Consider the following 72,089-nt stretch of genomic DNA (forward strand, 5'->3'; position numbering starts at 1 on the left):
TGGAGAGACCTCAGGGGTTTCTAACAAAGAAGATCAAGGGACTCCAGCACTTGCCTTGTACAGACCGACTAAAGTCCCTTTCAGCATACTCTGTATCATATAGACTTCTGAGGGGAGGCTTATGCCTGGCTTAAACAGCAATCTCTGGCCCAAACCTTATGAATTTGCTGCACATCCATAAATCAAACAGGACAACAGCTACCCATACCCAGGACCTAAATATGACCTGTGACATGAATAAGATGTGCTGGAGGAGCAGATTCATCACCCAGTGGCTGCTGCATTTTGGAACAGGCTGCCAATTCGTGTGAAGCAGAGCACCTCTATGACACTGTTCAAAAGGAAACTGGATGAGTAGATGGGGCACCATAAATTCTTACTGGGGATAGTGCCCACAACCTTCCTGGACATGGGTAGTCATTACAAAATACAGTCCTGTGTATTGACTAGAGTATCTCTGGTATTTCATTAGGATGAAACAGCCAGGCTTGAAATGACCCTTGGTTTGATAGCCTAGTAACCTCTTATGATCTTATGTAAGTCCATTGTAGAAAATAGATCTTGTCACCTATGATCAAACAAAGATGTGAAAATGTAATAATAATACAACAACATTTTATGGTTTTATAGTGGCTAGTCAAAGATACCAAATAAATTTAATTGTCTCTACTTATTTTCCATTTTTACATGTCATGACAAAAGTATACTTTTTTCCCCCTAGTGCTGACACAAGTATTCAGAGGAACTGAACGATGTGAATATGTCCTTCAGGCAGCCTGACTAAATGATAGAGGAAGTATCATAGCATGGTTCTCTTTTACCTGCATAATCCTATATTATAACAGGCAGTAACTACCTTCTATGCATGTCTACTAGGGTGCCACACTGATGCAGCAGTTAGTGTTGTCATCTCACAGCAAGAGGTTCTCCTGTTTGATTCTCAGCTCGGGTGCCTTCTGTGTGTAGTCTGCATATCCTCCCTGTGTTTACATGGGTTTCCTCTGGGTGGTCTGGTTTCCTCCCATTTTCCAAAGACATGCAGTAGGTAGACTGGACACTCTAAATTGGCACTAGGTGTGAGTGTGTGTGTGTGTGTGTGTGTGTGTGTGTGTGTGGTATACCATTGGGGGCCTGGCTAGCATAAAACAAAAGTATAACCACTATTAACACAACAAGCACCAGCTGGGGCTCGGTGACTGATCTGCTGAATGATTTCGGGATTTATCCGAGGGAGGTGCATGTCTATTCCATGTAGGAATGGACGTTTGTATGGCGACTACTGGTTTAGCACAAGCTGTGTAATAGGAATTGGGTCTTGTTGCTTGACAAACCCGAGTAAGTTCCAAACATGCAAAACAAAATTCAGTTTTGCATCGAGTGCAGAAAATATTTTTGCAGCCTGTTTGGTTGTGCTCCAGTAGCTGTCCACATGTTGGACAAGCCCGGATTGATGGACAATTTTTCAATGTTTCTCCTAAATTTATAAGTTTACAAGTATTTAGTATTTGTAGGCGTCTGTCCTTGCATTCAGTATTTTCACATCGATCTGCTCGTGGCGCTGAGCCCTTCCATTCTTTTAGACATTGCCAGCAAAACTCAAAGGGTCTTCCCAACTGAGCTGTGCAGATCAAGCAGCAGACATTTAAATTGGTCAGATCCTTTCGTTCAACACTGCTGTGACAGCTTGGGCACTGAAAAAAAAACAGAAATCTACTATTAACTGTACATGAAAAGCAAGCTAGAATTTTATTATCTACATTGTTTCTAGGGGTAAATATACAAAGTATCCATATCTTATATATTATAATGGCATTATTATTACATCAGTAAATAGGATTATTTATTTATTTATTTAGCATGTGAATGAATTAGGCTAGTTGTTATTGTTACATGAACTAAGTATTTGGGAAAAACATAAAATATATTATCTGCAAGAAAATAATGTTATAGCACTTATAGGTAATTTTTCCACAAATTACAAATATTAACAGTTAATACAAGATGTGATAGATTATTTTAGGTAATTGTACCAAGACATTTCCATCCAGTGACCTCACTAAGAAAGGTCTTTTTGGCTACTGGGTGCATGACTCCCTTAGAGACTAAGGAAGGAATTTCAACTGAAAGCACCCCTGAATGTGAAAGTCTTGGATGACCAAATAAAGGAATGGGGATATACATGATTTGAAACTCCTGTTCTGGTTTTGAAGAAAATCTGTTATGGTCATATACAGTTATCTAGATTCTGCAGTATGTTGTTGGTTACGGTGCCCAAGACATTATCATACATAGGGGAAAGCACCCTGACTTCTGAAAAAGTAGTGTAGTGATGTCATCTTCTCTGTAAGCAGGTCATAAATGTATGTATTTTATTGATTGCTCTTCAGCCTTTGCATGTTACAGATAGAAACAGTAGTAATGACGGAACATAGAGACACCATTGTATGACTCAGTATGTATGATGGGAAGTATGGACACCACTGCAGGAATCAGTAGATATGATGGGACATAGGGACACCATTGTAGGAATCAGTAGTTATGATGGGACGTAGGAACACCATTGTAGGAATCAGGAGGAATGATGGGAAGTAGGGACACCACTGTAGATATCAGAAGGTATAATGAGACATAGGGACAACATTGCAGGAATCCCTAGGTATGATGGGACATAGGGAAACCATTGTAGGAATCAATAAGTATGATGGGACGTAGGGACACAATCATAGGAATCAGTAGGAATGATGGGACACAGTGACATCATTGTAGGGATCAGTTGGTATGATGGGATACAATTACATCATTGTAGGGATCAGTAGATATGATGGGACATAGGCAGACCACTATAGGAATCAGTAGTTATGATGGGATGTAGGGACACCATTGTAGGATTTAGTTGTTATGATGGGACATAGGGGCACCATTGTTGAAATCAGTAGTTATGCTGGGACATAGATTGCAGGAATCAGTAGGTATGATGGGACATAGAGACCCGATTAGAGGTATATGTGGGCATGATGGGACATAGGGACACCATTGTAGGAATCAGTAGGTATGATGGGACGGTCTATATTAGAAGACCGAATGTTTAGGTGATCGAACACCTAAACATCGATCTGCTAATATCAAACCGCACAATGTCGAACATCCCAGGGAAACATGTCCCTCGTCCACAACACAAAAAACATTACTTTACATCTAAATTAAGTGGGGGGTCTTCACCCCCCCATACCACCCGACTGGGGGGCTGTGCCCCCACACACCCCTAACTAAATATACCAACTACGAGATCGCTCAACAGTAGAGAAATAGCAAACTCTGGCAAATGGCCAAGGGAAATCTTTCTCTGTGTTAAATCGGGCGTTCGTCATTTTTTTATTTCAATATTAGAAGATCGATGTTTAGGTGTTTGATCACCTAAACATTCGGTCTTCTAATATAGACCCATGATGGGATGTAGGAACACCATTGTAGGAATCACTAGTAGGTATGAAGGGAAGTAGGAACACAATTATAGGGTATGATGGAACGTAGGGACACCATTGTAGGAATAAGTAGGTATGATGGGACGTAGGAATACCATTTTAGGAATCAGAAGGTATGATGGGAGATAGGGAGACCATTGTAGGGATCAGTAGGTATGATGGGATGCAGGGACATCATTGTTGGATCAGTAGGTATGATTGGACATAGGGATACAATTGTAGGAATCAGAAGTTATGATGGGATATAGGGACACCATTGTAGGAATCAATAGGTATGATGGGATGTATGTACACCATTGTAAGAATTAGTAGGTATGCTGGGGCATAGGGACACCATTGTACGAATTAGTAGACATGATGGGACGTAGGAACACCATTGTAGAAATCAGTAGGTATGATGGGACGAAGGGATACCATTGTAGGAATCAGAAGGTATGATGTGAAGTAGGGACACCAATGTAGAAATCAGTAGGTGTGATGGGAAGTAGGGACACCAATGCAGGAACCATTAGGTATGACGAGACATATGGACACCATTGTAGCAATCAGTAGGTATGATGGAACATAAGGGCACCATAGTAGGAATCAATAGTTATGATGGGACGTAGGGACACCATTGTAGGAATCAGTAGTTATGATGGTTCATAGGGGCACCATTGTAGGAATCAGTAGTTATGATGGGACATAGGGACACCATTGTAGGAATCAGTAGGTATAATGGGACATAGGGACACCAGTGTAGGAATCAGAAGAAATGATGGGAAGTAGTGACACAAGCAAAGGAAACAGTAGGTATGATGGGATGTAGGGACACCATTGTAGGAATCACTAGTAGGTATGATGGGAAGTGGGACACCATTATAGGGTATGATGAAACGTAAGGACAGCATTGTAGGTATCAGTAGGTATGATGGGATGTATGGACAGCATTGCAGGTATCAGGAGGTATGATGTGATGCAGGGACACCATTGTAGGAATCAGTAGGTTTAATGGGACATAGAGACACCAGTAAAAGGATCAGCAGGTGTGATGGAACAGAGGAATACCATTGTAGGAATCTGTAGGTATGATGGGATGTAGGGACACCATTGCAAGACTCAACAGGTATGAATGGAAGTAGGGGACACCATTGTAGGAATCTGTAGGTATGATGGGACGTAGGGACAGCATTTTAGGAATCAGTAGGTATGACAGGACGATGGGACACTATTGTAGGAATTAGTCAGTATGATGGGATGTAGGGACACCATTGTAGTAAAAAGTAGGTATGATGGGAAGTAGGGATACAATTTTAGGAATCAGAAGGTATGATGGGACATAGGAACACCATTGTAGGGATCAGTAGGTATGATGGGATGCAGGGACACCATTGTAGGAATCAATAGGTATGATGGGACATAGGGATACAATTTTATGAATCAGTAGGTATGATGGGACATACGGACACCACTGTAGGAATCAGTAGATATGATGGGACATAGGGACACCATTGTATGAATTAGTAGATATGATGGGACGTAGGGACACCTTTGTAGAAATCAGTAGGTATGATGGGACATAGGGATACCATTGTAGGAATCAGCAGGTATGATGGGACAGAGGGACACCATTGTAGAAATCAGTAGGTATGATGTGAAGTAGGGACACCAATACAGGAACCATTAGGTATGATGGGACATATGGACATCATTGTAGGAATCAGTAGGTATGACGGAACGTAGGGACACCATTGTAGGAATTAGTAGTTATGATGGGACGTAGAGACACCGTTGTAGGAACCGGTAGTTATGATGGGACGTAGGGAAACCATTGTAGGAATTAGCAGTTATGATGGGATGTAGAGACAACATTGTAGGGATCAGCAGGTATGATGGAACGTAGGGACACCATTGTAGGAATCAATAGGTATCATGGGAAGTATGGACATCATTGTAGGAATCCGTAGGTGTGATGGGATGCAGGGTCACCATTGTAGGGATCAGTAGATATGATGGAAGTAGGGCATGCCCATAGGACTCACTAGGTATGATGGGATGTAGGGACACCATTGTAGGAATCAGTAGGTACGGTAGGACATAGGGACACCATTATAGGTATCAGTAAGTATGATGGGATGTAGAGACACCATTGTAGCTATCAGTAGGTATGATGGAGCATTGGAACACCATTGTAAAAATCAGTAGGTATGATGGGATGCAGGGACACCACTGTAGGAATCAGTAGGTATGATGGGATGTAGGGACACCATTGTAGGAAACCCTAAGTATGATGGGACATAGAGACACCATTGTAGGGATCAGTAGCTATGATGGGAAGCATGACACCATTGTAGGAATCACTAGGAATGATGGGACAGAGGGACAACATTGTAGGAATCAGTAGGTATGATGGGAAGTAGGGACTCCATTGTAGGAATTAGTAGGTATTATGGGATGCAGGGACTCCATTGTAGGAATCAGTAGGTATGATGGGAAACAGGATACCATTGTAGGAATCGCCAGGAATGATGGGAAATAGGAACAACATTGCAGGAATCAGTAGGTATGATGGGAAGTAGGGACACCATTGTAGAAATCAGTAGATATGACAGAAGGTACGTACACCATTTTAGGAATCATTAGGTATGATGGGATGTAGGGACAACATTGTAGGAATCAGGAGTACGTATGATGGGAAGTAGGGACACCATTATAGGGTATGATAAGATATGAAGGACACCATTGTAAGTATCAGTAGGTATGATGGGATGTAGGGACATCATTGCAGGTATCAGCAGGTATGACAGGATGCAGGGACACCATTGTAGGAATCAGTATGTATAATGGGACATAGGGGCAGCATTGTAGGAATCAGTAGGTATTATGGGAAGAAGGAACACCATTGCAGGAATCATTAGGTATGATGGGATGTAGTGACAACATTAGAGGGATCATTAGGTATGATGAGACATATGGACACCATTGTAGGTATCAGTAGATATGATGGGACGTAGGGATACCATTGTAGGAATCAGTAGGTATGAAGGTACAAGGTACATAAGGACACCATTGTAGGGATCAGTAGGTATAATGGGACATAGGCACACCACTGTAGGAATCAGTAAGTATTATGGGATGTAGGGACACCATTGTAGGAATCAGTTGGTATGATGGAAAGTAGGGACACCAGTGCAGGAATCATTAGGTGTGATGGGATATAGGGACACCTTTGTAGGAATCAGTTGGTTTGATGGAAAGTAGGGACACCATTGCAGGAACCATTAGGTGTGATGGGATATAGGGACACCTTTGCAGGAATCAGTTGGTTTGATGGAAAGTAGGGACACCATTCCCAGAATCATTAGGTATGATGGGATGTTGCAAAACATTGTAGGAATCAATAGGTATGATGGGAAGTAGGGACACCACTGCAGGAATCATTAGGTATCATGGGGTTCAGTGACAACATTGTAGGGATCAGTAGGCATGATGGGACATAGGGGCACCATTATAGGTATCAGTAGGTATGATGGGACGTAGGGACACCACTGAATGAATCAGTAGCTATGATGGGATGTAGCAACACCATTGTAGGAATCAGAAGGTATGATGAGAACTAGCGACATGGCCATAGGAATCAGTAGGTATGATGGGATGGAAGTACACCATTGTAGGAATCAGTATGTATGATGGAATTTAGGGACACCATTGTAGGAATCAGTAGGTATGATGGGATGTAGGGACACCATTGTAGAATCAGTAGGTATGATGTGACACAGGGACACCATTGCAGGAGTCAGTTAGTCTGATAGGATGTAGGGTCACCATTGTAGGGATCAGTAGGTATGATGGAAGTAGGGACACTACTGTAGGAATAAGTATTTATGATACCTATTGAAAAAGCTAAAGCCAACCACCCTTTCTGCTGATCTTCTCCCAGCCGAATATCTGCAAATAGCTGCAGATGTCATAGCCTACCCTATCTCGATCTTAATTAACAGAACCATAACTGAGGCCACAATCCCCTCAATATGGAAAATATCCTACGTTATACCACTCCATAAAGGCGGCACATCCACAGAACTATCAAACTACAGACCAATAGCCATACTATCACCACTTGACAAAATTATGGAAAAGTGTGTGCACAACCAACTAATGTCCTATCTCACCCAGAACAAATTACTAACAGACTCTTAACATGGATTTAGTCCCCATCACAGTACGACCACTGCCCTCCTCTCTTTTACCGAAAAAATAAACCTTAACCGGAATAACAAAAAAATATCCTTTGCTCTCTTCCTGGACCTGTCGAAAGCCTTCGACATGGTAAACCAACAGCTACTTCTCCACACTCTGGAAACCCTGCATCTAGAAAATCCAGCTCTTGACTGGATTCAAACCTACCTCACTGGCAGACAACAAGCAGTACTGTGGCAGAACAAGCTCTCTTGCCTGCTACCAAATACCATAGGAGTTCCTCAAGGCTCCATATTAGGACCTCTTCTCTTTTCAGTCTTCATAAATGACCTCCATACAGTTATCCCTGAAGCCACCTGTATACAGTATGCAGATGACTCAACTCTAATATGTTCCAATGCCTCTCTAGAAAACCTACTAACTACAACCCAGCACAGTTTTACAACAGTCGAAAACTGGCTCGCTGACCATCACCTGATCTTAAACCCAAATAAAACCAAACTACTTCTCTTCTACCCAACTAATAAACCACCTACCGAACACTTTACTATACAATCCAATAATGGGACCATTATCTACTAATAAACCACCTACCGAACACTTTACTATACAATCCAATAATGGGACCATTATCTACTAATAAACCACCTACGAACACTTTACTATACAATCCAACAATGGGACCATTATCTACTAATAAACCACCTACGAACACTTTACTATACAATCCAATAATGGGACCATTATCTACTAATAAACCACCTACGAACACTTTACTATACAATCCAATAATGGGACCATTATCTACTAATAAACCACCTACCGAACACTTTACTATACAATCCAACAATGGGACCATTATCTACTAATAAACCACCTACCGAACACTTTACTATACAATCCAATAATGGGACCATTATCTACTAATAAACCACCTACCGAACACTTTACTATACAATCCAATAATGGGACCATTATCTACTAATAAACCACCTACAGAACACTTTACTATACAATCCAATAATGGGACCATTATCTACTAATAAATCACCTACCAAACACTTTACTATACAATCCAATAATGGGACCATTATCTACTAATAAACCACCTACCGAACACTTTACTATACAATCCAACAATGGGACCATTATCTACTAATAAATCACCTACCGAACACTTTACTATACAATCCAATAATGGGACCATTATCTACTAATAAATCAGCTACCGAACACTTTACTATACTATCCAACAATGGGACCATTATCTACTAATAAACCACCTACCGCACACTTTACTATACAATCCAATAATGGGACCATTATCTACTAATAAACCACCTACCGAACACTTTACTGTACAATCCAACAATGGGACCATTATCTACTAATAAACCACCTACCGAACACTTTACTATACAATCCAATAATGGGACCATTATCTACTAATAAACCACCTACCGAACACTTTACTATACAATCCAATAATGGGACCATTATCTACTAATAAACCACCTACCGAACACTTTACTATACAATCCAACAATGGGACCATTATCTACTAATAAATCACCTACTGAACACTTTACTATACAATCCAACAATGGGACCATTATCTACTAATAAACCACCTACCGAACACTTTACTATACAATCCAATAATGGGACCATTATCTACTAATAAACCACCTACTGAACACTTTACTATACAATCCAATAATGGGACCATTATCTACTACTAATAAACCACCTACCGAACACTTTACTATACAATCCAACAATGGGACCATTATCTACTAATAAACCACCTACCGAACACTTTACTATACAATCCAATAATGGGACCATTATCTACTAATAAACCACCTACCGAACACTTTACTATACAATCCAATAATGGGACCATTATCTACTAATAAATCACCTACCGAACACTTTACTATACAATCCAATAATGGGACCATTATCTACTAATAAACCAGAACACTTTACTATACAATCCAATAATGGGACCATTATCTACTAATAAATCACCTACCGAACACTTTACTATACAATCCAATAATGGGACCATTATCTACTAATAAACCACCTACCGAACACTTTACTATACAATCCAATAATGGGACCATTATCTACTAATAAACCACCTACAGAACACTTTACTATACAATCCAATAATGGGACCATTATCTACTAATAAACCACCTACCGAACACTTTACTATACAATCCAATAATGGGACCATTATCTACTAATAAACCACCTACCGAACACTTTACTATACAATCCAATAATGGGACCATTAGCTACTAATAAACCACCCACCGAATACTTTACTATACAATCCAATAATGGGACCATTATCTACTAATAAACCACCTACCGAACACTTTACTATACAATCCAATAATGGGACCATTATCTACTAATAAACCACCTATCGAACACTTTACTATACAATCCAATAGTGGGACCATTATCTACTAATAAACCACCTACCGAACACTTTACCATACAATCCAATAATGGGACCATTATCTACTAATAAACCACCTACCGAACACTTTACCATACAATCCAATAATGGGACCATTATCTACTAATAAACCACCTACCGAACACTTTACTATACAATCCAATAATGGGACCATTAGCTACTAATAAACCACCTACCACACACTTTACTATACAATCCAATAATGGGACCATTATCTACTAATAAACCACCTACCACACACTTTACTATACAATCCAATAATGGGACCATTATCTACTAATAAACCACCTACCACACACTTTACTATACAATCCAATAATGGGACCATTATCTACTAATAAACCACCTACCGAACACTTTACTATACAATCCAATAATGGGACCATTATCTACTAATAAACCACCTACCGAACACTTTACTATACAATCCAATAATGGGACCATTATCTACTAATAAATCACCTACCAAACACTTTACTATACAATCCAATAATGGGACCATTATCTACTAATAAACCACCTACCGAACACTTTACCATACAATCCAATAATGGGACCATTATCTACTAATAAACCACCTACCGAACACTTTACTATACAATCCAATAATGGGACCATTATCTACTAATAAACCACCTACCGAATACTTTACTATACAATCCAATAATGGGACCATTATCTACTAATAAACCACCTACCGAACACTTTACTATACAATCCAATAATGGGACCATTATCTACTAATAAATCACCTACCAAACACTTTACTATACAATCCAATAATGGGACCATTATCTACTAATAAACCACCTACCGAACACTTTACTATACAATCCAATAATGGGACCATTATCTACTAATAAACCACCTACCACACACTTTACTATACAATCCAATAATTGGACCATTATCTACTAATAAACCACCTACCGAACACTTTACTATACAATCCAATAATGGGACCATTATCTACTAATAAACCACCTACCACACACTTTACTATACAATCCAATAATTGGACCATTATCTACTAATAAACCACCTACCGAACACTTTACTATACAATCCAATAATGGGACCATTATCTCCCCTGACACCTATGCAAAGCTACTAGGAGTAAACATTGACAATAAACTCAGATTTGACATGCATATCAACCAAACCATTAAGTCAGTAAACAAGAAACTTGGGTCCTTATACAGGATAAAAACCTTCCTTACTCCAACTGCCAGGGCAGCCACTGCCCGCTCACACCTTCTCTCTACCCTACTATATGCCTCTCCTGTGCTTACTAACCTTAACAAATCTGACCTAAACAAACTCTCATCTTGTTATAATCATATTGCCAGATTTGTAACTGGGTTGCCCTACAGAACACACCATTATATTAACCTGAAAAAACTTGGCTGGATAGAACTTCCAAATCTTCTCCAGCTGCACCAACTCATAGAAGCATTTAAAATCCTTAAACAACCTGAGAACACCCCTGCTCTAAAAAATATAATAATTCCTTACACCAATCTAAGTTGCCTTCGCTCAGCAAATAGACTCCTTGTCCAAACAATTAAATCTTACAACCTAGGTGGTGACGCAATGTTTGCCAATACCACTGGAAAAATATGGAACTACCTCCCCAACAACCTCATGCTTATAACTTCACTAGTTCAATTCAAAAAGAGTCTAAAACTCCATTATAAGTCACATTGGCTTTGTCCTTGCACAAACCCAGACTAGCTCTTTGCAGTAAACCAAGCCCATACTAGTTCTTAGTATTATCCAATCCCAAAAAGAACAACCTAGAGAGGGGATATCTAACCTCAAAAGAACAATGTATGTTAGCCAAACTCTAAGCTATAATTTGTCCTAATGACTTTGCTAGCATGTTATTAATGTACATTATAATGAACTGTAGTATTCTGCATTTGCTAGAGCATGGTAGTTTATGATAGTATGTAAATTGCTCTTTTCTTTTTCATTTTTGTTCATCTTAAACTCTATTTTGTAACTATCTGTCATTGTAACTCTGTTGGAGCTTTTCTCCCCGGGCCTCCACTGAAAATGGACATGTATCCAGTCGGACTATCCCGGTCAACAAATGTAAAATAAAATAAATAAAATGATGTGAAGTAGGGACATGACCGTAGGAATCAGTAGGTATGATGTAATGTAGATACACCACTGTAAGGATCAGAAGGTATGATGAGACATAGGGGCACTACTGTAGGAATAAGTAGGTATGATGGGAAGAAGGGGCATGACTGTAGGAATGAGTAGGTATGATGGCATATAGGGACACCATTGCAGGAATCAGTAGGTATGATGGGAAGTAGGGACACCATTGTAGGGATCACTAGGTATGATGGGATGTAGGGACATCATTAAACGAATCAGTAGATATTCTGGGAAGTAGGGACACCATTGTAGGAATCAGTAGGTATGATGGGAAGTAGGGACACTATTGTAGGAATCAGTAGGTATGACAGGATGTAGGGACACCATTCCAGGAATCATTAGGTATCATGGGATGTAACGACAACATTGTAGGGATCAAAAGGTATGGTGGGACGCAGGGACACCATTCTAGGAATCAGTAGGTATGATGGGAAATAGAGACATGACCATATGAATCAGTAGGTATGATGGGATGTAGGGACACCAGTGAAGGAATCACTAGGTATGATGGGACACAGGGACACCACTGTAGGCATCAGTAGGTATGATAGGAAGCAGGACACCATTGTAGGAATCAGTAGGTATGATGGGACACAGGGACACAATTGTAGGAATCAGTAGGTGTGATGGGACGTAGAGTCACCTTTGTAGGGATCAGTAAGTATGATGGGACATAGGGACACGGCCGCAGGAATCAGTAGGTATGATGGGATGTAGGAATGCGATTGTAGGGATTAGTTGGTAAGATGGGAAGTAGGGAAATGACCGTAGGAATGACTAGGTATGATGGGATGTAGGGACACCATTGTAGGAATCAGTAGGTATGGTGAGATGTAGGGACATTATTGTAGGCATCAGTAGGTATGATGGAAAGTAGGGACACCATTGTAGGAATCAGTAGTTATGATGGGACGTAGGGACACCATTGTAGGAATCAGTAGTTATGATGGTTCATAGGGGCACCATTGTAGGAATCAGTAGTTATGATGGGACATAGGGACACCATTGTAGGAATCAGTAGGTATAATGGGACATAGGGACACCAGTGTAGGAATCAGAAGAAATGATGGGAAGTAGTGACACAACCAAAGGAAACAGTAGGTATGATGGGATGTAGGGACACCATTGTAGGAATCACTAGTAGGTATGATGGGAAGTGGGACACCATTATAGGGTATGATGAAACGTAAGGACACCATTGTAGGTATCAGTAGGTATGATGGGATGTATGGACAGCATTGCAGGTATCAGGAGGTATGATGTGATACAGGGACACCATTGTAGGAATCAGTAGGTTTAATGGGACATAGAGACACCACTAAAAGGATCAGCAGGTGTGATGGGACAGAGGGATACCATTGTAGGAATCTGTAGGTATGATGGGATGCAGGGACACCATTGCAAGACTCAACAGGTATGAATGGAAGTAGGGGACACCATTGTAGGAATCTGTAGGTATGATGGGACGTAGGGACAGCATTTTAGGAATCAGTAGGTATGACAGGACGTAGGGACACTATTGTAGGAATTAGTCAGTATGATGGGACGTAGGGACACCATTGTAGTAAAAAGTAGGTATGATGGGAAGTAGGGATACAATTTTAGGAATCAGAAGGTATGATGGGACATAGGGACACCATTGTAGGGATCAGTAGGTATGATGGGATGCAGGGACACCATTGTAGGAATCAATAGGTATGATGGGACATAGGGATACAATTTTATGAATCAGTAGGTATGATGGGACATACGGACACCACTGTAGGAATCAGTAGATATGATGGGACATAGGGACACCATTGTATGAATTAGTAGATATGATGGGATGTAGTGACACATAGTGACGGGAAGTAGGGACATGGCCATTGGAATCAGTAGGTATGATGGGAAGTAAAGACACCATTGTAGGAATTAGTAGTTATGATGGAATGTCTGGACACCATTTTAGGAATCAGTAGGTATGATGGGACACAGGGACACCATTGCAGTGGTCAGTTTGTCTGATAGGATGTAGGGTAACCATTGTAGGGATCAGTAGGTATAATGATGTAGGGACACCACTGTAGGAATCAGTAGGTATGATGGGATGTAGAGACACCACTGTAAGGATCACTAGGTATGATGGGACATAGGGGCACTACTGTAGGAATAAGTAGTTATGATGTGAAGTAGGGGCATGACCGTAGGAATCAGTAGGTATGATGGGATATAGGGACACCATTGCAGGAATCAGTAGGTATGATGGGAAGTAGGAACACCAGTGCAAGAACCATGAGGTATGATGGGATGTAGGGACACCATTGTAGGGATCAGTAGGTATGATGGGATGTAGGGACAACATTGAACAAATCAGTAGGTATTCTGGGAAGTAGGGACACCATTGTAGGAATCAGTAAGCATGATGGGAAGTAGGGACACTATTGTAGGAATCAGTATGTATGATGGAAAGTAGGGCCGGCATTCCAGAAATCATTAGGTATCGTGGGATGAAGCGACAACATTGTAGGGATCACAGGGTATGGTGGGACACAGGGACCGCATTCTAGGAATCAGTAGGTATGATGGGAAATAGGGACATGGCCATAGGAATCAGTAGGTATGATGGGATGTAGGGACACCAGTGAAGGAATCACTAGGTATGATGGGACATAGGGACACCATTGTAGGCATCAGTAGGTATGATGGGAAGCAGGACACCATTGTAGGAATCAGTAGGTATGATGGGACACAAGGACAGAATTGTAGGAATCAGTAGGTGTGATGGGACATAGAGTCACCACTGTAGCGATCAGTAAGTATGATGGGAATTAGGGACATGACTCTTGGAATCAGTAGGTATGATGGGATGTAGGGACACGATTGTAGGGATCAGTAGGTAAGATGGGAAATAGGGACACCATTTCAGGAATCAGTAGATATGATGGGAAGTAGGGACATCAGTGCAAGAGCCATTAGGTATGATGGGATGTAGGGACACCACTGCAGGGTCAGTAGGTATGATGGGAAGCAGGACACCATTGTAGGAATCATTAGGTATGATGGGACGTAGGGACACCATTGAACGAATCAGTAGCTATGATGGGACGTAGCAACACCATTGTAGGAATCAGTAGGTATGATGGGAAGTAGGGACATGGCCGTAGGAATCAGTAGGTATGATGGGATGGAAAGACACCATTGTAGGAATCCGTAGGTCTGATAGGATGTAGGATCACCATTGTAAGGATCAGTAGGATGGAAGTAGGGACACTACTGTAGGAATAAGTAGGTATGATGAGAAGTAGGGACAGGACCGTAGGAATCAGTAGGTATGATGTGATGTAGGGACACCACTGTAGGAATCAGTAGGTATGATGGGATGTAGAGACACCATTGTAAAGATCAGTAGGTATGATGGGACGTAGGGGCCCTACTGTAGCAATAAGTAGGTATGATGGGGAAGTAGAGGTACGACCGTAGGAATCAGTAGGTATGATGGGATGTAGGGACACCATTGCAGGAATCAGTAGGTATGATGGGAAGGAGGGACACCAGTTTAGGAACCAATAGGTATGATGGAATATAGGAACACCACTGTAGGGATCAGTAGGTATGATGGGACGTAGAGTCACAATTGTAGGGATCAGTAAATATGATGGGAAGTAGGGACACGACCGTTGGAATCAGTAGGTATGATGGGATATAGGGACACGATTGTATGGATCAGCAGGTAAGATGGGACATAGAGTCACCACTGTAGGGATCAGTAAGTATGATGGGAAGTAGGGACACAACCGTTGGAATCTGTATGTATGATGGGATGTAGGGATACGATTGTAGGAATCAGTAGATATGATGGAACATAGGGATACAATTGTAGGAATCAGTAGCTATGAAGGTACATAAGGACACCATTGCAGGGATCAGTAGGTATGGTGGGACATAGGCACATCACTGTAGGAATCAGTAAGTATTATGGGATGTAGGGACACCATTGTAGGAATCAGTTGGTATAATGGAAAGTAGAGACACCATTGCAGAAATCATTAGGTATGATGGGGTTCAGTGACAACATTGTGGGGATCAGTAGGTATGATGGGACATAGGGGCACCATTATAGGTATCAGTAGGCATGATGGGACGTAGGGACACCATTGAATGAATCAATAGCTATGGTGGGACATAGCGACACCACTGTAGGAATCAGTAGGTATGATGGGAAGTAGGGACATTGCCATAGGAATCAGTAGGTATGATGGGATGGAAGGACACCATTGTAGGAATTAGTAGGTATGATGGAACGTAGGGACACCATTGTAGGAATCAGTAGGTATGATGGGATACAGGGACACCACTGTAGGAATCAATAGGTCTGATAGGATGTAGGGTCACCATTGTAAGGATCAGTAGGTATGATGGAAGTATGGACACTACTGTAGGAATAAGTAGGTATGATATGAGGTAGGAACACGACCGTAGGGATAAGTAGGTATGATGTGATGTAGGGACTCCACTGTAGGAATCGGTAGGTATGACGGGATGTAGAGACACCATTGTAAAGATCAGTAGGTATGATAGGACATAGGGGCACTACTTTAGGAATAAGTAGGTATGATGGGATGTACAGGCACGACCATAGGAATCAGTAGTTATGATAGGATGTAGGGACACCATTACAGGAATCATTAGGTATGATGGGAAGTAGGGACACGACTGAAGGAATCAGTAGGTATAATGGGATGTAGGGATAAGACTGTAGGGATCAGTAGGTAAGATGGGAAGTAGGGACACGACCGTAGGAATGAATAGGTATGCTGGGATATAGGGTCACTATTGTAGGAATCAGTAGGTATGTTGGGACGTAGAGACATTATTGTAGGTATCAGTAGGTATGATGGAAAGTAGGGACACCATTTTAGGAATCAGTAGGTATGATGAGACATTGTGACACCATTGTAAAAATCAGTAGTTATGATGGGACACAATGACATCATTGTAGGAATCAGTAGATATGATGGGATGTAGAGACACCATTCAAGGAATCAGTAGTTATGATGGGATGTAGGGACACCATTATAGGAATCAGTAGGTATAATGGGACATAGAGTCACCACTGTAGGAATCAGTTGGTATGATGGGGCACAAGGAAACCATTGTAGGAATCAGTAGATAGAATGGGACATAGGGACACCATTGTAGGAATCAGTAGGTATGATTGGACACAGTGACATCACTGTAGGATCAGTAGGTATGATGGGACATAGGGACACCATTGGAGGAATCAGTAGTTATGATGGGATGTAGGGACACCATTATAGGAATCAGTAGGTATGATGGGACATAGGGATACCATTGTAGGAATCAGGAGGTATGATGGGACATAAGGACACCACTGTATGAATTAGTAGACATGATGGACATAGGGACACTATTGTAGAAATCAGTAGGTATAATGGGATGTAGAGACACCATTGTAGGAATCAGCAGGTATGATGGGGCATAGGGACACCATTACAGGGATCAGTAGGTATGATGGGATGTAAGGAAACCATTGTAGAAATCAGTAGGTATGATGGGAAGTAGGGACACAAATGCAGAAACCATTAGGTATGATGGGATATACGGACACCATTGCAGGAATCAGTAGTTATGATGGGACATAGGGACACCATTGTAGGAATCAGTAGTTATAATTTCATGTAGGGACACCACTGGAGGAATCAGCAGTTATGATGGGATGTAGGGGCACCACTGTAGGAATCAATAGATATGATGGGACACAGGGACACCACTGTAGGAATCAGAAGGTATCACGGGAAGTAGTGACACGACCAAAGGAATCAGTAGGTACGATGGGATGTAGGGACACCATTGTAGGAATCAGTAGGCATGATGGGAAGAAGGAACACCATTGCAGGAATCATTATGTATGATTGGATGTAGTGACAACATTGTCGGGATCATTAGGAATGATGGAACATAGGGACACCATTACAAGAATAAATAGGTATGATGAAAAGTAGGGACACCATTGTAGAAATCAGTAGATATGATGGGACGTAGGCATACCATTTTAGGAATCAGTAGGTATATTGGGAAGAAGGAACATCATTGCAGGAATCATTAGGTATGATGGGATGTAGTGACAACATTGTAGGGATCATTGGAATGATGGAACATAGGGATACCATTGCAAGAATCAATAGGTATGATGGGACGTAGGGACACCATTGTAGGAATCAGTAATTATTATGGGATGCAGGGACACTACTGTAGGAATCAGTTGTGGGACTTAGAGACACCATTCAAGGAATCAGTAGTTATGATGGTATGTATGGACACCATTGTACGAATCAGTAGGTATGATGGGACGTAGGGACACCATTGTAGGAATTAGTAGGTATGTTAGGACGTAGGGAGACCATTATAGGAATCAGTAGGTTTGAGGGGACGTAGTGATACCATTGTAGGACTAAGTAGGTATGATAGGACATAGGGACACCATTGTAGGGATCAGTAGGTATGATGGGACACAGTGACATCATTGTAGGATCAGTAGGTATGATGGGACATAGGGACACCATTGGAGGAATCAATAGTTATGGTGGGATGTAGGGACACCATTATAGGAATTAGTAGGTATGATGGAACATAGGGAAACCATTGTAGGAATCAGTAGGTATGATGGGACATAGGGATACCATTGTAGGAATCAGCAGGTATGATGGGACATAGAGAAGCCATTGTGGAAATCAGTAGGTATGATGGGAGGTAGGGACACCAATGCAGAAACCATTAGGTATGATGGGACATACAGACATCATTGTAGGAATCAGTAGGTATGATGGGACATAGGGATACCATTGTAGGAATCAGTAGTTATAATGGGATGTAGAGACACCATTGTAGGAATCAGCAGTTATGATGGGATGTAGGGACACCATTGTAGGAATCAGTAGGTATGATGGGAAGAAGGAACACCACTGGAGAAATCATTAGGTATGATGGGATGTAGTGACAACATTGTAGGGATCAGTAGGTGTGATGGGACGTAGAGTCACAATTGTAGGGATCAGTAAGTATGATGGGAAGTAGGGACATGACCGTTGGAATCAGTAGGTATGATGGGATGTAGGGACACGATTGTATGGATCAGTAGGTAAGATGGGACATAGAGTCACCATTGTAGGGATCAGTAAGTATGATGGGAAGTAGGGACACCATTGCAGGGATCAGTAGGTTTAGTGGGACATAGGCACACCAATGTAGGAATCAGTAAATATTATGGGATGTAGGGACACCATTGCAGGAATCATTAGGTGTGATGGGATATAGGGACAGCTTTGTAGGAACTAGTTCGTATGATGGGATGTAGGGACACCATTGTAGGAATCAGTAGGTATGATGGGACATAGGGACCCCACTGTAGGAATCAGTAGGTATTATGGGATGTATGGACACCATTGTAGGAATCAGTTGATATGATGGGAAGTAGGGATACCATTGTAGGAATCAGTTGGCATGATGGAAAGAAGGGACACCATTGCAGGAATCATTAAGTATGATGGGATGTAAGAATACATTGTAGGAATCAATAGGTATGATGGGAAGTAGGGACACCACTGCAGGAATCATTAGGTATGATGGGGTTCAGTGGCAACATTGTAGGAATCAGTAGGTATGATGGGACATAGGGGCACCATTATAGGTATCAGTAGGTATGATGGGACATAGGGACACACTTGAATGAATCAGTAGATATGATGGGACATAGCGGCACCATTGTAAGAATCAGTAGGTATGATGGGAAGTAGGGACAACATTGAATGAATCAGTAGCTATGATGGGACGTAGCATCACCATTGTAGGAATCAGTAGGTATGATGGGAAGTAGGGAGATGGCCGTAGGAATCAGTAGGTATGATGGGATGTAGGGACACCATTGTAGAATCAGTAGGTATGATGGGACACAGGGACACCATTGCAGGAATCAGTTGGTCTGATAGGATGTAGTGGCAACATTGTAGTTATCAATAGGTATGATGGAAGAAGGGATTCTACTGTAGGAATAAATAGGTATGATGTGAAGTAGGGACACGACAGTAGGAATGAGTAGGTATGGTGTGATGTAGGGACACCACTGTAGGAATCAGTAGGTATGATGGGATGTAGGGACACCACTGTAGGAATCAGTAGGTATGATCGGATGTTGAGACACCATTGTAAGGATCAGTAGGTATGATGGTATGTAGAGGCACTACTGTAGAAATAAGTAGGTATGATGGGAAGTAGGGGCATAACCATAGGAATCAGTAGGTATGATGGGATATAGGGACACCATTGCAGGAATCAGTAGGTTTGATGGGAAGTAGGGACACCAGTGCAAGAACCATTAGGTATGATGGGATGTAGGGACACCATTGTAGGGATCAGTAGGTATGATGGGATGCAGGGACAAGATTGAACGAATCAGTAGGTATTCTGGGAAGTAGGGACACCATTGTGGGAATCAGTAGGTATGATGGTAAGTAGGGACACTATTGTAGGAATCAGTAGGTATGATGAAAAGTTGTGCCACCATTCTAGGAATTATTAGGTATCATGGGATGAAGCAACAACATTGTAAGGATCAGAAGTTATGGTGGGACACAAGGGCATCATTCTAGGAATCAGTAGGTGTGATGGGAAATAGGAATCAGTAGGTATGATGGGATGTAGGGACACCAGTGAAGGAATCACTAGGTATGATGGGACTCAGGGACACCATTGTAGGCATCAGTAGGTATGATGGGAAACAGGACACCATTGTAGGAATCAGTAGGTATGATGGGACACAGGGACAATATTATAGGAATCAGTAGGTGTGATGGGACATAGAGTCACCATTGTAGAGATCAGTAAGTATGATGGGAAGTAGGGAAACAAATGTAGGAATCAGTAGGTATGATGGGATGTAGGCTCATGATTGTAGGGATCGGTAGGTAAGATGGGAAATAGGGACACCATTGTAGGAATCAGTAGGTATGATGGGACGTAGAGACACCATTCAAGGAATCAGTAGTTATGATGAGATGCAAGGACACCATTGTAGGAATCAGTAGGTATGATGGGACGTAGGGACACCATTGTAGGAATTAGTAAGTATGATGGGACGTAGGGAAACCATTATAGGAATCAGTAGGTTTGAGGGGATTTAGTGATACCATTGAAGGAATAAGTAGGTATGATAGGACATAGGGACACCATTGTAGGGATCAGTAGGTATGATGGGATGCAGGGACACCACTGTAGGAATCAGTAGGTATGATGGGACACAGTGACATCATTGTAGGATCAGTAGGGATGATGGGACATCGGGACACCATTGGAGGAATCAGTAGTTATGATGGGATGTAGGGACACCATTATAGGAATCATTAGGTATGATGGGACGTGGGGACACCATTGTAGGAATCGGTAGGTATGACGGGACATAAGGACACCATTGTAAGAATTAGTAGACATGATGGGATGTGGGGAAACCATTGTAGAAATCAGTAGGAATGATGGGACGTAGGGATACCATTGTAGGAATCAGCAGGTATGATGGGACATAGGGACACCATTGCAGGGATCAGTAGGTATAATGGGACATAGAGAAGCCATTGTGGAAATCAGTAGGTATGATGGGAAGTAGGGACACCCATGCACAAAATATTGATGTATGATGGGACATACGGACATCATTGTCGGAATCAGTAGGTATGATGGAAAGTTGAGGCACCATTGTAGGAATCAGTAGTTATGATGGGACGTAAGGACACCATTGTAGGAATCAGTAGTTATAATGGGACGTAGGGACACCAGTGTAGGAATCATCAGTTATGATGGGATGTAGGGACACCATTGTAGAAATCAGTAGATATCAGGGGACACAGGGACACCATTGTAGGAATCAGAAGGTATGATGGGAAGTAGGGACACGACCAAAGGAATCAGTAGGCATGATGGGATGTAGGGACACCATTGTATGAATCAGTAGGTATGATGGGAAGAAGGAACACCATTTCAGGCATCATTAGGTATGATTTTATGTAGTAACAACATTGTAGGGATCAGTAGTTATGATGGAACGTAGAGACACCATTGTAGGAATCAGTAGGTATGATGGGAAGTAGGGACACCATTGTAAGAGTCAGTAGGTGTGATAGGATGTAGGGTCACCATTGTAGGGATCAGTAGATATGATGGACATAAGGCATGCCAGTAGGACTCAGTGGGTATGATGGGATGTAGGGACACCACTGTAGGAATCACTAGGTATGATGGGATATAGGGACACCATTGTAGGAATCAAAAGGTATGGTAGGAAACAGGGACACCATTATAGGTATCAGTAGGTATGATGGGATGTAGAGACACCATTGTAGCTATAAGTATATATGGTGGGGCATTGGAACACCACTGTAGGTATCAGTAGGCATGATAAGATGTAGTACACCATTTTAGGGATCAGTAGGTATGATGGAAAGTAGTGACACCATTGTAGGAATCAGTAGGTATGATGTGATGTAGAGACACCACTGTAGGAATCAGTAGGCACAATAAGATGTAGAGACACCATTTTAGGGATCAGTAGGTATGATGGGAAGTAGGGACACCATTGTAGGAATCAGTAGGTATGATGAGATGTAGAGACGCCACTGTAGGAATCAGTAGGTATGATGAGATGTAGAGGCACCACTGTAGGAATCAGTAGGTATGATGAGATGTAGAGACACCATTGTAGCTATTAGTAGGTATGGTGGGGTGTTGGAACACCATTGTAGGTATCAGTAGGAATGATAAGATGTAGAGACACCCTTTTATGGATCAGTAGGTATGATGGAAAGTAGTGACACCATTGTAGGAATCAGTAGGCATGATAAGATGTAGAGACTCCATTTTAGGGATCAGTAGGTATGATGGAAATAGGGACACCATTGTAGGAATCAGTAGGTATGATGAGATGTAGAGACACCACTGTAGGAATCAGTAGGTATGATTTTTTTATTTATGTTACAGTTTGTTTACCAGGATAGTCCATTGGGCCAAAGACTGTCTTTTCAATGTAGTCCTGGAGAGAAAAGGTCCAACAATGATAAACAAGTGATACAGTAAATTAGACAAACATAGAATTGTTTCAGAGTATACAATATGCATAACTTGTAGGAGTACAATGGAAATGAAAAATGTACAAAAATAAAGAAATAATGATTAAATGCTTCTACATGGCTATCAAAGAAGTATCCATCTGTACATAAATTTACATCATCTACAGTAGTACTCTAAGAATGCATCTGTTTGACCTTAGGAGACTATCAGGCTGGTACAATTTAAGGGAGGCATTAAGGGAAGGGCAGAGGAAGGGAGTGAAGATAAGTTTATGTGCAAAAGCAAGTTGGGTAAAGGAGAGGTGATGGGGTAGTTCAAGCCAATTTAGCTTATGGAGGGCATTACAGTGGTGAGTAGAGGATTTGGAATCAGTTGCACACTTTGAGATTTTGTTATGATAGGACGTTGGGACACCATTGTAGGAATCAGTAGGTATGATGGGACACATGGACACTATTGTAGGAATCAGTAGGTATGATGAGACACAGGGACGCCATTGAATCAGTAGGTATGATGAGACACAGGGACACGAGTGTAGGAATCAGTAGGTATGATGGGACATAGGGATACCATTGATCGAATCAGTAGGTAAATGGGATGTAGTGACAACACTGTAGGGATCAGTTAGTATGATATGAAGCAGGACACCATTATAGGAATCCCTAGGTAGAATGGGACATAGTGACACCACTGTAGGAATCTGTAGGTATGATGGGAAGTAGGGACACCATTGTAGGAATCAATAGGTATCATGGGATGTAGAGACACCATTGTAGCTATCAGTAGGTATGGTGGGGTGTTGGAACACCATTGTAGGTATCAGTAGGTATGATAAGATGTAGAGGCACCATTTTAGGGATCAGTTGGTATGATGGAAAGTAGGGACATCATTGTAGGAATCAGTAGGTATGAAGGGATGTAGAGACACCATTGTAGGAATCCCTAGATATGATTTTTTATTTATTTATTTTACGGGTTGTTTACCAGGATAGTCCATTGGGCCAAAGAGTGTCTTCTCAATGTAGTCCTGGAGAGAAAAGCTCCAACAATGATAAACATGTGATACAGTAAATTAGACAAACACAGAATTGTTTCAGAGTATACAATATGCATAACGTGTAGGAGTACAATGGAAATGAAAAATGTACAAAAATAAATAAATAATGATTAAATGCTTCTACATGGCGATCAAAGAAGTATCCATCTGTACATAAATTTACATCATCTACAGTAGTACTCTAAGAATGCATCTATTTGACCTTAGGAAACTATCAGGCTGGTACAATTTAAGAGAGGCATTAAGGGAAGGGCAGAGGAAGGGATTGAAGATAAGTTTATGTGCAAAAGCATGTTGGATAAAGGAGAGGTGATGGGGTAATTCAAGCCAATTTAGCTTGTGGAGGGCATTACAGTGGTGAGTAGAGGATTTGGAATCAGTTGCAAACTTTGAGATTTTGTTATGTTAGGACATAGCAACACCATTGTAGGAATCAGTAGGTATGATGGGACACAGTGACATCATTGTAGGAATCAGTAGTTATGATGGGATGTAGGGAGACCATTGTAGAAATCAGTAGGTATGATGGGACATAGAGACACCATTGTAGGAATCAGTAGGTATGATGGAACGTAGGGACACCATTGTAGAGCTCAGCATGTTTGATGGGACATAGGCACATCACTGTAGGAATCAGTAGGTATGATGGGACACAGTGACATCATTGTAGGAATCAGTAGTTATGATGGGATGTAGGGAGACCATTGTAGAAATCAGTAGGTATGATGGGACATAGAGACATCATTGTAGGAATCAGTAGGTATGATGGGACGTCGGGACGCCATTGTAGGAACAGTAGGTATGATGGGACACAGGGACACCACTGTAGGGATCAGTAGGGATTGAGGGATGTAGGGACACCATTGAATGAATCGGTAGGTATGACTGGAAGTAGGGACACCATTGCAGGAATCATTAGGTATGATGGGATGTAGGGACACCATTGTAGAAATCAGTAGGTATGATGGGATGCAGGCACACCATTGTAGGAATCCCTAAGTATGATGGGACATAGGGACACCATTGTAGGGATCAGTAGCTATGATTGGAAGCAGGACACCATTGTAGGAATCGCTAAGAATGATGGGACATAGGGACAACATTGTAGGAATCAGTAGGTATGATAGAACATAGGGACACCATTCTAGGAATCATTAGGTATGATGGGATGTAGGGACAACATTGTAGGAATCAGTAGTACGTTTGATGGGAAGTAGGGACACCATTATAGGGTATGATAAGATGTAAGGACACCATTGTAAGTATTAGTAGCTATGATGGGACATAGGGACACCATTGCAGGCATCAGTAGGTATGACAATATGCAGGGACAGCATTGTACGAATCAGTAGGTATAATGGGACATAGGGACAGCATTGTAGGAATTAGTAGATATGATGGGAAATATGGACACCATTGTAGGGATCATTAGGTATGATGGAACATTGGGACACCATTGCAAGAATCAATAGGTATGATGGAAAGTAGGGACACCATTGTAGGAATCAGTAGATATGATGGGACGTAGGCATACCATTGTAGGAATCAGTAGGTATGAAGGTACATAAGGACACCATTGTAGGGATCAGTAGGTTTGATGGAAAGTAGGGACACCATTGCAGAATTCATTAGGTGTGATGGGATATAGGGACACCTTTGTAGGAATTAGTTGGTATGAAGGGATGTAGGAGCACCACTGTAGGAATCAGTAGGCATGAAGGTACATAAGGACACCATTGTAGGGATCAGTAGGTATGGTGGGACAGAGGCACACCACTGTAGGAATTAGTAGGTATTAAGGGATGTTGGGACACCATTGTAAAAATCAGTTGGCATGATGGAAAGTAGGGACACCATTGCAGGAATCATTAGGTGGAATTGGATATAGGGACACCTTTGTAGGAATTAGTTGGTATGATGGGTTGTAGGGACACCATTGTAAGAATCAGTAGGTATGATGGGACGTAGGGATACCACTGTAAGAATCAGTAGGTATGATGGGACATAAGGACACCACTGCAGGAATCAGTAGGTATTATGGGATGTAGGGACACCATTGTAGGAATCAGTTGGTATGATGGGAAGTAGGGACACCACTGTAGGAATCAGTTGGTATGATGGAAAGTAGGGACACCATTGCAGGAATCATTCGGTATGATGGGATGTAAGAAAACATTGTAGGAGTCAATAGGTATGGTGGGAAGTAGGGACACCACTGCAGGAATCATTAGGTATGATGGGGTTCAGTGACAACATTGTAGGGATCAGTAGGTATGATGGGATACAGGGGCACCATTATAGGTATCAGTACATATGATGGGATGTAGGGACACCATTGAATGAATCAGTAGCTATGATGGGATGTAGCGACACCATTGTAGGAATCAGAAGGTATGACGGGAACTAGGGACATTGCCATAGGAATCAGTAGGTATGATGGGATGAAAGGACACCACTGTAGGAATCCGTAGGTAGAATGGGACGTAGTGACACCATTTTAGGAATCAGTAGGTGGGATGGGAAGTAGTAACACCATTGTAGGAATCAGTAGGTATGATGGGAAGTAGGGACACCATTGCAGGAATCATTATGTCTAAACCTCAAAATGCACTCAGTTGCGGCATGTCTAAACCTCAAAATGCACTCACTTGAGGCACTCCATAAAATGGAGAACATCGACATCTGTGCAGTGACAGAGACCTGGTTCATGGCTCCAGAAAGCACCCCAGCATTACCAGGCTATAATTCATACCACACCATTCGGCCACCTAACCTGGACTGAAACATTAAAGGTGGAGGCGTGTTCATATTCATTAAGGATATCCAAACCTCCAGGCTAGTTACACAGCATAATGCATCCGAGATTATCCAAGTGCAACTATCTCTGGAAAAGACCGCAATCCAAATTGTAGCTTGCTACAGATATCCCACCATGCCCGAGGATTCCCATTCCTCATTTCCTGATACACTGGAAAGTATTAGGTTACAACCTAACACCCTAATAATGGGCAATTTCAACTACCCCACCATTAACTGGGAAAACTACTCATGTACCAACTCTTGTGCTCAATGTTTTCTGGAATTCATAAATTCCAATGCCTTGGATCAGCTTATCCACACCCCCACCAGGGGCAGCAATATCCTAGACCTGGTCATTACCAACATGGACAACTGCTGTTTCACACCAGAGGTCAATTCCTTGTTGGTCAGATCCGACCACAAGCTAATCACCCTAGACATCCACATCCCACCCCCACCCCTCATTAGGGAAACCACCATAAATAAGTTCTCCAAATCCAACTTCATGCTTCTTAAGACAGAAGTGGCAAACTTCACAACACTCATGCTGACAAACAATAGAGGTATGACTGCTGAATCCTATACAAATGCACTTTATAAGCACTTACACGAGTGCATGGATCATGCAATCCCTAACAGAACCAAGATGCTATCCTCCAAAAAAAGGAAGCCAATCTGGTGGTCCCCTGCCATAAACAAACTCTACAACAGAAGAAAGAAACTGTTGAAAAAAAGAGTAAAATCCCATGATTGGAGGAACTCCCTGGTCAGCCTCAGTAAGAAGCTGAGATCCCTCATAAAATCCTCCAAAGCTAGTTACGAAAACAAAATCACCACTAATTCTAAAGACAACCACAAAGCATTCTATAGCTATGTCAAGAATCTCAATGGCAACACTCAGATTTGCTCTGAGTTACAGCACAATGGCACTAAATATACATAACCATCTGATATTGCCAACATCCTGGCAGATAGGTTCAGTGCTAATTTTACCCCTCTCTCACCCCCTAAAGGGCCAATCTCTATACCAGAAGAATGCAAAGTTCCTGTAATCACGGCTGCATAGGTAAAAAACACACTCTCCAAAGCCAAGAACACAGCATCCATGGGATCTGACAACATCCCAGGCTGTGTTCTACACGTACTACAGAACAAACTGGCACCTCACCTCTGGCTTTGTGCCCACTGAATGGTGCACAGCAATGGTTATCCCACTCCACAAAGCGGAGCCACCACAGGCCCCGGGAACTACTGCCCCATTAGCCTGATGAGCCTGGTCTGCAAGGCTATGGAACGTATCATCATGGAACTTATAAACAATGACATTGGCAATCTCCAAACTCTGGACCCTACCCAGTTTGGATTTGTAAAAGGCAGATCATGTCTCCTAAAGCTAATAGACTTCTTTGAAGCGGTCACCAAAACCGTAGATCACGGTAAGGTGGTTCACACAGCCTATCTAGATCTCACCAAGGGTTTCAACACCATCCCTCACTCTGGAATTATAGATAAACTCACTAAACTAGGTATAAGTCCCTATGTCACAAGATGGGTTGCCAACTGGTTCACTGACAGAACCCACATTGTGAAAGTAGCAGACTCTAAATCCAACTTCTAACCAGTGACAAGTGGAGTACTGGGTCCTCTCCTGTTTGGTATCCACTTCTCTGAAGTGCAGGCTAACACAGAAGTTCTTTGTTTAACAAAGTTTGCAGATGACTGCAAACTAGGAGTATTAATCAAAACTCCTAACAATGTGGACATCCTACAAAAGGGCCTCACAGCGACAGATGCCTGGTGTCAAAGCAATGGCCTCAAGCTCAATGCCAAAAAGTGCATTGTCATCCCTTTTGGTAAAAACTCTGTACCCATGAACTACCATATAGGCGGTAGTCTACTTAACACCTAAAGTGTGATAAGAGACCTTGGGACACAGGTGGAAAGTAGTCTGCTTTGATAATAACATCACCACAGTAGTCAGGAAATTCTTCTACGTGGCACACCTTATTACAAAAGGTTTCTCATCCAGGAAAAAAGAGGTCATTGTTTCCCTCTACTCATCACTCATTAGACCCATTATAGAGTACAACGTCCCCTTAGGTATGTACCTCACAAGACATCTAAAACAACTGGAAAGGCCACAGAAATACCTCGCAAAGAGCATTACTGGCCTCAAACAGATTCCCTATGCAGACCATCTCAAAAAACTCTAGCTTTACTCCATCGCATATCGCCTACTCAGAGGCGATCTCTGCCTAACATACAAAGCTATGTCAAACCCAGAGCTGTTGGACATGCTCCACTTAAAGAAATCCCAATCCCTCCGAGCTACACGCTCTATGGACCTAAACCTTGTCACCACAATAAACAGAACATGCTGGAGGGATAGATTTCTGTCCCAGAGACTTCCCATACTCTGGAACAAACTACCTATCTATATCAAATAAAGCTCCTCATTAGCACTCTTCAAGAAAAATCTTGATGATTGGATGGGAGATAGGATATTCACCCCGGGGATCACTTCTGTGGCTCTGCTCAACACAGGCACAGGAACATAATTTTCTTGGGTGGTGAAAGCCAGGGTACCCTTTGGCTAGGCTTATATAGGCCCTAGGGCCAATAGCCTAGTACCTACCTATGAACCTATGAATCTATGGGATGTAGGGACAACATTCTAGGGATCAGTAGGTATGATGGGACATAGGGATACCATTGTAGGAATCACTAGGTATGATGGGAAGCAGGACACCATTGTAGGAATCCCTAGGTATGATGGGAAGTAGAGACACCATTGTAGGAATCAGTAGGTATGATGGGAAGTAGGGACACCTCTGCAGGAATCATTAGATGTGATAGGATATAGGAACAACATTGTATGGATCAGTAGGTAAGATGGGATGTTGGAACACCATTGTAGGAATCAGTAGGTATGATGGAACATAGGGACACCATTCTAGGAATCAGTAGGTATGATGGGATGCATGGACACCATTGTAGGAAACAGTAGGTATGATGGGATGCGGGGACACCATTGTAGGAATCAGTAGATATGATGGGACATACGGACACCATTGTAGGATTCAGTAGGTATGATGGGAAGTAGGGACACCATTGTAGGAATTAGTATGTATGATGGGACGTAGGCACACCATTGTAGGATTCAGTAGGTATGATGGGAAGTACGGACACTATTGTAGGAGTCAGTAGGCATGATGGGATAATGGGGCACCATTGCAGGATTCAATAGGTATGATGGGAAATAGGGACACAATTGTAGGAATCAGTATGCATGATGGGACATAGGAACAACATTGTAGGGATCAGTAGGTATGACGGCACGTAGGGACATGACCATAGGAATCTGTAGGTATAATGGGATGTAGGGACACCATTGCAGGAATCAGTAGGTATGGTGGGGCGTAGGAACACCATTGTAGGTATCAGAAGGTATGATGGGATGTAGAGGCACCATTTTAGGGATCAGTAGGTATGATGGAAAGTAGCGACACCATTGTGGGAATCAGTAGGTATGATGGGGCATAGAGACACCACTGTAGGAATCCCTAGGTATGTTTTTTTTTTATTTATATATTTATTTTACATTTTTTTACCAGGATAGTCCATTGGGCCAAAGACAGTGTTTTCAATGTAGTCCTGGGGAGAAAAGCTCCAACAATGATAAACAAGTGATACTGTAAATTAGACAAACATAGAATTGTTTCAGAGTATATAAAATGCATAATATGTGTACTCCTCCAGACATTACAGCAATACACACAACAGTCCTCAAATCCACATCACACATATGGATAAAAGTTATGTACTTCTTTGAACTGTTCATCACCACTGACAAAGAAGATATTTGGCTTAATGTGCAGTTGATGTTATGCTTGCCATGGACAATGGTCCTGAAAGAATTTAAGCAAAAGTTAAGGACAACACATTCACAAGTAACAGTAACACGGGTTAAAAAACATTTTGCCCTTTATATGTCCATTAGCTATACTTTCATCAAGAACTTGGATGACAAGTCCAACCTAAACTCATGTGTAATCAATCAGAATGTGTTGTTAACTGTAGTAATCTACAATCCCCTCCAATAAATGTATTGTTAAACAGAATTAACGTATTGCTGTAAACATTTTACTATATAAGAATATTCAAGAATTGAGATACATAAGCCTACCTAGAAGCTCCTCCTGGAACATACTTGCAGTCCCTGAAACAGTAGGACCAATGTCAAGGACATGCTGTTCTGCACTTTCCTGGGAGCTGTGTGGATCCCTGACAGTGGACAGGAGCTCTACATTTGATGTTAGTGGTGGATCTGTAGTAAGCCCCTTCCTGGTACCCATCCAATCACTGGTCACTGCAGCTGCTCTCCTTCATGTAGATGAGATCTTGCCAGTGAATGCTGTACCTGATCATATGTCCTGCTGTGGCCATCTACTGCATTCACATCAGCAACTCTCTAATGACAAATTTGCATTCTACCTGACAAATCTCCAAGTCCCCTCTCAAGCAGAAAGGCACCAATTTGCCTAAAAGCTTCCACAATAACCTGATTCAAGGGGGCACTGAAGGGAGGTTTTCTGGGACTGAGATGCCTGGGTGCCATAGTCCTAGTTGACCTAAAACACAACAGAAGGATAATACACATACGTATTACATAACTAAAAAAAATCCTGTTTTCAGATAAAACAGAAAAGGTAGCATTTCACTATTACCCACTGGGGAAACATAAAATAGTCAAGATATTTGAAATATAAACAACAGGAATTGTGTGGTTGCAACATATTACATTCACATACAAGGCAAGTTTGGACGCAAAATAAAGAGAGTAACAACAGCAACATATCCTTGTTTGCGCAAAAACAATATGAATGCAGCTTTGGTCCCCAACCCCCAAAAGAACAGGCAAATGACACAGCTTGCTAACAAACCATCAGTGAAATGCTAAAAGTGCTATCAGTGAACTGTCCCTGAAACATGTCTACAGATTTAATACAGAACATTCCATTTTAAGCTGTTGCCAATCATTTAGATAGAAACACTACCTCTTTGGCGCCATTTCTTTTCGAACTCCCGATTAGGATACATCACCTCGCTCTCCCCTACTGGGCTGGTTACGTGGTAGTGCTGCTTCGCTCACCCCCTGCACTCCTCTCCTGAAGGTCCATTTCTACCTCCCGAACTACACGGACTTCATTCTGCAAAAGGCCAAGTCGGCCCACCTGGACTGTTCCTGCTCACTAGTCTGGGCTTACCTGAAAAGAACCTCAGTGCGGAATCCCTTACCTATTTTGTTCTCAGTAAATCACTCCTCTCCTGAAGGTCCATCTCTATCTCCCGAATTACATGGACTTCATTCTGCAAAAAGCCAAGTCGGCCCACCTGCACTTTTCCTGCTCACTAGTCTGGGCTTACCTGAAAAGAACCTCAGTGCAGAATACCTTACCTATTCTGTTCTCAGTAAATCACTCCTCTCCTAAAGGTCCGTCTCTACCTCCCAAATTACACGGACTTCATTCTGCAAAAAGCCAAGTCGGTCCACCTGGACTTTTCCTGCTCACAAGTCTGGCCTTACCTGAAAAGAACCTCAGTGTGGAATCCCTTACCTATTTTGTTCTCAGTAAATCACTCCTCTCCCGAAGGTCCATTTTTACCTCCCGAATTACACGGACTTCATTCTGCAAAAAGCCAAGTCGGCCCACCGGGACATTTCCTGCTCACTAGTCTGGGCTTACCTGAAAAGAACCTCAGTGCAGAATCCCTTACCTATTTTGTTCTCAGTAAATGTATGTAGCCTTACAACAAACTCAATTATTTAAATATCCTTATTTGCTAGCCTGTCCCTCAGTGTGTGTGACTCAACAGCCTACTGCAGACCGCAAAGATCCCCCTCTAACTTACTGACCTCCAGCCTCACATCCCATTCATTGTATCCCACTGGAGACTTACTCTTTCATTACTTTTTACCTCTACTTTTTCTTTACCTTAGTCACTTGCCCATTTGCTCTATTTTATTTCCCTTTTCCCTCTCTGCCTGCCTTTTCTCCTCTCTCCAATAGGTGGCAGCACCATCCCACCTTTTTGCCTACTCTTATTCTATTTTAATTTTTTTTTCTTTTTCTCTTATCCACCTTCACCTCTAATCTGCTTCTAAAGCCAACTATCCCATAACTTTATTCCTCTCTCCCAACATTATATTTATTTCTCTTCCCCTGTGTTGCTCAATCTCTATCAAATTCCATCCAGCCTTACTGTACTTTCTCCTATTTTCAATTCTCAGCTAGATTGTCTTCTGTGTGGAGACGTGTGAATGGGCGTACCTTTGTTGAAGGTTGTGCGTTGGGGCTGGCAACTCGGCACGTAAAAATCTACTGCCAATCATTAGCGGACCAGAGTTTTGCTGTGGCGACCCCTAACCAGGAAAAGCCGAAAAGAAGACACACACACACACACACACACACACACACACACACACACACACACACACACACACACACACACACACACACACCTCAGCTCTTATCTGCAGTGGCTGATACTTTTTCACCTGGACTCTTCTGCCCTATTGCTCTATCTCACTCCGTTCACCCTGTGGGCTCACTACGCTCCCCTACCCTGGCCCCAATTTTCACCCGCCCCCAGGGCTCCTACATTTATTGCCATCCCATACTCCCTCCCTCTTATAACACCCAATCTCATCACAACATAACTCCTCCCTCTCCACCAACCACACCCTACTCAATACTCCTCCTCCCATTCACCTGCCCTTCCTATCTCTCTCTAACCTCCATAAGCCTATCTCCTCAAATCAACCTTCAATTACAAATGCCCTCTTTTACTTCCACAATCCATACCCCCACAACACTCCTACTCCTCATTCTACTTCCTCTATACCATGCCACCTCTTATACAAACCTCTACATAGACTCTCCACCTCCACCTCCATACCCCAACCATTCAAATCACTTCTACAACATCTCTGCCTCTCTAACCCCCATTCACCCCACCTCTCTATTAACATTAAAACTCTTTCAAATCCCCTCAAATTTCTACAAACCTAAACCCACACCCTACCATCCATTCCTAACCAAACACAATCCTAAAAAACGTATTCATCTTCTCTCATACCTCTTCTTAGCAGGCGACATTCATTCCAACCCTGGACCAAACACTTCTCAAACAAAAAACCATAGCTCCAGCAACAAACCTATCCATAAAGACCTCAATTTCATCACCATCAATGCCCAAAGTTTAACTAATAAAATTACCCTCTTTCATGCCTGGCTCAACCATAACTCACCTGACATAGTAGCCATCTCTGAAACCTGGCTAAAACCACACATAACCAACTCAGAATTCCTTCCCCCCAGATTTCAATGCCTCCGATCTGACCACCTAAATAAAAGAGGTGGTGGAGTAGCACTAATTTATTCTAATCATTTATCCATTACTCCCTTCCCAAATCCTATCCCATCCTTTAATAATGCTGAACTAGTAATTGGCATGCTAAAATTAAATGACCATAAAAGTATCTGCATCATCTCCCTTTACATTCCCCCTGGTAATAACACCAGTACCTTGGAAGACTTCCTCTCCTGGACCTGCTCAAATATTAAACACAAAACCTACATAATGGGAGACGTAAATATTGAATGGCAAAAAATCATCGACCCTAATCCCACCTTATCAATCAATCTCTTCAACTTTACTCAAGGTATTCACTCCATTACTAGGCCCAACAAGACCAACCACCCAGGCTCCATCCTAGACTGGATCCTAGTGTCCCAACCAAACAAAATCACTACATCTGGTGTCACTCCCGACCATGCTTTCACCCACAGAGCCACATCCTCTTCCCCATACTCCCACCAGCTCCTACATACTCGTAACCTAACTGAAAACCCTATACCTTCTCTGACTCCCTGAAGCTCACTAACTGGAACCCACTAAAAACCCTGCCTCTAGACGAAGCTATTGACGTCTTCAACTCTACATTCCTTTCTGTCCTAAACTCCCTAGCTCCAACATGAACCAAAAGAGTTAAAGCCAAAACAGCCCCTTGGCTTACAAAAGCAACCAAGAAAATTATGCAACAAAGAGACAAATCTTGGAAAAGCTATCAACATCATAAACAGCTTGAACGCTTACTAAAATACAAACAGCTGTGAAACCTAGCCCAAAAACAAGTCATTATAGACAAAAAAAATCCTACTACAACCACTTACAAATAAATCACACAAAGAACCCCAAACAATTCTAGAACTCTGTTAACTCCCTTCTCAAGCCTGGTACCACAAATAACCCTTGTCCTGACACTAGCAAATCTGACCAAGAAATTGCCAAACTATTTAACACCTTCTTCACCTCTTCTATTGCTGAGTTAACCAAAACCTTCACCAATAACATCCCCCTACCTCCTCCTCCCAAGCTTCCACCCCTCTCCTCCCACTCCCTCTATTTTTGAACTTAAACCAGTATCCACCTACCTCATAAAGAAACTTCTCTCTAAACTTAAACCTTGCACCAATCCTCCTGACAACATTCCCTCCTCCTTCTAAAAAATTGCCTCTGACAGTATTGCTCTCGCTATCTGCATCCTGATTACTAGTGCACTACTCGAGTCATATGTACCCAAACTATGGCATTCTGCTTTTATTCTTCCACTCCAAAAGGGTGGCAAAAACTGTAACTTCTCCAACTTCCGCCCCATAGCCATCCTCTCTCCCATCTCTAAACTTCTCAAAAAATGCAAACACATGCAGCTCATGCCATTCCTAACCAAACATCAACTGCTCTCTCCTACCCAACACGGCTTCCACCCTGGATACAATACCAACACAACCATTCTCTCCTTTTTACACTCTATCAGTTCAGCTAAAGATTCTGGTAACTTTGTTTCATCTGTTCTATTAGATTTATCAAAAGCTTTCAATACCATCTCTCACACCCATCTACTAAACCATCTATCTAAACTTAACATCTCCCCAAAAACTCTTTCCGGGTACTCCAGCTATCTTTCAGACAGGTCCCAAGCAGTGAAATGGGGCCAATCCTCCTCCACCTTCCTTCCAATCCCCACAGAAGTTCCCCAAGATTCCATTCTTGGCCCTCTGCTATTTAACATCTTCATTAATGATTTCCACAAAGCCATTCCAAACACCAACATTGTCCAATATGCACACAACTCTACTCTGATCTCCTATGCCTCCAACCAAACTGAACTTAAGTCTCTAACTCAAACTGCCTTCTCAACCACTGAAAAATGGATGCACCAGAACCACCTCTCACACGCTAACAAAACTAAGATCCATCTATTCACTCCCTCTAAATCCACTCCCATTAATAAAAACTCATTTCAAATTACAGCCTCAACAACTCTATCATTGACATTGTTCCCTCCGCCAAACTATTGGGGGTCACCATCGACGAACACTTAAAATTCAATACCCATATCCAACTTAACATCAAGAAAACCCACATAAAACTTAGCCTACTGTACAGAAATAATCACTTCCTCTCTCCCTCTAGTAGACATACCCTGGCCACTACATATCTCCTCCCATCTCTTCTATATGATGCTCCTCTGCTTATTAATCTATCTTCCACCCTTACCTCCAAACTAGAAGTATGCTACAATAAAATCTCCAGATGTGCCACAAAAGCAAACACATTCTCTCATCCCTGCTCCTCCCTACAAACTTTAAACTGGCTTGAACTCCCCAATCAACTAGACTTTCACCAAATTGTCTCAGCCCACAAGTTACTATTTCAACCCACCAGCTGCCCCGCTTTATCTAATATCCTCCTACCATATAGCCCCCACAGACCCCTTAGATCCACTCACCAAAGCCTTATTTCCATCCACAAACCTAAGCACCCAGCTGGTCAGCTTTTGCTTTCCTTCACCCTAGCTAAAAAATGGAATGCCCTGCCCTCTACATTGAGGGCCTGTGACAACCTAAACACCTTCAAAAGACTACTTCACTCCTACCTGTTTCTTCACAGAAAATGTAATTGCACTCTTCACCCCATACCTCCCAACCTCCCCTCTTCCTACTCTCCTGGCTCACCTCCTTCCCTTTCTAACCTCTCACAGAGACCTAGACTATAAATTGTAGCCAGTCTCCACATCCAGCCTCATGCTCTATGCCTCTCATCCTTTCCTAGATAATTTCTCTTTAATATCTTAGTTACTAAGTAAATGATACCTATTCATTCTACTATTCTACCTGCTGTGTTATTGTAAGACTACATACTGACTGCAATTTAAATGATTTTTCTTTGTTATTTCAATATGTTATGTCATTTTGTAATTTGGTAATTCTGTATGTTACGTAACTTGTTTTGTGGAGCTTTTCTCCCCGGGCCTCCACTGAAAATGGGCTCTCAAGCTCAGTGGACCTCCCCGGTCACCAAACTGGAATAAATAAATAATAAATAAATTTATACCTGTGACATGCCCTGATAAACATGTTTATGCCATCAGTACACTTCTAAGTAATGCATACAGATAAAAGTAGCCTTTACTAATTAATATAATGTATAATATTAAACAGAGTTTTAATGACATTTCAACATATGTAGTATATAGCTGAACAATGCAAGCATACCTTCTGAATGTTATTTGCCTTCTATACAGATATATATCCCAAAATGACAGCTTATTCTGTGTTCTCCACATAAACAAGTCTCTTCACCTTCAGATTCCCTAGCTACATGGTTGCCTTTTTATGGTGTGGATTCAGGACCATGAGGACAGCAAAGATGCAAGTGAGGTGTGAGCTCATTAAAACTGCTGAATCCCAAATACTTGGCTCTGTGTCGCAGATGTAAACATAGTGAAGGTACCCCCTCAATATTAGTTGCTAATGGATTGCAACTGTGAATGATTACTGGTAGGGAGAGGGAGCTAGAAAACACAGGAGCAATGCTGGCTGCCCTACCTCCAGTGCATGTGTCAGATTAGACTTACAATGTGTAGAAGTAATTTTATCAAGGTTGGAAATATAAGTAAGCATCACACAATTCACAGGTTCTGTTCATTAACATTCACCCCCCCCCCCTTCATTTGTTTACAACTGTATATTATGGCCATTTAGCATCCTCACACATTTTAAAGACAATGATATAGAATGCCTTACAGACTTCATGTCTTAGATTACTGGTCAGATAAGACAAGAATGAAGAACAAACACAGAGAGGTAAGACAGAGCTGCATTTTGCAAGCAACAATAATTATAAATGGTTGTGTGATCACTCAGTGCACCATATCCAAAATTAATACATGTACAAATAACTGTCATATGGTTTGTTAGTACTGTGGGTGATATTGCAGTTGGTTGTATGCAGAATGATTTGAGTTCCCTGCTGCAAAGCTGTTTCTGTGGCAAAGAAGGATAAGGCACCCTTACTGTGATAGACTGAGAGTTCAAATCCAGACCTATCTAAAAATATTTCATATGTACTAACAAATATTTTGTAGTGTTTATTACACAGACTTTTTCATTTCAACCTCTTTCCCCTTTTATTTATTTATTTCCTAGTGTTTGTGTGGTGCATGGCTTAGTGTAAACAAGGGAAATGGAGAAAATTAATGTCAGGTTTGAATGTGCTTGTCTCATTTGCATGACACTTAGCAGTGTGCAAACCAGGACTAGTGGCCCACACAGGAAGCAGACATAACACCTGCAGACAGGGAGTCTGTAAAAGTGCAAATGTCAAAAACAATGCATTGTTGCAAATTTTGATTTCCATTGTGCAATACTGCTAAGTGACAGTGTGTGGCAGTTAGCAAGGTTCCCCAACACCTGCAGTCATTAAACACCTGCAGACAGGACACAGTCAGCCAATAACTGAAAATGGATACATTCACTTAATTCTGTTGGGTACCACACAAACACACTAAGTGGCATTGCATGGCAGTTACAACAGAAAACTTATGAATGAGTAGAAAATTATGGAACTGTCATGTAACAACCCAAAAACAAATGTGTCAGGTCATGACATTTATGCTCCCAGTGCAGGTCTGCAAACTTAACTCACTCATCAGTTACCTTTCAATTTTCAATATATATTTCCAAGCTACAACAGCAAACACCCCTCAAATTAAGGCCTAGTGTCAGATTAACCTTCCAGTTTAAAAAATGTATTTCTGACTTGCTTGGCATTGTTGCACTCCATTAACATCACATAAACATGACTGGTATCATTGCTCAGGGTTGAGTACTACCAGTAAACACAATAATATGAATTGGCAGGAAATCATTAGTTGTCATTGCTCAAGTTCAGGTGTTAGACATGTCTGGAGTTAGAGATGAAGGTGCTCGGTTTAGGGCACAGAGATGGGGTGTTCAGGAGTCCAGGATATTTAATGGGCTTATGGTAATATTTCACAGCCAAAGGCTTCTGCAGGGGGACTATTCTGGCTCCCAGTACAAGTCTGAGTCTTGGAGTCACTTGTCTCAGGCTGTATCCAGTGTTACTGCATCCCACGCACTGGAGAGCAGTGTAGACATCACTTTAATGACCTACTGAGGCACAAAAGGGATACCCTCAACCAGTGGTTCACTGAATTTCAAACTGTTGACATCCCACAACTGTGTAAGTAAGATAATAAGAGATTATTTGTAATACACAGAAAACTAAATATAAGCAAGACTGATTTGCATAATGTTTTTCTGTTCTTTCTGGAGCTAATGCTGAAAAAGAGTTTAATAGCCAGACTCATGCTGATTGAATGGAGAGATTGAGGGCAGCAAGTGGTATGCATGCAACACAAGAGAAGTATTATTTCAGCTTTAAAAGTTAAATATAGATGTTTGGGGATTTTTATAACATCATAGCAAACTGAGCATGCATATCATAACTGTAAAAGCAAGTGCGAATGCATTAGCCTGTAGCACAAACCAACTTTAGGAGTCAAGTACAAGACTATAGGCTGAGGTTGTGGGTTCAAATACCACGGGTAACAACTATACAATACTGTATTTCTTTAATAATATTGCATAAAATTAAACTCTATACAAGTGGCATAAATGCCCTGCTGTTAACTGTAATTTGCATAATTGGACTAAACACATTTCAAAGATTACTTTCAGCAATCTGCAGTTATAGAGTGCAGTTGTTAGGATGTATACTTAAATGCAGTACTTCAGATAAAATAGTTGTAGAATTGCATTAATGCATTGTTTGTCACATATGATGGTATTAATTTTCTCTCTCTTTTTTTCTCTCATCCCAACCCTTATTTCTTTATTTTCTGTTATGTGTCATCAAAATGTCTCCATGTCATTCATCTGTACCAAATCACTACATGCTTCACAGCATAGCGAGCTAGGCCAGTCCCAGCAGATCAGCCTGCCCCCATCCACTGGCTCCAGCACCAATGTCCAGAAAGTCTAGCAGCCAACCTGGTAACACTGCCTCTGCTGCCCCTGCACTACCTATACCATCAGGTAGTAGTGCTCAAGCAGATGGTGCTGTGCTACCCTTCAGGAGCAGAAGTAGTGACGGAGGTGAGAATTTCATCATCTGCCAGGAGATGCTAGGGTTGATGTGTAGGGTTGTGCACCGCACCATTGGTGACACCTATGCTGGATGGTGAGGCTGCTCTCCCTCATGGTATGTAGGAGGAGAAGACATCAAGCATTCCAGCTGCCAGTGGAGTAAGGTGACAGTGATGAAAGTCCAGTGGCTGAGGACTAGATTCTCACTGTCTGCATGTTTGATGGGCATGGGTCTGTGTTGTCCCCTCCCTTACCCCAATCATGGTGTCCCCCAACTGTCTGTGTCCCTCACCATCCCTGTCTGTTGTCTTGTTTGTCTTGTTTGTTTGCATTTGCTTCCTCACCTACCCAGCTACATACCTGACCCAGAAATACTTGCATCCCTACAGCCAGAGCTCCTCTGTTACTGAATTAAAAAAAATGGGCACCTGTCCCACAAAAATATCATTCCATACACAGCTATCCATTTCACACATATGTCTTCTTGACACACTTGATTTGGTTCAATTGGCTATAGAACATGGTTATGTTTTGTCACCTCTCTTCCTGGAGGTGACAGTCCAAATTCAGCTAACATTCTGCACATATTTTCAGTTTTCACTGCTGAAGAAATGGACAGCTATGGTTCTTTCCTACCTGCCTCCTGCACATTACTGTATTGCTTTCCCTTTGTTCTTTCCCCAGTTTGCTCTCCATTTCAGAACTTTCCTATCTACCCCATTTTAACACCTATAATCTGGTCAAAAAATAGAATCACACACAACACACATAAGTACCACACAAAACAATGGATCTCTTCACTTTTTGGCCTCTATGCTTGCGTGGTGAGCAACTCTACAATGCCACAGTTATCTCCATGCAATGCCACTTAACACCACTGCACCATGCCAACACACAGCAACACATGTACTATAAAGAATTAGTGCCATTGCATAATCATGGATTTGAACCCAGTATCCTCTGGGCTCAAAAAGAAATGTGTCAGTGCATTTACTCCTCCTGCCACTGAGTCAGCTAAGCAACAGGTGTGTCTCATACAGTCAATACTAACTCCCAGAATTTTAGCAATGAGTCTAGCATTTGCTTACTGCTTAAATATGCACAAACAGGGAAAGTAATGGAAATGCATATCTCGCATGTGCAAGCAATTTGCCAACCATCATGCAAACCCGCTGCTCACCACTGCAGTATGAAAAGTCACTATTGGCATGCATTATGGCTGTTTACTGTCCATTTACTCTTCATGCCATGAAACCACATGTGAAAATATAACAAACTGAAGGCCACATCTAACAATATGTCACATATTTACAATGCAGCCATGTGTTCCCTCCCCTCATGCACTGCAATCCTGGTCTCTTAGTACTTGTTCACAAATATATCAACTACACTACATAAATTAATAACAAATGCTGTGTGATATGGAATGCACATCAATCTGGCAACATGCAGAACTAGAACCATCTTCACAGTTGGGCATGCCTACACATCCATCAACTGACTCTGTGAACTATTAATCCATAAGTCTAGCCAGCCTTATTTGTAAAGCTATGGAAAAAATCATCATAGACCTTATCCACAAGGACACAGCCGACCTTCAAAACTCATGACATGACCAGGTTTGGTTTTGACAGGGGTAGATCTTGATTATTAAACCTAGTGTACGTCCTTGAGAATGTCACCAAAGTCCTGGATGAGTCAAAAACAGTACATACTGCCTGTCTTGATTTAGCCAAGGCCTTTGACACAATCCCCATTCAGGTATCACAGAGAAACTCTCCAATCTGTGGATTAATGCATACATTACTAGATAGATAGCCAAATGGCTGACTGACAGAATGCACACTGTCAAAGTTGGGGAGTCCACTTCCACAGCAGACCAGTTACCACAAGGTTCTCTGCTGGGCCCGCTACTGTTTGGCAGCTATTTCTCTGAAGTCCAGGCAAAGGTAGATGGCCTGTGGCTTACAAAGTTTGCCAATGACTGTAAACTGGGTGCAATCATATAGAGTCTCCCAACAATGTTAACATATTACAGAAAGGGCTGACACAGACAAATGATTGGTGCCAAACTGACAGACAGAAACTTAACCCAAAAAATGCCTCATTGTCCCCTTTGGCAAAGAAGTAGCCCCTACTAATTATGATATAGATAGCACCCTTCTAAGCTCAGACTCAGTGGAGTGACACTTGGGAACACAGGTTGATAGTAATCTAAACTTCCATCACCATGTGTCCATAGTGGTAAGTAAAGCATTCTACATTGCACAACTCATAAGTAAGGGTATCGCATCCAAGACCAGGGACATCATAGCTGTGCTGTAGTCTACCCTTTTTAGGCCACTAATTGAGTACAATGATCCATTCTATATGGACCTCATTAGACACCTGCAGCAACTGAAGAAACCACAGAAGTTTCTGACCAAGATAATCCAGGACCTCTAAAACATGGCATACATGGAAAGACTGAAAGCCTTGCCACTGTACTCAATATCATACAGGCTACTGACAGATGATCTATGTGTGGCTTACAGAGCAGTCTGGGACTCTGCCCTCAGAAAAATGCTGGACATCTTCAAATCAAATGGAACAAGAATAACTTGCTCCAGGGATCTCATCCTAGCCTTTGACATAAACAGAACATACTGAAGATACATATATATCTCCCAGTAATTGCTGCTCCTCTGGAATAGGCTCCCACTCCATGTGAAGCAGAGCTCCTCAATGACCCTATTCAAGAGCACCTTGACAACTGGATGGCTGACTGTAAATTCACCCCAGGGGTGTCACCTTTGTCCCTTATAGACAGTGGCTGTTGGTGCTGATCAAAAATTACTCTGTTATCTATGATTGTATAACTATGGTCAATAAAAATATTTCTGTTTTCACATGGCTAGGCTTGTAAAGGTCATACAGCCATTAGCCTAGTAACCTCCTGTGAACCTATGCAGGCATACCAATGTCTTCTCTCCAACATCCACTGCTGATGTCATCCACTATAAGTTGCCCTGCAACCTTGTAAAAGTCAAACTTGTGCAGTGGCATTTGCGTAACTTACTGAGCTCTGCACTCTGTGTACTTATATAGGTATGGGTTTCAGTTCTCACTGCAGTCAACTGTGGGTGTGGGGGTATATGTGTGTGTACATCTGTCTAGCCAGAGTTTCCTATCATGTAGTCAAACTTTTACAAGTTTGAACCACATATGGTCGAGACCATACGTTAAAATTTGTAAACGTTTGAGTGTTTGATTGGAAATCTCCATAAGCAGCGGTTTCCATTCACTTCAATGTGGTATGATCCCGGAGTTGGTATATTTAAGTAGTGGGGGGTGTGGGTGGAGGGTGCAGGTTTTTTTGCATTCTGTAGTTATTTTTTGTTTTAGATACTCAATGTTCTTTGAACACAATGGTTCGACCATTAGGTTTTTGGAGTTACGGAACTTCGACTTTCTAATATAGACCCATATATATATATATATATATATATATATATATATATATATATATATATATATATATATATATATATATATATATATATATGTGTGTGTGTGTGTGTGTGTGTGTATATATATATATATATATATATATACCATGCACACCAGTCAACTAGCCTGTATTGACTATGATGTCACATACAGGTATAACAGTGTCCCTCCTAACACCTCCAGCAGATATTACAGTGTAAGACCAGTGTGCGTGATTACCCTCACAGAGAGCAGACAAGTGTGTTTATGAAGAACCATCTCTGATCACTTAAAATCACATATATTACGTCAGAAGCATGGGATTACTGGTGGTATTATTCTGATATTGTCCATGATTTTACCTGCTTATTTTACTGTTGTCCATGAGCCATTACCTGCGTCCCACTTGTTGGAGACCCCTGCTGGGATTACACTCATATTTAGACAAATCAGTTTTTACTACTTCATAACTTGCACCCTACTCCACTTGTATATAACATCCCTGATAGTTGACCTCTGTATTGTTTATATAAGGATGCCTATCTCACAGAGACATCTTTCCATTATGTCACCTTGTGTGACAGTCACATAATAGACATTTTCACTGTGCAGTCCGTACTGTACCATACTGATATGTGATTGGTGTTGCTGCTGCATCTGTCTTCCATTGACATGCCCTTATCTGCTGTGCATTAGGTTGTTTCACCTGTCCTCTTTCTGTATGTTCATTCCTACAATTCACCTGTGTATCCCTATTCAATACACACACTTCCCTTGATTATTTTACATGGCAGTCCATGTACCCTTACAAATCATTTACACAACTTCTGTACAGAATGCCTGGAATGGGATTTTAGAATACTCCGCACTGCATACACTGTCTGTACTGTGTTTGTAGCATATACATAATTATATGTTAAGCCCTAGTAATCACTGTGGCATTCCGTGCAGTCCCACTAACCTATTGTGCTCTGAGTTAAACAGTTTTGATATCCGTGTTGCTTTTTATGGTTTCTTGGCAGGCAACACTGTTGCTAGCCATGAAACTGTACTCATTTACATTTAAATGAGGTGTGTGGCATGAATACATAGTTAGAGCTGCTGCTCACCATACATTACTGCACACACATGTAAACTCTGTGTAGGCTTTGCATGAAGTCTACACACAGTTTACTGAATCTCAGGGCTAATCTCTCTCACACTGTCTCACACACACACACACACACACACACACACACACACACACACACACACACACACACACACACACACACACACACGCGTGCACAAACATATACTCCTACATACACACAAGGCTAACATATCAACTCACCAATCATTTATTCTAACACTAACGCAGAAACACTGACACACGCATACACACACACACACACACACACACACACACACACACACACACACACACACACACACACACACACACACACATATTTCTCAACAATCAAATTGAAGATACATCAAAACTCACACAATCAGCAACTTCAAATGTATCATTCTTAATGTCAAATATTAAAAAAATGAAAATCAAATGATTCACTTTTCCAGTCTGTTGACAATAACTAAACTAAACTAACTAACTAACTAACTAACTAACTAACTAACTAACTAACTAACTAACTAACTAACTAACTAAAATCCTGTCACCACCACATAATCAAATTTGTATGAACAGTAGTGCTGTAACAGAAAGGGTTTTTCATTAAGTAATGTGCAGGGCTTGAAATCCTCCATTCCACTTTACTCTTGTGTGCTAACCCTAACCTGCCCATAACCCTAATGCTGCACATTACCTGATGAAAAACCCTTTCCTTAGCAACACCAGTAAACATCATACTTGGACACACACTAAGACATTACACAAATGCAAAACAGTAAAAATATCGTTGTACTTAACCCTTATTCTAACCATATCCTGCAAATACTCATACAAACACTCCAAACCCACTTACCTTCACACACATACCCATTGACTTTGGCAATCCCACATTTGATGTACCTAGCATTCAGTGTAAAACTGCAAGTTATATTAGTCAAGCAAATGATGTTTGACTGATCTAACTGCAACCCTGTATCTATCTATATATACATATATACATAGACATGCCAAGATGTAAAGATATTAATACATAAATGTTGTAAATGTGGTGCATTTCATCTTACGGTTAGGTACTACTTATGCATATCCACTAGCTATTCCAGGTTCAACATTTAAGGGAACAAAAATGTTTTGCTAACTGTTCTTATAAGTAGCTCTTTTACTTGTTGGTTGAGAATCTTACAGTGAATACTTCTGAAGACATCGGATTCCACTGTACTATGCATCCATTTCTAATGCATGCCAGTTACAGAACAGTCCACTTATGTACCATATGCTAATGCATGTTAGTTACAGAATAGAGCACTTATAATGTACCATGTGCTAATGCATGTCAGTTACAGAACAGAGCACTTATCATGTACCACGTGCTCTATTTCCTGTATCTGTAAATGTGCTATGCATGATGTTCTGTAAGTAGCTTCCCCATGTGGCACAGGTTGTTACCGAAAATATTTTGTGACCAACTCACCTGTCTAATTCACAGGCTAACAAACATCAAATAAATAACTTAAATTAAATTAAATAGATCTGGCATGTTTGATCAGGTCACTTTTAGCAAACCACATCCTGCAAACTGTTAATACTGAAACTCAAATCTACTAGCTTGTTTCATATGAGGGCAAAGATGTCCCATGCACCATCTTATAACTAACTGTAATGCCATACAATCTTGGGGTGAGTTGTAATATTTTTATTTTTCAAGCCCATTTGATGGTACAGGTTCATAGCCGGATGTCCCACTGAAAAGTGCCCTGCTCAAACAAATAATATATTCCATGACTGTCGGTGGGTTATTTCACCCTTCTCCTTAATTATCACACAAAAATCAAGAAATCATTACCAATTTAAATTCACAGTATTCAGCTGCAGCCAAAGCAGCAAGATGTTCTTCAAAGTCATGTTGTTCCTTGTCTGTCAGAAGTGCCAGTTTCCTAACTTCTTGGTATGGCCACTCCTTTCCACATTTCTCATTTGTCCCATCTTTTAATGCAGGGCAGTGAAACTTGTAGTGATTCTGAAAGAGAAAACAACATAAATACTGACAGTACAATGTGGTCAGATATTAAATAACCATACAGAGCTTATTACAAGTCTTCCACATCTCAAGGATGAGTTTATTCACTTTCAGTAGCATCCCATCTCTTAAATTTGCATTAATTTCATTTATAAAAGAATGTTCCTACTGATTTTGGCAATTCTGATCAGGATCAATTAGTTAATGGGAGACAGCAGCAATGCATGAATGAGTAATCTGAATATGCGTGTGCATGTACACATGATTTTCACATGCACGGACATGTGCATACACTGGTGCAAAAAACTATGTATTCCACAACATGCACTTTTTTAAAAATATATAACAGAAGTCAAATTGTACACCACACAATTCCAATACTAAGAAACCAAACCAACATGTGTAATTGAATCCAAACAGACCAGGAGCCATACCACCTTGTACTATTAAAGGTTTATAGCACAACCTTGGAAAAACAGTTTAACACCAAATTAAAAAAAATACAGCATTTTCATCTTGTATTCCTAAAGACTTCATCAGAATTAATTACATATCTCCATTATTAAATAATTAATTAGAGACTTAAAGAAAATGGAATTATTTAAAAAAATAGTCCAGTTCAAACAATTAGATATCCTATATGCCTGAAAACAACAAAATATGGTAGGGATGTTCTTGAATACAGATCATGTACACTTAGTGTAGGCATTTATTAATGTAGCCCATAATGTAAACTAAATTATAAATATAAAATACAAAATATGTATACTCTGTCCAGGGTCAAAACGAAAAAACATTTTAAATCTGAAAAATGGTAATATCACCATTAAAGTTTCTCTGCCTTTAATTTAAGAACAGGCATTATGGATCTACTATCATTCAGTCCTGGGGATGGGGGGAGGGCACTGTGGCATTCAATTTCAGCAACAAAAATAATTCTTTATATTTCAGTTTAGATGCCCCCATAGCTCCACTCCCCAGTGGGGGGGGGGGCAATTTCAATTATGTTTATTATTTCAGATTTTACATTTTTAAAGCCTTTACACACTTCAGAAAGTTTATACAATACATTGGGGGTACATTTGATTTTAATGTCATATTTGTGTTTCTATAGTCTTCTTCTTAATTCTTCCTCTGTCTTCCCTACATAACAATTAGGGCATGTTTCACATTTTGCAATATATATACCTCCTCTTTGGAAAAACAATTACCATTTTAATGCTATTTTTATAACTATTCCATAACCTACTTTTGCAGATTCTCCTTTGTAAATTTCACAACAACTACAACCCCCCCCCCCATTTTCCTGGTTCCTTTGAGAATATGAGTTTTGTTATTATTGTTATTACCAGAGTGCTTTTCTAATAGGGTTCTTAAACTACAAACACATTTGTATACAAAATTTGGTTGATCTGCTACCTCTTCCAAAATGGTACAAAATGATAGGGTTAATCTCAACCATATTCCAATTAATTCTTAAAATTTTCTTAAACATACTGAAACCCGCATAGTTTTGTAGAACCACAGAATTCTCAAAATTGATATTAGTTAATGCTATACTTACATCCCAATATGATATTTCATCCAACACTAATTCCAATATGTGATTAGTATCCCAATTACTAGCACCCTCATTCATAACATCCAAAACTAGACCCTATCAATTAACATACTGGTCAGTTTTTCTACTTCTAAATGCAACATCTCTAAAGATAAAACCATATGGCCTATGATTTTTGATGCATATTTTTATTTGTTCCTCATAAATTTATAGTTTTCTGGCAAATTATTGAAGATTAAGGTCAATAAATGATGCGCATTTGAGTTACAGACTTCAAGTCCTTCAGAAAATGATTGCTAAAGCAAAACATTTTATTCTAGGAACTGTATAAATTTGTAAGAATGGTATGTAAAATTTGGCCCTTATTTTTGGCCTTTATTCCCTATTAGGGTTGCCACCTTTTCATCCTCCCATTTCCTGACAAATAAGCTACACCTCTATGGAATGAAAACATTCCTTTACCTTAGGGTAGACACACCCCTTATAGCAAGCCACACCCAGAAGCACCAGTTTTTAAATGCTATACACAGTGACTACATGGGCAGTCTTAGATGATATGAAGCCATAGATACAATGTTCCACAGCACTCCCTGCCCCTGCTATCTACTATCAACCTGTGGTGACCTCAGTTTTCTTCTCTTGTCCTCCCATTCTTGCCTCCTCATACTATCTGGAATATTGTTTTTTGTTTTACTAAGCATTCTCTTACTTGTCTGCTTTTTCCTACATCCATTCAACACATCCTAAATGGCCAAGACTATACTGTAATAAGTATCTAGGAAGAGTTTAATTAAGCTGGGAATAAAAGGCAACCAGAATTTATTAAATTCTGAATGCTCCAAGGTGAATTTGAGATTTTTTCCATAACAGTTGGTTCAATGATGGCCTGAACAAAAATCAGGACTTAGGAAAGTAACTATTTTTTTTCAAGGAAGAAATGAGCTATGTACAATGCTTAATGTTCAAGAATTCTGACACAGTAGTTACCAATAAACTGAGTAGCAGTTATCCACAAACTGAGAAGAAAATGCTTGTGAGGGCACATGAATCATATTTTGGATGACTGCCTTTCTCTCTCCCCTCCCTCCAAAAATGGATCTCTTTCTGTCTACCCCTCTGGTGTTAAACTGGAATGGAAGTGAAAGGACAAATAGTCATATTTCAAGTTGCTGCTGTCATACATTTACACAGCGTGCTGCCTTGGACCCAACTAAAAAAGGCAGAAAGTTCTCTGTACCCCTTAGAAGTCAAACTATGATAAAAGTGAAAGAACAAACAGCGCAACAAGATATTTTAACCTATTGCTGTCAGCTGTATGTATACAGCATACTTTCTTTCCTCTACAACTATTTGAAAGCCATGTGTTTACATCTAATTTCAAATGTGATGAAAGTGGAAAAAATAACTTTCATAGTAATTCATTCCAAGTTATAGTTCTGACACAGTACACTGGCCCTAGACAAGCTATAGTAACTCGCTGTATGCATCTCTAAAGTGTGATTTTGAGCAAAATTAAAGAAATAATGATCACTCTGTCCCCACTCAAGAAATAAGCTGGAGAGTCTTTGTTTGAACATCTCTAAAGTTTGACTGCATGGAACATTAAAGTAATAATGACCACAGTATCCCTTTCCCCCACACAAACTATAGTGATCTCTGTGCCCAACTCTGAGTGGGATCAGTTTTTAGACTAGGTGGGGCCAACAACAGAGGACCATAATAAAGTCACCTATACAGCCAGAAATTATGACCCCAGATGCTTTGAGTCTTCTGGGATGAGGGGTGCTGACAGAGTAGTACTTTTTTTTTATATACTAGGTAGTACTGGTAGGGTGATCTTGCACCAAAGTATATTCAGAAATGAGAGAATTTACATTACGCTGTGAACAAAATACATATTTTCAAAAGAAAAATGCTCTTCCTTTCCCTCTGTTTGGCTAAAGTCAGCAGAACACAGACAAAAAAGAGAGTACAGTAACTGGCATTTTATTTCTGGTTCAGCTGACCTTGCTGAAAAATTGGGTTCGTCTCCTTTAATAGTATTTAAAAGGGATAGTAACCTTAAAGAACTGGTACAAAGAAAAGGAAATGAATTTTCGTTTTCTAGGCAAAAAGGGACATTTAAGTGTGGTTCTTGTAATTATTGCAAGTATATTAAACCTGGGAATTCCTTTAACATTGGGAATAGGAAATTCCACATCAACCACAAAATTAACTGTCAGACTTGCTCTGTTGTCTATGCTGCATTCTACGTTTGCTGTCCAGCCTTCTATATTGGGAAGACGGACGAAACTCAGAAGCGTGTTACCAGCATATATACGCTATAAAGAAAAATAAGGGGGATAATGCTCTAGCGAAGCATGTTGACAAAAATCCAGGACACTCTTTTGCCTTTATGGGTATTGACCATTTACAAGGGAGCATTAGGGGTGGACCATTGTCATTGATGTTAGAGTCCCGTGAGCTTGAATGGCAATTATCTTTGAATGCCTTTAAAGCTCCGGGACTCAATGAAAACTGTAATATAAATGCAGTTTTAAAACTACGTAGTTACTTGAGATAGTTTTTTGTTAATTTCTCTTGTCTATTTTGAATAATATTTTATATTCTAATTTTATTTTCTAAATTTCATAATTGAGATATTTAAAGTTTTTTATGAGTGACTTTTATAACTGATTTTACTGTCATGCTATTACCTTGAGGATGTAATTTTGCATCAATACTTGTGGCGAAGGCTTTTGTAACATGATGTGAGATAATAGGTTAATTGACCATTCTGTGACGTAACTTATATTTCCGGTTGTGTGTGTACTTAAACTCATAGAGTTTTTTATGTTTATCTGAAGAAGCTGCATTGCTTTTTTGTGGCGAAAACGCTTTTTCTTAAAAAAATAAAACTGCGTTAATATTAAAGAACACAGTCTGCTGGCGTTCTCTTTTGGGACATCCTGTTGTGATTTTTACTTGTTTTTCCACTCGTGTGCTTGTAACTTGTAAATTGAATTACATTTCATGCACTTCTACAACAACAAAATGTCATTTTTGACAGTGCGCAGCACTCATCTTATATTGATTTATATCTGTGAAAGGGGATTCAGAGATTTATTGACAGAATTACTGGTTTAGACTACAGCTTGGCTGAGTAAGCAGTTAATTGATATATGTCTTTTTTTTTTTTTTTGGAGGGGAGTTAGAGGAGCTAGAAAGGACCTAAACCTCATAGTCAGTATATTACTTGCATTAAAAATGGATTACTGGAAATAGGAAGGACCTTGGTTTTTTTTACCATGTTGCTAAACATTCGTCTTAAAGATCTACCTTGTTTGCAAAATAAAGTTAGACATGAGAAGGTGCTGTATACATGGGCCATCTCTTCTTCTTCCAGTTTTATAGGTATGGCCTACATGATTTTTCTCTTTCACTCCCTCTCTCTCTTACTTTGTCTACCAGTGGTTGAAAGAAGATTGAGACAATAATGTCACCAATGTAGCAAGTGACATTATCATCCCTTTTGGTAAGAGCAACGTTGCAATGTTCCTGCCAACTACCACATCAATAGCAACACCCTAAGGATTCACTCAGTGGTGACAGACCTGGGCACACAGGGTGACAGCAATATTACCTTTGATCAACATGTCTCCACAGTGACAAGAAGGCCATTCTATAATGCTCATCTTATAAGTAAAGGCATTGCCTCCAGAAAAAAAAAGGTTATAATGCCCCTGTACTCTTCCCTCCTCAGGCCAATAATTAAGGACAACACCCCTTTTGGCATATACCTTGCCAAGAACCTGCAACAACTGGAGAAACCACAAAGGTTCCTCACAAGGAAAATTCAAGGTCTTTAGCATCTGTCCTCTGTGGATTGCCTGAAATCAGTCTCACTTTATTCTGTTTCATACAGACTACTCAGAGGCAATCTCTGCCTTGCATATAAGGCAATGTCTGACCCTGCTGTATTAGAAATGCTGCATATCCGCAAGTCAAATGGTGCACAGGTTACTTGCTCTAAAGACCTTAATCTGGTATGTGACATTAATAGAACTTGCTGGAAGGACAGATTTTTCTCCCAGAGGTTACCACACTTTTGGAACAGACTCCCACTTCATGTCAAACAAAGCACCTCATTGCCCCTCTTCAAACACAATCTGGATGAGTGGATGGGTAACAGTAAATTCATCCCAGGGGTTCCACCTGTGTCCCTCTTGGGCTGGGACAATAGGTGCTTATTGTGGAAATAAGGGTAGAACTTGGCTAGGCTTGTAAGACACCTAGGCTCATTAGCCTAGTAGCTTCCTATGATCCTATAAAGAGGAGCTACTGTCATCATGATACTCGCAAGATGTAGCACAGATATTGTTCTTCTAAGAAAAGGTGATGAGATAAAATCTACTCAAAGAAGCAGGTTAATGTGTCATTTTCTTTAGGCAGACCTGCCTTCTGAAGGCAAACATGTTCCCCCGACCTTCACTGCTATTAAGCAACAGTTGTAAATATTTTCAAAAGGCTATTTAAATCTCAAAAAGAAGTAATGATAAGTCACAATCTTAAAAATAAAGGAGCTGTACCTCTGCTGAAAAGGGGTTCTTTGCCCAGCTAGACTATTCAGGTTAACAAATATAGCAAACAAAATAATTTAATTTGCCTCTGTATATGGAATAACACAACATATTTTTTTCAATGTTTAACAACAGCAACATTCCTACTTGTGCAGTTTGCACATGAAGACAAAGTGACACACCAAATACACAAGAACCACTGTGTACAGCATGTTAAATTGACACATCAAATACACAAGAACCACAGTGTGCAGCATGTTAAAGTGATGCACCAAATACCTAAGAATCACAGTGTACAGCATGTTAATGTGACGCACCAAATACCCAAGAACCACAGTGTACAGCATGTTAAAGTGACACACCAAATACCCAAGGACCGCCGTGTGCAGCATGTTAAATTGATGCACCAAATACCCAAGAACCACTGTGTACAGCATGTTAAAGTGACGCACCAAATACCCAAAATCCACCATGTACAGCATGATAAAGTGACGTACCAAATACCCATGAACCACAGTGTGCAGCATGTTAAAGTGGCGCACCATATACCCAAGAACCACTGTATACAGCATGTTAAAGTGCCACACCAAATTCCCAAGAACCACCGTATACAGCTTGTTAAAGTGACACACCAAATACCCAAGAACCACTGTGTACAACATGTTAAGAGAAAATTAATTTAGATGACAAAAGAGTTTTAAATGTGAGTAAATACTACAATGATCTTCAATGCTTATCAGATTTAGAGTGCAGCTTGAGGAAGGAATGAGCAAAGATCCTATTAAAAAGAAACCTAACATGGCAAGGATGTTTCAGCAGGTCTGAGCTACAGTTGGAACAGTTGTCAGTTCAACAAAAGTAACTATGACTAATGCCATAGGTCCTTGGATAACATTAAGAGGTGTGTTGTATTACAAAAACAGTTTATTTTTCTGAGTAGCTTTCTGCCAGCTGTTGTATCTAGCAAAGGTTATACCCACTGCATTATGATAATCATATTACAGACTGTATCATGACATGTTATAATATTCTGATGAATTATGATACCAAATCCTGACTGATGTCAGTGTACAACATAATTTCAGAAAAGTGCTGTATGCAGAAGACGTACCTGGGTTATAAGGGTTCTGCACCAAACTGTTAATGAATTGGGATCTACTGCATGCCCGCAAGACATTTCTGCCCGTAAAATATTTGGATCATAATCTCCTGTAAAGGTGAAAGACAAGCAATTTGTAAAATTGAATGTTTTTGTATGGACAAAGTTTTCCTCATTTTTGAAGAAAAGTTAATATTTCAACAGAACTATACTATAAATAAATAATTTTCTCTGATAAAGGCAATACCACAGTCATTAAACTGTTTTTTTTTCTCAGACTAAAAAATGAATGCCTGCAATTACATATACAATATAAGGAATATGTCAAACATCTGTATAGCACAACATTGTTAAGAAAAAGGCTTGTGACAATTTAATAAACTAAGACTGAATTTAACACAAAATCCTAGAAGCATCATTGCACATCACTGAAACATCTTCAGTGGTTATAGGCAGAAAACACATTTAAATATCCTCATTTATTGTTCTGTGATAAAATACTTTACAACTCCCCTATCCTATAACAAGTAGTAACCTTCAGTGGTACATTACAAACTGAAAGTCAGCTAGATTTGCTGCTGCATAGGAGACTAAAGTGTCTACATAATATTAAGAGCTTCCTGTTTGAAGGTCAGCTGTTACAGTGTACACTCTTAAATGTCTTTACTTTTCCTTACTATCTAGTCAGAAGTCCTGAAATACCACTCATATCAAATGCACAAATTAGATACACATTTGCATTAAATGTAAACTTCTTTGGTGCTCTTACATTTTTCACATTTCTATTATTGCACCTGACAGTTAAAGGTAGTACATCCAGTCTTACCTGACAGATAAACAATTACTACAAGGTGCTGTCCTTAGGTCACTACTCTTTAACTTGTTATTAGCATACTTAGGTTTTTGCCTGTCCCACGCTAATAAATTACTGTATGTTTTTGATTTGGTAAGTTGGGCCTCAAACCAATCAGCCAGTGAAATTACATCTAGATTTACAAAGAACTTAATACTTTTATACAGCTACATGAAGAAAATGAGGCTGTGAGTCAATTTTAGCAAAATGAGAGTATTGCTCTTACAAATGGAATACATCTAAACTTCTCAGTAGAGTGAAGAACCGTGAGAGCATGGGTGGACCAAACGGTGCAGCGCAACGATCAGTGCATAGAGTTAAGCACCAGATGTGACATCCATGGCTGGAGTTCATCTTTGCACGACAGCTTGCTCTGCACTACGTGGGTTACACTGCTCTGCTATTTGGGGATTCATAGTCATGCAGAGTCACACTGGAGTAATGTCTTACAAAGGATAAATTTCTATGACCATGAATTACTGAACTGGTATATTTCTGCACTTCCCTCCTGAGCTCTGCACCTATAAATCAACACAAGTCCTGACAATAACAGACCACATACAGACACCCCACCACCACCACAGAGACCCAGACGTCGATCATAATCCTGTCTATTAGATAGCACAGTCATTCAGAGGTAAGTGTTGCTACCTCACAGCTGTTGGCTCCCCAGTTAGAGTTCTGGATGAGGTACCTCTTATACATAATCTGTATGTGCTCCTTCTGTTTATCTGGGGCTTTGCTGGGTACTCCAGTTTCCTCCCACATCACAAAGATATGCTATTAGGCAAACTGACTATACTCTGATTTGCTCATAGTGTGGGTGTGCCATGACTAGGTATGTGGGTGCATATGTCCTGCAATACACTGCCATCCTGTCCTGACTTGTATCTCTGCCTTATGCCCAATGTTTAAAAGAAGAGAACCTGGCTCACCCATGGCCTGAGATAGGATTAAGTTAGTATTTGGGAATGACTGAATGAATAAATCCATCACTGTGCCACAGGCACATCATCAAATATATTAACATTAACCATTGCAACAGACAGCCATAAACACTATGAAATAAAACCTTAACATTGTTTTTCAAAAAAACATAAACGTTTAGAGAAATACTAGGAAAAAAAATTCATTTGGAATGACTGCTTTGTGCATTTCACAGTTGCAGGTAGCTGCATTCCAGCTATCAGTAGGCATAATGGAGGAAGCCATTTTATATAGACCACTAGCTGATTGTAGAACACATACCTACATACTTCCATACACACAGCTCACATACCTAGGCGCATTTTGAATAACACTGGTTCACCTACTTACATGACTTCAACATGTGGAAGGAGAGTGTGGCAAAATTCATGTGGACAAGGGCAGGAAATACAAACTTTCTACAGAACACTTCACAGCCAGAAAGCAGAACACAGAAACAAGCCCTGTGAGGCTGCCATACTAAGTACTTCAGCCCTGTAAGATTTTCATTTTAATCTCCTCATAGACTTAGATTAGTGGTTCAGTAAATTATCTGCACATAAACAGATCCATTGTGGTAAGGAACAAATGTGAACACATCTATGAGTTCTGAAATTCGAAAACTGAATGCCCAAAAGGTTGGACTTAGGCATTTCTCAGAATATTCCCTTTTCTCTGAGGTATGACAGTCTCAGACTTGATATATATAAGTTTAGGGATGTGGAGATACAAAAAGAAGTTTTAAGGAGAAGAGTGATTTTCAAGATTTGCTCTTCGCCTGTGTTTTCGGTCATTTTCTTCTTTCGGCTTTTTGGCACTTGGCATTTTGACTGCAGACATTTCAGTTTGGAGCTTTTTTATACCTAGTATGCAGAAATGTGAAGACATACAGTGAACAGACAGTTGGAATATAACAATTAGTGATAACATAGTGCAGGGTCTGCATTTAACAGCAGACAGCAAACACCACATAGCAATGTATAGATGCTATGATGTTTGGCAGTTTAGTTCAGAGGATTAAGGCTACAATCTACTAAAAGAGATTTATCATGTAGTCCAGGCTTTGAATTCTGTATTTGCTGCAAGACTTGAGCAAGTTTATGAACCAAACAGTGTTCCTGGGCAGCCCCAGAATCGAAACAATTTGGTCTAGTGACTTTACCTGATTAAAACATAAAAATGGTGCAAAACAGTTTTATATGTAATTGTGATAAAAGTCCAGTATTGGATAGCTTTGCAATTGGAAAACTACAATTCTTCTCTCAGATGCAGTTCTTATGTGGTGATCCCTTGCATTAATAACATCAAATGTAGACTCTGGCACAGAAATAAGCACCCCCTCTTTTTGATATACTCTGCTTAATAGCTGAATATGACTGTGTCACTGACAAACTGAGTGATATATAAAGACCGTAGAGAATACAGAAGCAGTGAATTAGAGAACAGACTAAATGAAGAGAATATTTGCATATTTTCAGTGTCCAGCTTTGGCACCTTAATTTCCTTCACCCCATTGTTCTGTATCTGCATTCCTGCATGTAAACTCTGGGGAAAGAAAAGACAAAAAATGACACCGTTGGAAGGCTGCATTCATGAAATGACTTGCATCTCTTCAGCTAGCTATTTAAGAACTTGACTCTTTTCATATAATGGTTATTTTAGATAACAATCACACCGTTTATCATACCCACCCTGTGCTGATGTCCAGTATGACTTCACCACAAGCATGTGTTTCTTTTTCCTTGACATGATTTTCTTTAAGAAAATGATACTAGATTGAGATGGCAAATGAGTTCATAGAGTAGTGCTAGGCTAACTGCCCTTGTGGGCCATTTTAAGCTTAAACAATTATTCCTTGTGAGACTCAAACTCTGCACTTTGTGTCTTCAAAGTAAGCACCTTAACCGTCCATCATGTCAAACTTCAATTTAAGAAATTGTATTTATCAAAATCTGTCTGTAAGTGTGCATCTTAATCTGTAAGCCTCCAAAGTGCCAGTACAGCAAATATTTACACTTTGGTGTAACAATGAGCAGCAGTTGTTAACTTCAATAAGATTTCACTTCTTAAACAACTGGTTTTGTCTGCGAGACGCTATTTAATAGCACATGCTAATTATAACAAATAGTAAATCACAATCTTTCATCACACTCATTCAGTGGAAAAAAAAATGTACTTAATATTGTAAGCAAACTCCAAAGTTCAACATGGTAGGTTTACTTGTTCTAAGAAGAACAACATTACGTTTTATAAACATGCACTTCAGCTATCTTTAACAGTGAAGAATAAACAAAAAATACCTGCTATTTCATCCTTTCCTCTCACAAATTTCAGGGTTGTATCACTTGGATCATATTGTTTTTCTGATGTGCTTTGGTCTGTGTTCATATTTTCTGAATATGAACCTGAACTGACTTAGTACAGTGATTACTCTCTATGTGCAGTGAGGACACTGAAGCTTATTTATTATCAGCTGCAACAAATGGGTGTGACTGAAGCACAGTTTACGAGAAAATGAAAATGAAAGCATAAACAAAACAAACAAAAAAAAAAACCTCAGGATTGCAACGTGTACCTTCTCCATGTGGGATGTTACTGCAACTTGTATTGCTCTACAAGTAATGTGAAACGCTTTCTCTACTTTGAAATGGGAACATTGTTTAAGCAAAATAAATTGACTTTTGCTAAGTAAGAATATTTTCTGCTTTGCAATTTTATTTTTTAAGTATGTACTAGAAAGAGATATGAAATATATGAAAGCTTTGAATTACAACGGATAGTAATGTGTCTATGGGGGAAGGATTAAACAAGATTATATATATATATATATATATATATATATATATATATATATATATATATATATATATTAAGAAATGTAAAGAAAACTTTTTGTGCTGTTATGATGAATGTACTTAAGTTGATTTTTTTTTCCTAATTTTTGCTGGCAAAAAAGGCATTATGCTACCTTAACAGTCTTTGTAACAGTTACTACACAAAAGAAGCAATAGGGTTAGGAGGGTGGCCTAATGGTTAAGGTGTTTGTGCAGGGTTTGACTCTCACAAGGGATAATTGGCTAGGCTTAAAATGGCTCGCAAGGGCAGTTAGCTTAGTATGAACCTATGAGTTATTACAGGGGCACATTTATTTTAGGGTTGTGAGGGTGACCTAATGATTAAGGTGTGTCCCTTACAAACCCAAGGTGCAGGGTTCAAGTCTCACAAGGAGTAATTGGGTATGCTTAAAATGGCTCTCAAGGGTAGTTAGCCTAGTACTATTTTTTTTTTTTTTTTTTTTTTTATTTTACATTTGTTAACTGGGAAAAAATCCAACTGGACCAGGTCCATTTTCAGTGGATGCCCAGGGAGAAAAGCTCCACGTTTGACAAGAAGAAAACAAAACAAGAACAATACAAAAACAAGAACAATACAATATGAAATAAGTATAAACAAATACAAATGTTTAGAGGTAGACATATACAAGAATCTATCACAATAATTCATATAGGGTTACATGAATATAATCATATCTTACAATATCTGTAGATAAATATTACAAAAGAATGGTAGTGACTACATTTGCTATTTTAAATGACTGTTTATATTTCCTAGTGAGTATACACTGAAGGAGGTAGCAAACCAGTGTGGCTTAATTGGAAGTGAGTATATGTAAGTGTGCAAGCACAGGTGTATATGATGTTAAGCGTGTTGTCGAGGAGGAGCGAAGATATACTAATTTTCAAGTAATACATGGACAGATCCAGCTTTTAGTTTTAATAGTCTTTTAAAGTTAAAGTTTGTTGTTGCAGAGGATATATTAGTGGGAAGGTTGTTCCATTTTTTAGCTATGATGTGAGAGAAAAGGGCTTTGCCTGCAGTGTTGTTTGCAGATGTGATACTGAGGAGAGGTTTGTTTGATGAGCGGAGAGGGCAACTGGAAGAGTAGGAGGTTAGTAGCTGTTGTAGGGCTAGAGTTTTCTCTGGGTAGTTTATAATGTTGAAGGCATAAGTGAGATGTAAGATAGTAGGTGTGGGAATTCTAGCCATTGTAATTGTTTTAGTACTTGGCAGTGATGTGTTCTGAAAAGGGAGTTGTTGGTAAATTTGGTTATTTTATTATAACATGACTCTAGTTTGTCCAGAACTGATTTTTTAATATGTGTCAGGATTGGAGCAGCGTAGGTAAGTGTTGATAGGAGGTGAGTTTGAGCTAGAGTGAGTCTTGCTTTGTCTGTGAGGAAGTTTTTGTGTCTATAAAGGGTTCTCATTTTTTTATGAACTTTCTGAATAGTTTGAGCTATGTGTAGATCAAAGGATAGGTTGTTGTCTATTTCTATCCCTAGGTGCTTTGTGTGGGTGGATGGGGAAATGATAGTTCCATTTTTTGATAAGATAGAGAAATCAGCAGGAGTAGTTTTAGTTTTGTTAGGGGTAAACAGGAGAAGTTTTGTTTTGTTGGGGTTTAGGATAAGTTGGATGTCTGTGATCCAAGTTTCAATGGCAGAGAATGATTCTTGGGCTTGCTCTAGCAAGGTGTTGACAGATGGGGCTGCACAGATGAGTGTAGAGTCATCTGCATACTGTATTAGTGAGGCTTGTTTGGAAGCGATGTGTAAATTGTTTGTAAAAATAGAGAAGAGAAGTGGGCCTAATATTGAGCCTTGTGGTACCCCTATGGAGTTAGGGAGAGGGGGATAGTTGATTTTGCTATTGCACAAATTGTTTTCTGTCCGATAAGTAACCTTTGAACCAGGAGATAGTGGGAGAATTAAAGGATAGTGAGTGGAGAGCATCCAATAGTTTAGGATGTAAGACCGTGTCAAATGCCTTTAACAGGTCCAAAAAGATAGCAGATACATAGTTACTGTTGTTTCTATGATAGTTAACTTGATTGGTAAAGGAGAGAAGGGCAGAAGTTGTACTATGGTGAGGTCGGAATCCGTGTTGGGTGGGGGAGAGAAGATTGTTTGTTTTCAAGTATTGCATGGCTTGGTAATGTATGCATTTCTCTAAGAGCTTGGAGAAGGGGGATGGTATAGCTATAGGCTGATAGTTGGAAAAGTCATAAGATTTTCCACCTTTATGCAGAGGTATAATGTAAGATATTTTCCATAGCTGAGGTACATAGGCTTCTTGAATGGACCTGTTTATTAGGATTGAGACTGGGTAGAATAGGGAGTCAGCTCCAATTTTTAGGAATTTTGCAGGTATTCTCTCTGCTGCAATAGTAGGTTTTAGGGTGTGGAGGAGTTGTTTGATTTTAGATGTGGGGACAGGTGAGAGAGAGAAAGATGGAAGATTAGTAGTGCTGGAGGGAGGGGTTCCTGCAGCTGTGGCTGATAAGTTGTTAGAGTTATGTATTTGGTTGGACAGAGTTTGGATTGAGTTTATGAAATAACAGTTAAACTAGGAAGCTATATCATTATTGTTTTCATTGGAGGTGGAAGGGGTGGGGGTAGCGATAGTGCCAGGTTTCAGTAAGGAGTTGATACTGTGCCAGAACTTTTGTAAATTATTTGGGTGTTTGTTTTGGAGATCAAAGAAGTAGTTTTGTTTGTCTAGTTTAGTATGTTTTTTAGCTAGGCTCCTGAGTTGGTTATAGTTTTGTTTAGTTTGATAGGTGTTTTCTTGTTTCCATTTCTTCCAGGCCTTGTCTCTGGTTTTTAGTAGGGCTCTAGTGGCCCTGCTTAATCATAGTTACTTTTAGTTTTGATCTTTCTCTCTGGTGCAATGGAGTTTAGAACTGAAATGAATGTCTTATTAAAGTATTCTACTGCCTGATCAAGGCGAAGGGTTTTTAGAGGCTGCTAGTTACATTGCTTTAGAATGCTATTTAGGTTGTCTGTGGTACAGTTGTGATCATCTCTGATTAGTCTATAAGTAATGAATTTTTGACTAGTTGTATATTTCCTTAGGAGAAAGGTGGGCAGATGGTCACTGAGTATATCTGGTAAAGAACCAGTCTGATAGTAGTGTTTAAGGTTATTGACTAGTGTCCAGTCAATAATGGTTTGTTTTTGGTTTCTTTTATCAGTTCTGGTGGGTTCCAGAATTAGTTGGGTGAAGCCATAGAGGTTTATTTGGTTGGTGGGGTTGCTGGAGCTGCAAGCTAGCCAGTCAGTATTAAGCTTGCCTAGTAAGATTGTTTCTTGAGGGGAATTCAGATTAAGCCAGTGAAGGATTTCTTCTATGACTGGTGAATTATTTCCGGGAGGGATATAGCAGCACAGAATGTTAACTGTTTTATTCTTGTTTAATGATAGGGTACAGGCTATGATTTCAGCATTAGGAAAAGTAGGTAGAGGGGTATGGAATGGCTTTAGGTTTATTTCATTTTTAAACAGTATTGCTACTCGACCACCTTTCCTATTTGTTCTATCCTGCCTTATGATGTTATAACCTGGTGGTAGGATTTCTTCACTAGGGACATGTGGTTTTAGCCAGGACTCAGTAATAGTTAGAATATCAGGAGAGTAATGTGTAATAAAAGCTTGCAGTTCTTGGAGTTTGTTGTAAATACTTCTAGTGTTGATGTTAATTATTAGTAAATCAGTTTGAGATCTTTTGGGGAGATCAGAGGAAGAGGGTCTTGGGTTTGGGTGTATGTCACCAGCAATAAGGAGTATTTTATCACAACTGCAAAACAAACACATAAACACACAAAGACATACTCGGAGGCACTGATCAAAAATCTACCAAAACTACAGAGGCCTCCAAAGCAGACACCCAAGCAACTGCCACCTCAAGACATAAGACATGCAACACATAGTTCTCAAAGTCAGTGTGCTAAACAGTCACAGCCCTTAAGGCCAAACACAATGCCAGACACACTTGTTATAGGTGACTCCATAGTCAGACACACTGACGTCCCACTCACCAGACTGAACAAGGAAAAGATCACAGTAAGCTGCCTGTCGGGCGCTAGAATCCGCCACATAACACAAGCACTCAGGTCACGCCACAGCAAGTACAAGTATGACTCAGTCATTGTCCATGCCGGTGTGAACGACCTGAGACGTACCTCCCTGGACTACATGAAAAGAGACATAGAGGAGCTCTCAGATTATGTAGCCCAGGCGGTATGACCCTGACCCTGAGCAGTATCCTACCCTCACCAAGAATGATGCCACAATACAGAGACAAAATGATCAGCTTTAATAATTGGCTTAATTACTGGTGTCATTCTAAGGGGATCCAATGTCTGTCTGCCTGGGATGACATGCTTGACAAGCCACACTGCTTGCAAGGGACGGCTTGCACCTGTCACCCTGGGCTTCCGGATATTGGCAAAGGCTCTTGCCACCCCCATAGTGCCTTTTTAGGCAAGGCTCAAATGATAAACCTACCACCCTAGAAAACAAAAATGGAGAAAAACTAAGAGTAATACTGCTCAATGCCAGAAGTCTAAACCTCAAGATGCACGCCCTCGAAGCCCTCCTCAGTATGGAGAACATCGATGTCTGTGCTGTGACTGAAACCTGGTTCAAGGCTCCTGAGAGCACCCCAGCACTATCAGGTTATACCTCATATCATGCGTTCCAGCCCCAAAATCCAGACTGAACCACAAAAGGAGGGGGAGTATCCATATTCATAAAGGATACCCACACCTCCAGGTTAGTGGCAATGCACGAAGCACTGGAGACCATCCAGGTGCAATTAACCATAGGTAAAACTGCCCTACAGTTTGTAGCATGCTACAGACCACCCTCTCAAACTCAGGAAACCCACACAGCCTTCCTGAAGACACTGGAGAGTATGAATGTCTCTCCAAACACCATCATATTGGGTGACTTCAACTACCCAAACATAGACTGGGAACATTACTCAAGCCCCAACACCCTAGCCCAAAGGTTCCTGGAGTTCATAAACTCAAATGCTATGGAACAACTAGTCACCATTCCCACAAGAGGAGAAAATATACTAGACCTGATCATCACAAACATGGGGACAAAATGCTCCACACCGGAAGTATATCCCTCATTGGTGAGATCAGACCATAAATTAATCTCACTGGAGATCCACATCCCGCCCCAACCCCAGCAAAAAGACCACAGTGAAGAACTTCTCAAAAGCAAACTTCACACTTCTTAAGACTGGAGTGGTATCCTTCAAGGCCCCGAGCCAGTGGAAACCACAACCCACGCTGCTGAAACCCTTACAAATGCCTTCTACGAGCACCTCCAGGAATGTATGGATCAAGCAATCCCTAATAAAATCAAGACCCTTTCCACCAAAGGCAGGCGCCCGGTCTGGTGGACCCCAGCCATAAACAAACTCTACAACAAGAGGAGAAAGCTACTACATGACAGAGCAAAATCCCTAAAAGGGAAGGCATCTCTGATCACTACAAGCAAAAAACTACGATCACTCATAAAATCATACAAGGCCAACTTTGAGAGAAAAATCGCTAATGACACAAAAGACAATCATAAGGCCTTCTTTAGCTATGTTAGAAACCTGGGTGGAAACTCCCAGATATGCTCAGAATTAGTCCAAAATGATACAAAAATCACTGAACCCACAGACATTGCCAACATACTGGCAGACAGGTTCAGTGCAAATTTCTCCCAAAAGGAGAAATATCTATCCCACCAGAGTCTAGCCTCCCAAACATCTCGGATGCCCAGTGAGAGCTGCTCTCTTTAAAGCAAAAAACACAGCATCAATGGGACCAGACGGTGTCCCTGGCTGTGTGCTACACGAACTCAATGAGGAACTAAACCCACACATAAGGCTGATGTTTAATCTTAGCCTTACTACAGGATACGTACCCAAAGAATGGCATACGGCAACTGTGGTCCCACTCCACAAAGGCGGTGCTTCTACGGACCCTGGAAATTACCGCCCCATAAGCTTGACGAGCCTTGTCTGCAAAGCTATGGAGAGGATCATAATGGAACTCATAAATAAAGACATTGGGGACCTACAGACACTGGATCCTACCCAATTTGGCTTTGTCAAGGGCAGATCCTGCCTCTTGAACTTGGTGACTTTTTGAAACAGTCACTAAGGCTATTGATGAGGGTAAGGCAGTTCACACAGCCTACCTTGACCTAGCAAAGCGTTCGACACAATACCCCACTCGGGCATCATAGAAAAGCTCACCAGCTTAGATGTAAACCCATATGTCACAAGATGGGTTGCAAACTGGCTCAAGGACAGAACCCACAGGGTTAGAGTTGCTGGTGCCATGTCAGACTCTAAGCCGGTCATGGCGGTGTCCCACAGGGCTCAGTCCTGGGCCCCTCTTGTTCAGCATTTATTTTTCTGAAGTGCAGGCAAACATTGAAGGATTGTGGCTGACAAAATTTGCAGATGACTGCAAACTGGGCACCATAATTGACACTCCATCAGACACAGACATCCTCCAGAGAGGTCTCATAGAAATGGATAACTGGTGCCAGAGCCATGGCCTTAAGCTAAATGCCAAAAAATGTATAGTCATACCCTTTGGGAAAAACAAGGTAACCCCTAATTGCCACATAGGTGGTAATCCATTAAACACGGAAGACGTTATCAGGGACCTGGGGACCCAAGTTGACAGTAACCTCTCTTTTGACACTCACATTGCCAAAGTGGTTAGGAAGACCTTCTACATTGCCCACCTGATCATGAAGGGATTCACATCCAGATCAGGAGAGGTCATTGTACCCCTGTACTCTTCACTTATCAGACCAATGATTGAGTACAATGCCCCATTCGAATGTACCTTACCCGACACCTGCAGCAGTTGGAAAGACCCCAAAAGTTCCTCACCAAAAGGATAAAGGGGCTCAAACATATGTCATACGCTGCCCGACTGAAGAAACTCCAGCTCTATTCAGTCGCATACCGTCTGCTCAGAGGTGATCTGTGCCTGACATACAAGGCCATGTCCAACCCTGAATTAATGGACATGCTCCACCTCAAAAAATCCAAATCCACCAGAGCCACGAGAGCAAGAGACTTAAACCTCAACACGGATATAAATAGGACGTGCTGGAGGGACAGATTCATCACCCAGAGACTCCCTACACTATGGAACAGAATCCCAGTCAATGTGAGGCAGAGGCCCTCACTGACTCTGTTCAAGAGAAATCTTGACGAGTGGATGGGAGATCATAGGTTTACCCCAGGAATCATCTCTGTGTCACTGCTGGACAGAGGCACAGCAAACTAATGGGTATAGTATTCTCATCCTAAGGGGTGGTGAAAGCCACACACACTCTGGCTAGGCTTATAAAGGCCCTAGGGCAGATAGCCTAGTATGAACCTATGAACCTATGAACCTATGCTGAGTTTGAAAAGGTGTTTGTAATAATCTATGAACCTATGTATATCTTATACGTTATATAAACATGACAGAATAATCTACTCTGCCCATATTATTGTGAAAAATAATAAAAATCAAAGGATGGATTACACTAACATTTCCATTATGAAACATAAGAACAATACCAGGTAAGTAGTCACAGGAAGTCCATAAGATGCCTACTTACCTGTACATTATTTAAACTTAAAATGCATTGTCACCCTTTCTGAACTGTTAAAATTGCTCACCTCCCAAGTCAAACACTTCTATCTTTAGAAAATGTTTATTGTGTGTGTGTTTGTGTGTGCGTGCGTGCGTGTGTGTGTGTGAGTGTGTGTGTGTGTGTGTGTGTGTGTGTGTGTGTGTGTGTGTTCATCCACAGCTCTGTACTAATAAATACTTGTACCGACTCTAGACCCTCCTACTTGTATTCTTTCTATATATGCTGTTAACGGGTACCTAAACTAAGCCTAGCAGTTGGTTTTGAAAGTTAAGGATTTGTTAATAACCTGTTTCTTATAGTCCAGAGGTGCAACGTTTGATTCCCTTAGTCTCAATTTTCTAACTGTATGATTCTAACCAAGTCATTTATCCAAGCACTGCTCCTGGGTTGAGTGTGAAAAAGTTCTATGGCAATCACTGTGCTACCCCAGACAGCAAATATAAATAAATAAGTCTGGAATGGCACAAAAGTCAGCTTAAAATTTGTGTATTTAATTTTTGTTAATTGTTGACCACTATGATCTGACTGGGCCATACAAAACTGTTTTCAGCAGATATCCAAGGAGAAAAGCTCCATTAGTAAGTATGCATTTTATAAAGATTATTTGTTTTATAAATGAGTTTCTTATTTTTAATAAATAGACATAACCCGGGATTCACATAGCTTCCGTGCAAGAATAAGTTATTCTTGCACAGAAGGGCCTGTGTCTGTATAGAGCAGCAGCGTGCCTTGAATATTAATGAAGGTGCACTGCTCAGCTCTTGCACAGACACGGGTCTGTGTGCAAGTACAGGGGGTGTGTCTGAGAGCAGAGCTCTTGCAATAGACACACCCCCTGCACACCAGAACTGTCGTACGGCAATGTAAAATGAATGAGATCGCTCGGCACACCCCCAACCCGTTACTGTAAGAAATCTGGACCATACCCCACAACTGTACAGATTTTCACAGAATGTCCAGATTTTTGCCACATATTTTTGGTGTGTTCCTCCTCAAATCCGATCCTTACTGGAAAATAGCTGAGGATTAAAGGCATTAAATAATGACAAACATGTGAGCTTAAAGACACCACATCCTTCAGAAAATACATGCTAATGCAAAACCTATTATTCTATCAACTTTCTATGTTTATAAGTCCAATATTTAAAATCTGCCCCTATTTGTCCCCCCATAATTTTAGGCTTTGTCCTGATTTTTCACCCTAAGAGTTTGAGAGGTATGATCTGTAATGATGTGCCAGAAAGGCATAAGTATATGAAAAGTGTGCCAGAAATATAAGGCAATATTCCGGACACACTGATAAGTTATATGTCATCAACGTTTGCAAATCACAGCCTCCAAGAAATAAATAAATATATATATATATATATATATATATATATATATATATATATATATATATATATATATATATATGTGTGTATATATATATATATGTATATATATATATATATATATATATATATATATATATATATATATATATATATATACATATATATATGTATATATATGTATGTATGTATATACATACATATATATACATACATATATATATATATATACATATATATATACATACATATATATATATATATATATATATATATATATATATATATATATATATATATATATATATATATTTTTTTTTTTTTTTACATCTGCAATAAAGTTTAAGCGTAGCTGTGCAGATGTGCCCATTGCTTATCTATGCTTAGACCAGCTTAAATAGCAAAGAAGTTAAATAGCAAGCAATAATCAGCTTAAGCAGTAGTGTAGTGGTTAGAGTGTACACTTTAAAAGCAGTTATTACTGGTTTGATCCCCACTGTAGCCAAGTAGCATTTTACATGTGAAAGTAGTACATAAACAATTTTATTAAAATTAGCTAGTAAATAACATATATGTGTTAAACAGAGTACTGTAGTAGGTCCAGATGTGAGGTGTCAGTTTAATAAATTAGTGAAATCCCCATATAGTAGCCTAGCTAACTGGAGCTGCCCATTGGTAAGCATTGCTGAATCTGCCCCTTTAAGCACTGCCAACCTTAGCTAAGCGGGTTTGCCCATAGCTTAGCTTAGCTCAGCATATTCAAAACTACCCAGTCACGACAAAGGGTGGGAAATTGGCTGTATTTAAATCCCGCAGGTGGGAATACAGTTCATAACTGGTTGCAGCTTCCCACTGTAGTCAGTATGGCCGGCATTGGGGAGGGCATGCCCTTCTGGGTGCAGCGCTGGGGCATACAGGAGTCTAACATCATGGTAGGACTCCTGGTAAAAAAACATGATAAGAGACTGCTGCAGGGCCTGTACCAGGGCTCCCAATATAAAGCGGAAGCCTGGGACCATCTCGCCTGTGACCTCACCAGTGCCACTGGTATCCCTCGGACTGGTGAGCATGTCCGGCACCACTATGCCGACTTGAACCGAAGAAAGAGAGAGATCTTGGATGAGTGGGTCCAAGAAGCAAGGCAGAGGGGTAATGTCCCAGCAGTGTGTAAGTATGCATAGCAAGAACTGTTTACCAAAGTCCAGCCTGTGTATGTGATGGCTAGGTAAGCCTAAATATTCCTCTATTCCCTTTACAGCTGCAGGTGAGTGGGCAGTGAATCAGGAAGCACATGCCAGTAGGCTGCAAAGGCTGCATCTCGTGGCTGGTGAGTAACAACCCTGCTTGTAGTAGTCATACCAAATAAATATAAAGTAGTAGAAAGTCATCTGGCAGTATAAAAACTGTGTATGGGTTGTACTGAATAAACCAGACAATATGTCAGAAATAGTCTCATATAGGTGATATTTAAATAAAACTGTAACTGCCTGGCAATAAAGTTCTAAATCCTGGGCTGGTTGTGTTTACTCTGGTATTGTATGGCATTTATTGTTGCATTCTCTGAATAGTAATGTTGTGTTAACCACTGTTACCCACATTATGCCACATAAAACATATGTCTAGGAATGTCTGTATAAAACTGTTGTAATGACAAGGTCAGATTGTACAACCAAGACAGACTTAGACAGAAAACACTAAAAGAAGAGATCACAGTGTCTAAATAGCACAACCTGATAAAACACATATTGTTGTTTTTTAGCAGACACAACCACGGTTCGAATCCTGGGAGTGGTAGTAAGCTGTATGCCTAATCATACCTCTCAACTGTACAGGTTTTCACAGAATGTCCTGATAATTGGCTCATATGTTTGGCCTGTTCCTCTTTTTCTCTGGCAAATCACTGGAATAATCTCAGGACTGCAGTCACTAAATAATGACATACATTTGAGTTTCAGACGTCAAATCCTTCAGAAAATGGATAGTAAAACAAATCCTGTTACTCCAGCAACTCTCTTATAAGAGCAATATTCAAAATATGTCCCTATTTGTACCCCTATGTTGTCAAGCTATGTCCAGATTTTGTGCATTAAGAGGTTGAGAGGTATGTGCATAATTTTAACTAGGAATCTGAGAATATGTGCAGAAACAGTCATGTAGTGTTAACAAACGTTCCCCCCACAGGTCTTGCAGATAAGAAAACTGTAACTGCCTGGTAATAAAGGTCTAAATCCTGGACCGGTTGTGTTTACTCTGGTATTGTATGGCATTTAGTGTTGCATTCAATAGTAATGTTGTGTTAACCACTGTTACCCACACTGTGCTACATAAAAAATATGTCAAGGAATGTCTGTATAAGACTGTTGTAATGACAAGATCAGATTGTACAACCAAGAGAAACTTAGACAGAAAACACTAAAGGAAAACACAGCACTTTATAAATAGTTCACTGTGATAAACCAGAAGCTGTTGTATACTTAGCACACAAATCCAGGGTTCAAATCCTGGGAGTAGTAGTAATCTGTATGCATAATCATACCTCCCAAGTGTACAAATATTTGCCTCATATTTTTGGCCTGTCCCGCTATTGTCCTGGCAAATCACTGGGATGATCTCAAGATTGTAGTCACTAAATAATGCCATACATTTCAGTTTCAAACTTCAGATCCTTTAGAAAATGTAAGCAGCAGAGAGCGAAAGAGTGACTCCTTCTTGATATAAGTATACTTTTTGTGGCTCTTCAAGTGTTTACTGTCTAGCGACTGCATTTCTACCTGTTTGCTACAAGTTTCTACTGCATTTAACTGTTATTTTGTGTTTTTGCACTTTAAAGTTTCTTTTGTTGCAAATTGTAACTGTTTAGGCTACACACTCAAGTGTGATAGCCATTTAAACCATTTAATAGTATTTACTGCCTGTTTTTCTGCACTGTTCTGAAAAAAAAAAAAAAAAAATTCTCTTGTTTCCCGCCTTACTGAGATAGAATAGTCCAGTATCAGAGCTTGCTGATCCCCGGGCTTTGTTTTGGTTCCTGTAACTGTTCCATAGCCTTATTTGGCAAGGAGGAAGCTTCTTTGTTCACCAGTGGGAGTGGGGAGCACTGAGCAGCCTATTTGTCCATTTTGGAGTGGTATCAGCCAGACACTAGTAGTCGATTGGCCATTTTGGGTCAATTCCCAGCTCTTTTCAACCCCCTGCTATAAAGCACGCTAAAGCGTGCTTTCGCGTGATTTAGTGCGGAGTTGCCACAGGAGCACACAAGAGCAGTGGCGGTTAATTAAGGTTAAACTATTCAGGCTACCTAAAGTCCACTCTTCATTTTTTCCCTTAGAACAGCTCTTCTTGAACTCTACTTCTAATCAAACCAGCCTATTCTCTATCTGAAAAGTTCAGCTCTACTTGATTCCTAAGTAGACTATTCTCTATCTGGAAAGCTTAGCACTTGCTCCTAAAGTACTTTTTACTCTGATATAGCACTTTTTTATTATACATAGTACCCCACCAGCCTAAAACCCCTTTTTCGATCACCCACATCCCTCGAAGTCTTTTCAAACTCAATTACATAAAGTTTTTGTCTTTTCCTTCTAGCATGTCGAGGGGTCAGTTGCTAGCGTCCTCTCCTGCTCAGCTGGTGAATCTAGAATATTGAGGCAATGTTACAATTGCCTCATGTACACAGACAAGCCTCTCCTTCTCCCACAAAACACAAATACATGCAAGAGATGCAACTATATAGCCAAACTGGAGGCTGAGCTCTCTCAACATAGGACTGGCAAGACCAGACAG

The 72,089-nt window shown here is 40.4% G+C and overlaps 1 protein-coding gene across 1 annotated transcript; it reads right to left on the bottom strand.

Annotated features, from left to right (window-relative positions):
• Positions 1-1,017: 1,017 nt before the first annotated feature.
• On the bottom strand, positions 1,018-58,912 carry LOC122798825. The gene is made up of 4 exons (XM_044067952.1): positions 58,759-58,912; positions 54,652-54,749; positions 47,247-47,420; positions 1,018-1,691 (listed from the first exon to the last, which is right to left on the bottom strand). The coding sequence occupies exons 1-4, from the start codon at positions 58,844-58,846 to the stop codon at positions 1,164-1,166; spliced, it is 888 nt and encodes a 295-aa protein (XP_043923887.1). The 5' UTR covers positions 58,847-58,912; the 3' UTR covers positions 1,018-1,163.
• Between the last annotated feature and the right edge of the window lie 13,177 nt (positions 58,913-72,089).

The sequence above is a fragment of the Protopterus annectens genome, chromosome 3.part1, assembly GCF_019279795.1.
Source record: "Protopterus annectens isolate FY-2018-M chromosome 3.part1, PAN1.0, whole genome shotgun sequence".
In the NCBI taxonomy this organism is placed as follows: Eukaryota; Metazoa; Chordata; order Ceratodontiformes; family Protopteridae; genus Protopterus; species Protopterus annectens.

What these genes read in the sequence shown, in the direction of transcription:
- LOC122798825 (XM_044067952.1), bottom strand. Translation starts at nt 58,846, where the DNA reads ATGAACACAGACCAAAGCACATCAGAAAAACAATATGATCCAAGTGAT. An exon ending in AGGAAAGGATGAAATAGCAG is followed by an intron (nt 54,750 to 58,758) that starts GTATTTTTTGTT and finishes TCACCTTTACAG; the next exon opens with GAGATTATGATCCAAATATT. An exon ending in GCAGAACCCTTATAACCCAG is followed by an intron (nt 47,421 to 54,651) that starts GTACGTCTTCTG and finishes TTTCTCTTTCAG; the next exon opens with AATCACTACAAGTTTCACTG.